General features: G+C 42.9%; 1 protein-coding gene across 2 annotated transcripts; it reads left to right on the top strand.

The window, feature by feature from the left end:
* Window positions 1–37919: 37919 nt before the first annotated feature.
* LOC119276418 lies at window positions 37920–47568 on the top strand. Of its 2 annotated transcripts, none has more exons than XM_037557468.1 (7): window positions 37920–38096; window positions 38600–38671; window positions 42235–42311; window positions 42436–42674; window positions 43541–46787; window positions 46969–47051; window positions 47139–47568. In XM_037557468.1, exons 4-6 carry the CDS (start codon window positions 42538–42540, stop codon window positions 47029–47031), a joined length of 3447 nt encoding a protein of 1148 aa, XP_037413365.1. In that variant the 5' UTR covers window positions 37920–38096; window positions 38600–38671; window positions 42235–42311; window positions 42436–42537; the 3' UTR covers window positions 47032–47051; window positions 47139–47568. The 2 variants fall into 2 exon arrangements, with proteins under 2 accessions (XP_037413365.1, XP_037413364.1); XM_037557467.1 differs by having other exon boundaries at window positions 42436–42698.
* The last annotated feature ends 24521 nt before the right edge of the window (window positions 47569–72089 follow it).

Here is a 72089-nt window from a genome sequence, read left to right as displayed (position 1 = left end):
TTACTTTGATAATTTGATATGTAGGTGGACCAGTGCTTCGGTGCTGACCTTTATTGGACAAGCATCCCACTTATGATTAACCCCTATTGCAAGCATCCGCAACTACCAAATAAGTATTAAGGTAAACCTAACCATAGCATGAAACTAGTGGATCCAAATCAACCCCTTACGAAGCAACGCATAAACTAGGGTTTAAGCTTCGGTCACTCTAGCAACCCATGATCTACTTATTACTTCCCAATGCCTTCCTCTAGGCCCAAATAATGGTGAAGTGTCATGTAGTCGACATTCACATAACACCACTAGAGGAGAGACAACATACATCTCATCAAAATATCGAACGAATACCAAATTCGCATGACTACTAATAGCAAGACTTCACACATGTCCTCGGGAACAAACGTAACTACTCACAAAGCATATTCATGTTCATGATCAGAGGGGTATTAATATGCATTAAGGATCTGAACAAATGATCTTCCACCGGATAAACCAACTAGCATCAACTAAAAGGAGTAATCAACACTACTAGCAACCCACAGGTACCAATCTGAGGTTTAGGTACAAAGTTTTGATACAAGAGATGAACTAGGGTTTGAGAGGAGATGCTGCTGGTGAAGATGTTGATGGAGATTGACCACCTCCCGATGAGAGGATCGTTGGTGATGACGATGGTGATGATTTCCCCCTCCCGGAGGGAAGTTTCCCCGGCAGAACAGCTCCGCCGGAGCCCTAGATTGGTTCCGCCAAGGTTCCGCCTCATGGCGGCGGAGTTTCGTCCCGAAATCTTGCTTATGATTTTTTCCATGGTAAGAGACTTCATATAGATGATGATGGGCACCGTAGGGCCACCAAGGGGCCCACGAGGCAGGGGGGCGCGCCCAGTAGGGGTGGGCACGGCCCCCACCCTCGTGGCCAAGGTGTGGGCCCCCTCTAGTACTTCTTTCGCTCAATAATTCTTATTAATTCCAAAAATGACTTTCGTGGAGTTTCAGGACTTTTGGAGCTGTGCAGAATAGGTTTCCAATATTTGCTCCTTTTCAAGCCCAGAATCCCAGCTGCGGCATTCTCCCTCTTCATGTAAAACCTTGTAAAATAAGAGAGAATGGCCATAAGTATTGTGACATAACGTGTAATAACAGCCCATAATGCAATAAATATCGACATAAAAGCATGATGCAAAATGGACGTATCATAAAGATTGCAAAATAAGATAGATCGGAAACTTATATGATGGAAAATAGACCCGGGGGCCATAGGTTTCACTAGTGGCTTCTCTCAAGATAGCATAAGTATTATGGTGGGTGAACAAATTACTGTCTTGCAATTGATAGAAAAGTGCATAATTATGAGAATATCTAGGCATGATCATGTATATAGGCATCACGTCCGCGATAAGTAGATCAAAATGATTCTGCATCTACTACTATTACTCCACACATCGACCGCTATCCAGCATGCATCTAGAGTATTAAGTTCATAAGAACAGAGTAACGCATTAGGCAAGATGACATGATGTAGAGGGATAAACTCAAGCAATATGATATAAACCCCATCTTTTTATCCTTGATGGCAACAATACAATATGTGCCTTGCTGCCCCTGCACTCACTGGGAAAGGACACCGCAAGATTGAACCCAAAGCTAAGCACTTATCCCATTGCAAGAAAGATCAATCTAGTAGGCCAAACCAAACTGATAATTCGAAGAGACTTGCAAAGATAACCAATCATACATAAAAGAATTCAGAGGAGATTCAAATATTTCTCATAGATAAACTTGATCATAAACCCACAATTCATCGGATGTCGACAAACACACCACAAAAAGAGTTACATCGAATAGATCTCCAAGAAGATCGAGGAGATCTTTGTATTGAGATTCAAAGAGAGAGAAGAAGCCATCTAGCTAATAACTATCGACCCGAAGGTCTGTGATAAACTACTCACACTTCATCGGAGAGGCAATGGTGCTGATCCAGAAGCCCTCCATGATCGATTCCCCCTTTGGCAGAGTGCCAGAAAAAGGCCCCAAGATGGGATCTCACGGGTACAGAAGGTTTCGGTGGTGGAAATAGGGTTTCGTGGTGCTCTTGGATGTTTTCAGGGTATGTGGATATATATAGGCGAAGGAAGTCGGTCAGGGGAGCCACGAGGGGCCCATAAGGGTGGGGGGCACGCCCACCCCCTGGGGCGCGCCTCCCTGCCTCGTGGCTTCCTCGTTTTCTTCTTGACGTCCACTCCAAGTCTCCCGGATTGCGTTTGTTCCAAAAATAACTCCCCCGAAGGTTTCATTCCGTTTGGACTCCGTTTGTTATTCCTTTTCTGTGAAACACTGAAATAGGCAAAAAAACTGCAATTTGGGCTGGGCCTCCGGTTAATAGGTTAGTCCCAAAAATAATAAAAAAGTGTTTAGTAAAGCCCATTAAACATCCAAAACGGGTAATATAATAGCATGGAACAATAAAAAATTATAGATACGTTGAAGACATATCAAGCATCCCCAAGCTTAATTCTTGTTCGTCCTCGAGTAGGTAAATGATAAAAACAGAATTTTTGATGTGGAATGCTACCTAGCATATTTCTCAATGTAATTTTCTTTATTTTGGCATGAATGTTCTGATCCATGTGATTCAAGATAAAAGTTCATATTAACATAAAAATAGTAATACTTCAAGCATACTAACAAGTAATCATGTCTTATCAAAATAACATAGCCAAAGAAAGCTCATCCCTACAAAATCATATAGTTAGGCTATGCTTCATTTTCGTCACAGAAAATACTCCCATCATGCACAACCCCGGTTTCAGCCAAGCAATTGGTTCATACTTTTTTAATGCGCTTTAGCTTTTTCAACTCTCACACAATACATGAGCGTAAGCCATGGATATAGCACTATGGGTGGAATATAATATGATGATGGAGGTTGTGTGTAAAAGACAAAAAAGGAGAAAGTCTCACATTGACGAGGCTAATCAACGGGCTATGGAGATGCCCATCAATTGATGTCAATACGAGGAGTAGGGATTGCCATGCAATGGATGCACTAGAGCTATAAATGTATGAAAGCTCAACAAAAGAAACTAAGTGGGTGTGCATCCAACTCGCTTGCTCACGAAGACCTAGGGCATTTTGAGGAAGCCCATCATTGGAATATACAAGCCAAGTTCTATAATGAAAAATTCCCACTAGTATATGAAAGTGACAACATAGGAGACTTTCTATCATGAAGATCATGGTGCTACTTTGAAGCACAAGTGTGGAAAAAGGATAGTAACATTGTCCCTTCTCTATTTTTCTCTCATTTTTTTCTCTTCCTTTTTTATTTTTTTTATTTTGGTGGGCTTCTTTGGCCTCCCTTTTTTATTTGGGCTTCTTTGGCCTCTTTTATTTTTCATTTGGGCTTCTTTGGCCTCTTTTATTTTTCATAAAGTCCGGAGTCTAATCCCGACTTGTGGGGGAGTCATAATCTCCATCATCCTTCCCTCACTTGGGACAATGCTCTAATAACAAAGATCATCACACTTTTATTTATTTACAACTCAAGAATTACAACTCAATACTTAGAACAAAATATGACTCCATGTGAATGCCTCCGGCGGTGTACCGGGATATGCAATGAATCAAGAGCGACATGTATGAAAGAATTATGAAGGTGGCTTTGCCACAAATACGATATCAACTACATGATCATGCAAAAGCAATATGCCAATGATGGAATGTGTCATAATAAACGGAACGGTGGAAAGTTGCATGGCAATATATCTCGGAATGGCTATGGAAATGCCATAATAGGTAGGTATGGTGGCTGTTTTGAGGAAGATATAAGGAGGTTTATGTGTGATAGAGTGTATCGTATCACGGGGTTTGGATGCACCGGCGAAGTTTGCACCAACTCTCAAGGTGAGAAAGGGCAATGCACGGTACCGTAGAGGCTAGCAATGATGGAAGGGTAAGAGTGTGTATAATCCATGGACTCACATTAGTCATAAAGAACTCATATACTTATTGCAAAAGTTTATTAGCCCTCGAAGCAAAGTACTACTACGCATGCTCCTAGGGGAAGGGTTGGTAGGAGTTAACCATCGCGCGCGATCCCGACCTCCACTCATAAGGAAGGCAATCAAAAGAACACCCCATGCTTCAAATTTGTCACATAACGTTCACCATACGTGCATGCTATGGGGCTTGCCAACTTTAACACAAGTATTTCTCAATTTCATAATTACCCAACTAGCATGACTCTAACATTACCACCTTTATATCTCAAAACAATTATCAAGTATCAAATTGATCATAGTGTTCAATGCACTCTATATGATAGTTTTTATTATACCCAACTTGGATGCCCATCATATTAGGACCAATTTTATAACCAAAGCAAATACCATTCTGTTCTAGAAGACTCTCAAAATAATATAAGTGAAGCATGCGAGATCAATAATTTCTACAAAATAAAACCACCGTCGTGCTCTAAAAAGATATAAGTGAAGCACTAGAGCAAAATTGTCTAGCTCAAAAGATATAAGTGAAGCACATAGAGTATTCAAATAAATTCCGAATTATGTGTGTCTCTCCCAAAAGGTGTGTACAGCAAGGATGATTGTGGTAAACTAAAAATCAAAGACTCATATCATGCAAGACGCTCCAAGCAAAACACATAACATGTGGTGAATAAAAATATAGCCTCATGTAAAGTTACCGATGGATGAAGACGAAAGAGGGGATGCCTTCCGGAGCATCCCCAAGCTTAGGCTTTTGGTTGTCCTTGAATTTTACCTTGGGGTGCCTTGGGCATCCCCAAGCTTAGGCTCTTGCCACTCCTTCCACAATCCATCAAACCTTTACCCAAAACTTGAAAACTTCACAACACAAAACTCAACAGAAAATCTCATGAGCTCCGTTAGTGCAAGAAAGCAAACCACCATTTTAAGGTACTGTAATAAACTCATTCTTTATTTATATTGGTGTTAAACATACTTTATTCCAACTTCTCTATGGTTCATACCCCCCGATACTAGCCATAGATGCATCAAAATAAGCAAACAACACACGAAAAACAGAATCTGACAAAAATAGAACAGTTTGTAGCAATCTGTAACTTTCGAATACTTTTGGAACCTTAAAAATCCTACCAAAATAGTAAGTCCTAGGCAATTTGTTTATTAATCTTATGCAAAAATAATCAACTAAAAATAACGTTCCTGTGATTTATTAAAATTATTCTCGTACGCGCAAAAGTTTTTATTTTTCAGCAAGATCAAATTAACTATCGCCGTAGATGATCCTATAGGTTCTACTTGGCACAAAAACTAATTAAAACATAAAACCACATCTAACCAGAGGCTAGATGGATTATTTATTTAATAACATCAAGGAAAAATATTGGGTTGTCTCCCAACAAGCGCTTTTCTTTAAAGCCTTTTAGCTAGGCATTGATAATTTTAATGATGCTCACATGAAAGACAAGAATTGAAGCGCAAAGAGAGCATCATGAAACACGTGACAAACACATCTAAGTCTAACATACTTCCTATGCATAGGCATATTATAAGCAAACAAATTTGCAAGGCAAGCAAAAACTAGCATATGTAAGGAAGAAGAAAGAGATGATAGCCATCTCAACATGACGAGAGTAATTTAGTAAGATAAAAAATTCTACAACCATAGTATCCTCTCTCATAATAATTACATGTAGGATCATAGGCAAATTCAACAAAATAGCTATCACATAACATATTCTCAACACGATCCACATGCATGTGAAGATGACACTCTTCCAAAATAGTGGGATTATCATTAACTAAAGTCATGACCTCTCCAAACCCACTTTTATCAAAAATACCATAAGATTGAACATTCTCCAAATATGTGGGATCTAAAGTTGACACTCTTCCAAACACACTTTCAATATTATTGCAAACACTACTATCAATCTCATATTCATCATGGGGCTTAAATAAATTTTCAAGATCATAAGAAGAGTCACCCCAATAATGATCATTGCAACAAGTAGTAGACATAGCAAAACTAGCATCCCCAAGCTTAGGGTTTTGGGTATTATTAGCATAACTGACATCAAGAGAATATAAAATAAAATCATTGCAATCATGCTTTTTATTCAAGTAGCTATTGTGAATCTCTTCATAAATTTCTTCATCGCAATTTTCAGATTCACGAATTTCAAGCAAAACCTCATAAAGATAATCTAGTGCACTCAAATCAATAGGATTTGGTTCATCATAATTGGATCTCTTAAAAAGATTGGCAAGAGGATGAGGATCCATAGATCTTAGGTTCTCTGTTTAGCAATAAATAAACAACTATTCCAACCAAACGAGCAAACGAGCCAAGTAATACATCAAAGCAAACGAAAAGACGAACAGAAGAAGGGTGGATAAAACGGCAAGGGTGAAGTGAGGGAGAGGAAAATGAGAGGCAAATGGCAAATAATGTAATGCAAGGGATAAGAGTTTGTGATGGGTACTTGGTATGTCTTGACTTGTGCGTAGACCTCCCCGGCAACGGCGCCAGAAATCCTTGTTGCTACCTCTTGAGCACTGCATTGGTTTTCCCTTGAAGAGGAAAGGGTGATGCAGCAAAGTAGCGTAAGTATTTCCCTCAGTTTTTGAGAACCAAGGTATCAATCCAATAGGAGGATACACGCAAATCCCTCGTACCTACACAAACAAACAAGAACCTCGCAACCAACGTGATAAAGGGGTTGTCAATCCCTTCACGGTCACTTGCAAAAGTGAGATCTGATAGAGATAATAATAAGATAAATATTTTTGGTATTTGTATGATATAGATTGGAAAGTGAAGATTGCAAAATAAGATGGATCGGAAACTTATATGATGGAAAATAGACCCGGGGGCCATAGGTGTCACTAATGGCTTCTCTTAAGATAGCATAAGTATTATGGTGGGTGAACAAATTACTGTCGAGCAATTGATAAAAAAGTGCATAGTTGTGAGAATATCTAGGCATGATCATGTATATAGGCATCACATCCGCGACAAGTAGATCGAAACGATTCTGCATCTACTACTATTACTCCACACATCGACCGCTATCCAGCATGCATCTAGAGTATTAAGTTCATAAGAATAGAGTAACGCCTTAGGCAAGATGACATGATGTAGAGGGATAAACTCAAGCAATATGATATAAACCCCATCTTTTTATCCTCCATGGCAACAATACAATACGTGCCTTCCTGCCCTTGCTGTCACTGGGAAAGGACACCGCAAGATTGAACCCAAAGCTAAGCACTTCTCCCATTGCAAGAAAGATCAATCTAGTAGGCTGATACGTCACCAACGTATCTATAATTTTTTTATTGTTCCATGCTATTATATTACCCCTTTTGGATGTTTATGGGCTTTATTTTACATATTTATATCATTTTTGGGACTAACCTACTAGCCGGAGGCCCAACCCGTATTGCTGTTTTTTTGCCTATTTCAGTATTTCGAAGAAAAGGAATACCAAACGGAGTCCAAACGGAATGAAACCTTTGGGAGCATGATTTTTGGAACGAACGTGATCCAGAGGACTTGGAGTGCAAGCCAAGAAGCAATCGAGGCGGCCAGGAGATACGAGGGCGCGCCCACCCCTCCTGGGCATGCCCTTGTCTCCTGGGCCCCACGAGCGGCCACCAACGTACTTCTTCCTCCTATATATACCTACGTACCACGAAAACATCCAGGGAGCCAACGAAAAACAATTTCCACCGTCGTAACCTTCTGTATCCGCGAGATCCCATCTTGGAGCCTTCGCCGGCGCTCCGCCGGAGGGGGAATCGACCATGGAGGGCATCTACATCAACACCATAGCCCCTCCGATGAGTTGTGATTAGTTTACCACAGACCTTCGGGTCCGTAGATATTAGCTAGATGGCTTCTTCTCTCTTTTTGGATCTCAATACAATTTTCTCCCCCTCTCTTGTGGAGATCTATTCGATGTAACTCTTTTTGCGGTGTGTTTGTCGAGATCCGATGAATTGTGGGTTTATGATCAAGTTTATCAATGAGAAATATTTGAATCTTCCCTGAATTCTTTTATGTATGATTGAGTTATCTTTGCAAGTCTCTTCGAATTATCAGTTTGGTTTGGCCTACTAGATTGATCTTTCTTGCCATGGGAGAAGTGCTTAGCTTTGGGTTCGATCTTGCGGTGTCCTTACCCAGTGACAGAAAGGGTTGCAAGGCACGTATTGTATTGTTGCCATCGAGGATAAAAAGATGGGGTTTATATCATATTGCTTGAGTTTATCCCTCTACATCATGTCATCTTTCTTAATGTGTTACTCTGTTCTAGGGATGAAAATGGAGTGGAAACTTTCCGTTTTTCTGGAGGAAAAATGGAAACAAAGAGGAAATATGAAAACGGAAATGGAAATTTGTAAAACGAAAGTGGAAATGGAATTTTTTATGCAGAAAGGGAAACAAAAACGGAACGGTATTTTTCAGTCGAACAGACATGGAAACAGAACTTTATGTTTCCGTGAATATGGAATTTCCGTTTTACTATAGACTTATGTCTCCTTTGTGGCCCAACCACCAAACAACACACAATCACACGATTAGTAGAATGAATCTGAGGCACAATTTCTACTACCAGACGTATACTCAGCTTGACTCTATACATAATTGTTCAGTACTACTACAATACTACACTAAGTGGCTAACATAACTATATTATTTTGTGGCCATGTTAACAACTCATTATATTTGTTTGTTTTTGTGTGTATTTCTCTATGATTAAAGGCGGTTTTAAGTTCCGGTGAACGTCCACTTCTGTTTCTGGGTCCGCTTTGTATTTGCTCCGTGTCTGTTTCCGGTAGTATCTGTTTCCGTATTCATTTCCGGGGTTTCTGTATTCGTTTCCACTTCTACAAAAAAAATATGAAAACAAATGCGGTAGCACTCAGTTCCATCCATTTCCGCTCTGTTTTCATCCCTACTCTGTTCTTATGAACTTAATACTCTAGATGCATGCTGGATAGCAGTCGATGTGTGGAGTAATAGTAGTAGATGCAGGCAGGAGTCGGTATTGTTGCGGACGTGATGCCTATATACATGATCATGCCTAGATAATCTCATAATTATTCGCTTTTCTATCAATTGCTCGACAGTAATTTGTTCACCCACCGTAATACTTATGCTATCTTGAGAGAAGCCACTAGTGAAACCTATGGCCCCCGGGTCTATCTTTTATCATATAAGCTTTCAATCTACTTTTATTTGCATCTTTACTTTTTGCATCTATATTATAAAATACCAAAAATATATTTATCTTATCATACTATCTCTATCAGATCTCACTTTCGCAAGTGGTCGTGAAGGGATTGACAACCCCTTTATTGTGTTGGTTGCGAGTTCTTTGTTTGTTTGTGTAGGTGCGTGGGACTTTTGAGGAGCCTCCTACTAGATTGATACCTTGGTTCTCAAAAACTGAGGGAAATACTTACGCTACTATTCCTGCATCACCCTTTCCTCTTCAAGGAAAACCAACGCAAGCTCAAGACGTAGCAAGAAGGATTTCTGGCGCCGTTGCCGGGGAGGTCTTCACTCAAGTCAAGACATACCAAGTACCCATCACAAACTCATTTCCCTCACATTTACATTATTTGTCATTTGCCTCTTGTTTTCCTCTCCCCAACTTCACCCTTGCCATTTTATTCGCCCTCTGTTTCCCAATCTTCTTCTCTCTTTCGTTTGCCTTGTCGTTATGGCTAGTTCCTTATCCGCTCCTATGTCTCCCGAGTTTGAAGTTCTTCACTTCAAGCAAAGGCAAGGAGAAAACTTAAAAGATGCTTGGTATAGGCTGATGGAATCTTATCGCAAGTGCACCCTTGAGGTGAACTTTAGAATTCTTCTTCGCAGTTTTTATGTTGGGTTAAATATGACACATAGACAACTCTTGGATTGCATTGCCAAGGGAAATTTTATTGAAATTGACCCTAGTATTGCACATGAAATTATAGAGGGGATAGTGGGAACACTACCTCAAAAGGGAGGACCACATCCTACCGAAGAACAAACACAAGTGTTTGGGAAGATTTGCGAAGTAACAAAAATATTACAAAAGTGTCTTGAGCCTCTTAAAAGTGTTAGCGGAAATCTTCACCGCATGAATATGTTGATTACTCTTTGCAATAAGCGGTTGGATTTTTTAGATATAAAAATTTCCGAGTATGAAGGGAAACATAAAGAACCTCCCGGATTCGAGCATGACTCCGCTAAAAAAACTGAAAATCAAAGATGGCACTACTTAGATCTATCTTCGCTTTTATGCCTAGCTAGGGGCGTTAAACGATAGCACTAGTTGGGAGGCAATCCAATTTTATTTGTGTTTTTTGTTTCTGTTTCTGTTTAGTAATAAATTTTGCATCTACCTTCTGTTTAGATGTGTTTTGATGTTTTAATCAGTGTTTGTGCCAAGTAGAAGCTATAGGATAACCTATGGTGATAGTTAATTTGATTCTGCTGAAAAACAGAAACTTTGCATGCACGAATTTTGTTTGTTAAATCACAGAAACATGATTTTGCGTTGATTCTTTTTGCTTCCGATCAATAAACAAATTGCCCAGGATTTCCTATTTTTGTAGGATTTGTAAAGTTCCAGAAGTTTGCATTAGTTACAAATTGCTACAGACTGTTCTGTTTTTGACAGATTCTGTTTTTCATGTGTTGTTTGCTTATTTTGATGCATCTATGGCTAGTAAAATAGTTTATAAACCATAGAGAAGTTGGAATGCAGTAGGTTTAACACCAAAATAAATAAAGAATGAGTTCATTACAGTACCTTATGTGGTGGTTTTGTTTTCTTTCACTGACGGAGCTTATGAGATTTCCTGTTGAGTTTTGTGTTGCGAAGTTTTCAAGTTTTGGGTAAAGATTTGACGGACTATGGAATAAGGAGTGGAAAGATCCTAAGCTTGGGGATGCCCATGGCACCCCAAGATATTCAAGAATAGCCAAAAGCCTAAGCTTGGGGATGCCCCGGGAAGGCATCCCCTCTTTCGTCTTCGTTCATTGGTAACTTTACTTGGAGCTATATTTTTATTCGCCACATGATATGTGTTTTGCTTGGAGTGTCGTGTATTATATTAGTATTTGCTTTTTAGTTTACCACAATCATCCTTTATGTACACACCTTTTGGGAGAAGCCTACTTGATTAGAATTTATTAGAATATGCTATGTGCTTCACTTATATCTTTTGAGCTTGATAGATTTTGCTCTAGTGCTTCACTTATATCTTTTAGAGCACGGCGGTGGCTTAATTTTGTAGAAATTGCTAGTCTCTCATGCTTCACTTATATTATTTTGAGAGTCTCTTAGAACAGCATGGTATTTTCTATGGTTATAAATTGGTCCTAGAATGGTAGGCATCCAAGTTGGGTATAATAAAAACTATCGTAGAAAGTGAATTGGATGCTATGATCAATATGATACTTGATAATTGTTTTGAGATATGGAGGTAGTGATATTAAAGTCATGCTAGTTGGGTGATTATGAATTTAAAGAATGCTTGTGTTGAAGTTAGCAAGTCCCGTAGCATGCACGTATGGTTAAAGTTGTGTAACAAATTTGAAACATGAAGTATACCTGGCTTGTGCATCCTTATGAGTGGCGGTCGGGGACGAGCGATGGTCTTTCCTACCAATCTATCCCTCTAGGAGCATGCACGTAGTGCTTGATTTTTGATGACTTCTAAATTTTTGCAATAAGTATATGAGTTCTTTTGACTAATGTTGAGTCCATGGATTATACGCACTTTTACCTTTCCACCATTGCTAGCCTCTTCGGTACCGCGCATTGCCCTTTCTCATCTTGAGAGTTGGTGCAAACTTCGCCGGTGCATCCAAACCCCGTGATATGATATGCTCTATCACACATAAACCTCCTCATATCTTCCTCAAAACAGCCACCATACCTACCTATTATGGCATTTCCATAGCCATTCCGAGATATATTGCCATGCAACTTTCCACCATTCCGTTCATCATCATGACATACATTACTTTTGTCATATTGCCATTGCATGATCATGTAGTTGACATCGTATTTGTGGCAAAGACACCATGCATAATTTTTCATACATGTCACTCTTGATTCATTACACCATCCCGGTACACCGCCGGAGGCATTCATTTAGAGTCATATCTTGTTCTAGTTTCGAGTTGTAATTCATGTGTTGTAATCAATAAAAGTGTGATGATCATCATTATTAGAGCATTGTCCCAAAGAAAAAAAAGACCAAAAGAAAAAAAAGAAAGGCCAAAGAAAAAAAGAAAAAGAAAAAAAAAGAAAGAAAAAAAGAAAAAGGGCAATGTTACTATCTCTTTTTCCACACTTGTGCTTCAAAGTAGCACCTTGTTCTTCATGTAGTGAGTCTCATATATTGTGCTTCAAAGTAGCACCATGTTTTTATATAGTGAGTCTCATATGTTGTCACTTTCATACACTAGTGGGAATTTTTCATTATAGAACTTGGCTTGTATATTCCTACGTTGGGCTTCCTCAAATGCCCTAGGTCTTCGTGAGCAAGCAAGTTGGATGCACACCCACTAGTTTTATTTTGATGAGCATTCATTTATAGATCTAGTGCATCCGTTGCATGGCAATCCCTACTCCTCATGCTGACATCAATTGATGGGCATCTCCGTAGCCCGTTGATTATCCTCGTCAATGTGAGACTTTCTCCTTTTTTGTCTTCTCCACACAATCCCCATCATCATATTCTATTCCACCCATAGTGCTATATCCATGGCTCACGCTCATGTATTGCGTGAAGGTTGAAAAAGTTTGAGATTATTTAAGTACGAAACAATTGCTTGGCTTGTCATCGGGGGTGTAGAATTGGGAACATCTTTGTGTGACGAAAATGAAGCATAGCCTAACTATATGATTTTGTAGGGATGAACTTTCTTTAGCCATGTTATTTTGACAAGACACGATTGCTTTGATTAGTATGCTTGAAGTGTTACTATTTCTTTTATCAATATGGACTTTTATTTTGAATCATTTGGATCTGAACATTCATGCCACAATAAAGAAAATTACATTGAGAATTATGCTAGGTAGCATTCCACATCAAAAATTCTGTTTTTATCATTTACCTACTCGAGGATGAGCAGGAATTAAGCTTGGGGATGCTTGATACGTCTCCAACATATCTATAATTTTTTATTGTTCCATGCAATTATATTACCCCTTTGGATGTTTATGGGCTTTATTTTACATATTTATATCATTTTTTGGACTAACCTACTAACCGGAGGCCCAGCCCGTATTGTTGTTTTTTTTGCCTATTTCAGTATTTCGAAGAAAAGGAATACCAAACGGAGTCCAAACGGAATGAAACCTTCGGGAGCGTGATTTTTGGAACAAACGTGTTCCAGAGGACTTGGAGTGCAAGTCACGAAGCAATCGAGACGGCCAAGAGATAGGAGGGTGCGCCCACCCCTCCTGGGCGTGCCCCCTGTCTCCTGGGCCCCACGAGCGGCCACCGACGTACTTCTTCCTCCTATATATACCTACGTACCCCAAAAACATCCAAGGAGCCAACGGAAAACAATTTCCACCGCCGTAACCTTCTGTATCTGTGAGATCCCATCTTAGAGCCTTCGCCGGTGCTCCGTCGGAGGGAGAATCGACCACGGAAGGCTTCTACATCAACACCATATCCCCCCTCTGAGTTGTGAGTAGTTTACCACAGACCTTCGGGTCCATAGTTATTAGCTAGATGGCTTCTTCTCTCTTTTTGGATCTCAATGCAATGTTCTCCCCCTCTCTTGTGGAGATCTATTCGATGTAGCTCTTTTTGCGGTGTGTTTGTAGAGATCCGATGAATTGTGGGTTTATGATCAAGTTTATCTATGAGAAATATTTGAATCTTCTCTGAATTCTTTTATGTATGTTGAGTTATCTTTGCAAGTCTCTTCAAATTATCAGTTTGGTTTGGCCTACTAGATTGATCTTTCTTGCCATGGGAGAAGTGCTTAGCTTTGGGTTCAATCTTGCGGTGTCCTTACCCAGTGACAGAAAGGGTTGCAAGGCACGTATTGTATTGTTGCCATCGAGGATAAAAAGATGGGGTTTATATCATATTGCTTGAGTTTATCCCTCTACATCATGTCATCTTTCTTAATGTGTTACTCTGTTCTTATGAACATAATACTCTAGATGCATGCTGGATAGCGGTCGATGTGTGGAGTAATAGTAGTAGATGTAGGCAGGAGTCGGTGTACTTGTTGCGGACGTGATGCCTATATACATGATCATGCCTAGATAATATCATAATTACTCGCTTTTCTATCAATTGCTCAACAGTAATTTGTTAACCCACCGTAATACTTATGCTATCTTGAGAGAAGCCACTAGTGAAACCTATGGCCCCCGGGTCTATCTTTTATCATATAAACTTTCAATCTACTTTTATTTGCATCTATATTATAAAATACCAAAAATATATTTATCTTATCATACTATCTCTATCACATTTCACTTTCGCAAGTGGCCGTGAAGGGATTGACAACCCCTTTATTGCGTTGGTTGCGAGTTCTTTGTTTGTTTGTGTAGGTGTGTGGGACTTTTGAGGAGCCTCCTACTGGATTGATACCTTGGTTCTCAAAAATCGAGGGAAATACTTACGCTACTATTGCTGCATCACCCTTTCCTCTTCAAGGAAAACCAACGCAAGCTCAAGACGTAGCGTAGGCCAAACCAAACTGATAATTCGAAGAGACTTGCAAAGATAACTGTCGGTGTCAAAACCGGTGGATCTCGGGTAGGGGGTCCCGAACTGTGCGTCTAGGCGGATGGTAACAGGAGACGAGGGACACGATGTTTTTACCCAGGTTCGGTCCCTCTCGATGGAGGTAAAACCCTACGTCCTGCTTGATTAATATTGATGATGTGGGTTACAAGAGTAGATCTACCACGAGATCAAGGAGGCTAAACCCTAGAAGCTAGCCTATGGTATGATTGTTGTTCGTCCTATGGACTAAAGCCATCCGGTTTATATAGACATCGGAGAGGGCTAGGGTTACACAGAGTCGGTTACAATGGTAGGAGATCTACATATCCATATCGCCAAGCTTGCCTTCCACGCCAAGGAAAGTCCCATCCGGACACGGGACGAAGTCTTCAATCTTGTATCTTCATAGTCTTGGAGTCCGGCCCATGATGGTAGTTCGCTATCCGGACACCCCCTAGTCCGGGACTCCCTCAATAACCAATCATACATAAAAGAATTTAGAGGAGATTCAAATATTTCTCATAGATAAACTTGATCAGAAACCCACAATTCATCGGATCTCGACAAACACACCGCAAAAAGAGTTACATCAAATAGATCTCCAAGAAGATCGAGGAGAACTTTGTATTGAGATTCAAAGAGAGAGAAGAAGCCATCTAGCTAATAACTATGGACCCGAAGGTCTATGATAAACTACTCACACTTCATCGGAGAGGCTATGGCGTTGATGTAGAAGCCCTCCGTGATCAATTCCCCCTCCGGCGGAGCACCGGAAAAGGCCCCAAGATGGGATCTCACGGGTACAGAAGGTTGCGGCGATGGAAATAGGGTTTCGTGGTGCTCCTGGATGTTTTCAGGGTATGTGGATATATATAGGCAAAGCAAGTTGGTCAGGGGAGCCATGAGGGGCCCACGAGGGTGGGGGGGCACCCACTGTCGGTGTCAAAACCGGCGGCTCTCGGGTAGGGGGTCCCGAACTGTGCGTCCAAGGCTAATGGTAACAGGAGGCGGGGGACACGATGTTTACCTAGGTTCGGGCCCTCTCGATGGAGGTAATACCCTACTTCCTCCTTGATTGATCTTGATGATATGAGTATTACAAGAGTTGATCTACCACGAGATCGTAGAGGCTAAACCCTAGAAGCTAGCCTATGATTCTGATTGTTCTGGTCCTACGGACTAAACCCTCCGGTTTATATAGACACCGGAGGGGGCTAGGGTTACACAGAGTCGGTTATAGAGAAGAAAATCTATATATCCGAATTGTCAAGCTTGCCTTCCACGCAAAGGAGAGTCATGTCCGGACACGGGACGAAGTCTTCAATCTTGTATCTTCATAGTCCAACATTCCGGCCATAGTATATAATCCGGCTGTCCGAGGACCCCTTAATCCCGGACTCCCTCAGTAGCCCCTGAACTAGGCTTCAATGACGATGAGTCCGGCGCGCAGATTGTCTTCGGCATTGCAAGGCGGGTTCCTTCTCCGAATACTCCATAGAAGATTTTGAACACGAGAGTCGTGTCCAGCTCTGCAAAACAAATTCCACATACCACCGTAGAGAGAACAATACCACACAAATCTAATCTCCTAACAGCTTTTCATAGCGTGACATCACGCCGCGGCCCGGTCATTATTCGAACCGTTTTTCACAACCAGCTACTTCACATATTGCGAGGCGGTTTCCTTGACACATCTTGTCAAAGCAGAGATCGTGTCCCCTTATCGCGGGATTCTCATCAATACGGGCATGGGTAACCCAACCACGTCATCAATCGTGGCGCTTGGGGAATAAGCGATTTTAACGGGCAAGTGGGGAGGCGCACAGTTTCTACCGCCTTTATAAAGAGATAGAGACCCCCCTTTTTAGCCCACGCCTTCTTCCTCCTTAGCTCATCCATTCTCGCACTCTCGAGCTCCAGTGCCCAAGTTCTCACCTTCTCCGTAAAGCCACTCCAGACATGTCCGGAGAAGGAGGCAAGTGGATGGCCTCCTCCGTTACGGAGGAGGACATCACAAAGCTCTGGGAGGCCGGATACTTGGCCGCAGACATCGCGCACCGGCTCCCGGACGCAGGGCAGATCATCCCTACTCCGAAACCCCACGAGAGGGTTGTGTTTCTCACCCACTTCATCCGTGGACTGGGATTTCCCCTCCACCCATTTGTCCGCGGGGTCATGTTTTATTATGGGATGGACTTCCACAATCTAGCCCCCAACGTCATCCTCAACATCTCGGCATTTATCATCGTGTGTGAGGCTTTCCTCCGCATCAAGCCCCACTTCGGCCTGTGGCTGAAGATCTTCAATGTGAAGCTAAAGATAGTGGTCGGCCAGCAAGCGGAGTGCGGAGGCGCCATGGTGGGCAAGATGCCCAATGTCACCTGGCTCGAAGGCTCCTATGTGGAGACCGTGAAGGGGTGGCAATCGGGGTGGTTCTACATCACCGAGCCACGCGACTCCAACTGGGCGGCGGCCCCCGAATTTCAATCTGGCATCCCCATGCGGCTTACCTCCTGGAAAAGCAAAGGTTTAGCCTGGGGCGAGCTAGCGGAGCTGACCGGACTCCAGAACTACGTCTAAGCAAGAAAATCAAGCTTGTCAATGTGGTTCAGGTCATGCTCTTCCACCGGATCCTCCCGTGCCAAAGACGGGCATTTAATATGTGGGAGTTTGACCCGGCCGAACACCAGACGCTATGAGAGCTCTTCGACACAACGCAAAAGGACGTTTGGAAGGTGTTGTTCAAGGCCGCTGAGGTACCTCCTCCCGTTACCGAAGATCGCGGGCTCAGCACAAAGCTCCCCGCCAATCCGGTAAGTTTTCTATGTTTTATAAGATGCTCCTTCCCCTAATATATTCGTGAAAGGAATTTAAGCCTTCCCACCAATCTTAACAGGACTGGGTGGCGACAGCAAAGCGGATCGACTGCCCAGCTCCACTACCCGAGGACACAGCGATGGCTCTCCTAATGGAGATGCTGTTTCCGGCGCCCTATGAGGTGCCGGAGAAGAAGGCCAAGAAGAAGGCCACGGGGACCAGGAAAGGTCTCGGGCGCAAGGTGGTATCGGACTCATCATCCGAAGACACCGAGGCGCACTCCTCCAACGAAAACGAGGAGGAGGAAGAGGAAAACCCTCTCCCCCAAACCGAGGGGCAGAAGAAAAGGAAGGCCGCCCCATCCGAGGAGGCCGAAGGGTCCAAGAAGGGAAGGACCCTCCCTCCGGACCACTCCAGAACAGCCGCCTACAGCAACGAGGAGTGGCTACCCAGGGACAAGCCCCTGGCGAAGTTGTAAGTATCCGGATACCATAATACTTCTGGCACGTTTAGCTTTATGGCTTCTTATCATGTTAAAATGTGTTCGTGTAGTCCGTCCAAAGCCTGCATCGACCTATCCTCCTCAGATGGGTCTTTGAGCTTGTCGGCGATGAACAGCGATTCGCTCCCGACGGCCTCCACTCCCCGACCCGCGAACGACACCGAAGTGTTGTCTCAAAGGATACCGGGCCAGGGGGAGATAGTTCTAGAGGTGCCTCAAGGCGAAACCCCCGATGTCGAGCACATGGGGGGGAGATCCCCATGGATTTTGATGAAGGGGACCGCAACAAGCTTGGCCCCCAGTCGGATACTGCGTCGGAACCTCCCGTGGTTCCGGTTTCAGGCAGGTAGCCCCTCACTAAGGGCGGTGAGCCATCTGTGCCAATGACCTCTGTCCATCCAGAGGCATCGGACAACTTGCTGGAAACGCTTCAAGGCGCTTCCATTGATGAAGAACACCGTACTCTTATGAGTACGGTGATTGTGAAGGTTCAGTCCACCAAAAGTGGATTGACCGAAGCCTACGCCAGCCTCCTAACAGGCTTTGAGGTAAGTAATTAAATTATAAGAAAATATCACAGTGTAGACAGTAGCCCCTGATGCTCTGTTTGGTGTTCGGAAAGAAAGGCCGGACAGAGGATCAAATAACCTCCACATGAGTCTAATCATATTATGTCTATGTGAATAAGCATGCATTGCTGGTGGCTGCTGCCGCCCATACTGCGGAGGTCTCCGGAGTGAAGCAGGACCTGAGGCGGGCCGAGGAAGAGCTCGGCCTCGTGAAGAGGTAGCTCGAGGAGAACAAAGGTAAGTGATACCCCGTCTGAATGTCATATAAAGGAAAAATTGTTGACGCTAATAGAAGCATCATGTATATGATAGGGGCCGCGACCGAAGTGGCGGCCCTTAAGAAGGCGTTGTCCGAGGCCGAAGACAAAGCGGCCAAGGAGCGCACCAAGCGCGAAAAACAGGAGGCTTGGATTGATGAGGTCCAGCAAGAGCTCCAGGACTTCGTCAAAAAATTCGAGTCCTTCGAGTGTGACTCCAAGACGCAAGAGTCGGAGCTTGCGAAGGCCCTCCAAAGCATGCAAGACACCAAGGTCGAAGCCCAGAAGGCCCTCCAGGAGATTGAGGCGGCCAAGAAGATAGCGGCGGGTAAGGCATTCATTATGCAAAGCAAGCATGTGAAGGAGACTTTCCTTTTACTTACCCGAATTCGGAGCTCTCCAGGAGAATTCGCAGATCTGCCGCACAACATCTATGATACCGCAGAGTTCTACCGAGCTGAGGAAGGGAGCTCGATGGATAAGTTGTTTGGGTCCCAGTATATTGGGGCCGATCATCCAATGCCTTTGAGCGATCAGCTGAAGCAACTGTCGAACTTCACAAGGCGGCTGAACTGGCCATGAAGGACCTCATAGTCCGGCTGTGGCCTGGTGAGCCCCTGCACGGCAGCTACTTCGGCCTTGTCAAGCGGATGGTAAATGCCTGTCCGCGGCTCGAAGTCATTAAGCGGTCCGTCTGCATTGAAGGTGCACGTAGGGCCTTGGCCCGTGCGAAAGTGCACTGGGCGAAGATGGATGCCGAGAAGCTGGTTACAGAGGGGACACCGAAGGGCAAGGAGCATCGCCACCCCGAACAGTATTATGACAATGTCATTAAGGGTGGCCGCCTTGTGGTGGATGAATGTGATAAGGATGTAATATTTGAATGAATGTACTCATATCATCCTGTTGTAGGACCTTAAAGTATGTCTAGAGGGGGGTGATTAGACTACTTGACCAATTAAAAACTTAACCTTTTCCCAATTTTAGAGTTTGGCAGATTTTAGCAATCTTTGGACAAGTCAAGCAATCATCACACAAATAAAGCAAGCATGCAAAGAGTATATAGGCAGCGGAAATTAAAGCATGCAACTTGCAAGAAAGTAAAGGGAAGGGTTTGGAGGATTCAAACGAAATTGGAGACACGGATGTTTTTGTCGTGGTTCCAATAGGTGGTGCTATCGTACATCCACGTTGATGGAGACTTCAACCCACGAAGGGTAACGGTTGCGCGAGTCCACGGAGGGCTCCACCCACGAAGGGTCCACGAAGAAGCAACCTTGTCTATCCCACCATGGCCGTTGACCACGAAGGACTTGCCTCACTAGCTCTAGATTTTCACGAAGTAGGCGATCTCCTTGCCCTTACAAACTCCTTGGTTCAACTCCACAATCTTGTCGGAGGCTCCCAAGTGACACCTAGCCAATCTAGGAGACACCACTCTCCAAGAAGTAACAAATGGTGCGTTGATGATGAACTACTTGCTCTTGTGCTTCAAATGATAGTCTCCCCAACACTCAACTCTCTCTCATGGGATTTGGATCTGGTGGAAAGAAGATTTGAGTGGAAAGCAACTTGGGGAAGGCTAGAGATCAAGATTCATATGGTAGGAATGGAATATCTTGGCCTCAACACATGAGTAGGTAGTTCTCTCTCAGAAATGGTAAGTTGGAAGTGTAGGTTTGTTCTGATGGCTCTCTCCACGAATGAAGAGGAGGTGGAGGGGTATATATAGCCTCCACACAAAATCTAACTGTTACACACAATTTACCAAACTCGTTGGGACCGAATCAACAAACTCGGTTGGACCGATTCAGTAAACCTAGTGACCGTTAGGATTTTCTGTGGGACCGACATGCAACTCGGTAGGACATATATGGTTAGGGTTAGGGCATAACGTAATCTCAGTGAGACCGATTACACAAACTCGGTGAGACCGATTTTGGTAATTAGCTAACCAGAGAGTTGGTCAGGTAAACTCGGTGGGACCGATTTGCTCTTTTCGGTGAGACCGAAATGTTACAAAAGGGAAACAGAGAGTTTACATTGCAATCTCGGTGGGACCGATCGCTCACTTCGGTTAGACCGAAACATTACGAAGGGAAACAGAGAGATTACAATCCCATCTCGGTGAGACCGAGATCCCTATCGGTAAGACCGATTTGCCTAGGGTTTGTGGCAGTGGCTATGACATTTGAACTCGGTGGCGCCGGATAGAAAGAATCGGTGTGACCGGTTTTGACTTTAGGTTTAGGTCATATGAGGATGTGAGAAAGTAGTTGAGGGTATTTGGAGCATATCACCAAGCACTTGAAGCAAGAGGCTCATTAAGCAACACCTCATACCTCCTTGATAGTATTGGCTTTTCCTATAGACTCAATGCGATCTTGGATCACTAAAATGTAACAAGCTCAATGAGCTATATGTTGTTATGAACTACCAAAACCACCTAGGGATAGTTGCACTTTCAATCTCCCCCTTTTTGGTAATTGATGACAACATATAGATCAAAGCTTCGACAAATGATAATAAGATTGAAAAACATTGTCGCTTTGAGAAGTATGTGATAAGCAAGAGCTCCCCCTAAATTTGTGCATAGTTTAAGATTTGATTTGGACTGCAAATGCACAAGGAATTAGGCTCATGGGTTACTCTTACATGTCACATACATCTTGGTGGAGCGCTCAAAATAATAAAGATTGAATACATGCACTCATCACCAAGCAAAATGAATGATCATATAAGGATAGGTAAGATAATATCATCAAACAGGCATAAGTGTAGCTTATGATCAAACACATGATCATTAATGTCTCACAGATAATAGCATAGTATCTCAAGCAATCAAAAGCAAACAAAGTTTAACCACCAAAGCAAGAGAGAACAAAAGCAACACACTCTCTCTCTCTCGAAGCCTATGATCTATACATTTTTCTCCCCCTTTGGCAACAATAGAGCTAGATCGACTCTCAGGCTTGATCTTCAGGTGGTGGTGTAGAGATGGCTCCTCGGACGAAGGCTTCAGTTGATGTAGATGGAGCTGGAGGAGTTGGTGCTAGAGCTGGTTGCCCTGGAGCTGTAGAAGCTGTTGCTGGTGCAGATGATGTGGCTCTAGTGTCTGTCACAGGCACTGCAACTGACCTCTGAGCTCTAGGCACTCTGGCAAATGGATCAGTGGTTGTCTTGCCCTTCCTCTCCTGCATGTCTTCCTGAAGCTGCTCCACAACTGACTGAATCTCGGTCACTTTGACATCTAGATCATAGAATTTTTGTTCCATGATTCTCTCCAGGCTCTCCTGGTTTTGAGTTAGGGTGGCCAACCCCTTCTCAATCCTCAGTGATGATGCTATCAAGTAACCAAGCTGCTCCTGCTTGTTCTTCAAGAAGTACTCAGATGCCTCCTCTTGAGTTGGCATCTTGGCAGCCTTCTCTTTCCTTGCCTTCTCCTTCTTCTCTTGAGCTTGCACTGATGATGGTTCATTCTCATTAATTACAACCTGATTGTCCTCAAAGTCTAGATAGAGAGCAAAATGTTCCTTATCCAACAAATATTTTCCTGTGCCCATCTTTGAGTTAATCAACTCCTGAATCTGTGGGGCATATCCACAACTTCTCTTCTAGTCTGCTGCTGTCCTCTTAATGGTCTCAACCATAAGGCTCATGACCTTGAATTTCTGTGGCACATCAAATATATGCAGCAAGTTGATTGCATGCCCTCTGATCATGCTCTGGTCACCTGACTTGGGCAAAAGAGTGTGCCTTAGGATCCAGTTGATCGTAGGCAGCCCTGACAGAAGAAAGTGGACTGACCCAAACGAGAAAGTCTCAAGAGCTTTGTCTGGGATCTCCTTGTACATATGTGACATAGTATTGTGTCTCATTTTCTTCTTGGCATAGACATCCAAGTCATCTTCACTCTCCTTGGGGGCATTGATCAGACTAGCCCATTCCTCTATGGTTGACTGGTACCTCGTACCTTCTGACATCCAAACTATCCTGCCATCTGGATAGAAGTGTGTTGTGAAGTAGAATTGCATAATGAGTTCATCATTCCAGTTGGTGAGCTTCTGCCCAACAAAATCTGCAACTTCACAAGCTTCAAACTGTCATACACTCCAGGATAGTGTTCTTCATTCTCCTTCATGTAGGTCCAGTCGACCCACCTCATATCACACACTATGGGCTTCTTGTCCAACAAGATTGTCTCATAGAAGTCCTATTGTTCCTTTGTATGGAACCTGTAATCAACAGCAGTCCTTCTCCTGGTGTCATATGGATCTGTCATTCTACATAGCCTCAACCCTGAGTCTCTCCTGATATTCATGTCCTCAGCCACAGGATGAGCATCATTGTGGTCTGGAATCTTGGGCTTTAGCTTCCTTAGGACTTGTCCTTCATCCTCTTCCTCATCAGCAACTTCAGGCACTGGGGCTTTGTTCTTCTCAGGAGCTGGAATACTCCTGGTATTCCTCTTTGGTGCAATCTTGGGCTTGGGGGCAGCTTTGGGTGCTTCTTTGGGCTTTGATGTGGCAACCCCTGATTTTATAGCATCACCCATCAGCTTTTGTGCCTTGGGTGTTGGTGCAGCAACCGCTTCTTCCTCTTCCATCATGGAAGGTTGCCCAACAACTCTGGCCATGGTATTTTTGACCCTTTCCTTCCTTTTCTTTCCTTCAGCAGCAGCGGGCTCTTTGGGATCAGGCTTTTCAGGTATTTGAGTTGATCCTCTGACCTTCAGCATAGGTGTCCTCTTGGCAGGGACCTTCCTATTAAGTCCAGGCTTAGTGGTCTTTGCTGAGCCATACTCCTTTTTGAGCACTACCTTCTTGGAAGTAGCCTCATCTTCTTCTGCCACATAATCCTCATCCTCAGATTCTGAGGTTCTCTTCTTCCTTGTCCTGGTGGCAGCTTTAGGTAGATTGCTTGGGGTGCTCCTGCTGCCTTCATCTGAAGAACTTGAGGGACTAGTGCCCTCACTCATGTGAATCTGCTCTTCTAACTTGTTCTGACTATCACTTTGGTCTGACATGCTGCAAATCACTGACTGCTGACCCCTAGCTTGGCGATGAACTCGCTACGGCGGCAACAGCGAGGGTGAATTCCGTTGACGGCGCCGGAGACCAGCGACAAGAGGCGGATGGCAGCGAGGAGACAATCCGGAGACCCTAGAGGCAGAGCGAGCAATGCGCGGGCAAAGGGGTTTGGAGAAATTTCCAAATTTTTGCCCGTGAGTATATATAGCCTGACCCTGTCGGTGTGACCGAGTGGAACAACTCGGTGGCACCGAGATGCATAACTGTATACAGTTACAGCAACTCGGTGGGACCGAAAAGTTCAAATCGGTTGCACCGAGATTGAAAACCTAGATCGACTTAGTGATCTCGGTGGGACCGAAATGGAGGAATCGGTCAGACCGAGAATCACAAAGAAGTTTTGGAAGTTTAAGTCTCTGACGAATCGGGGACTCCGAGTGCTCCTCACACGGAGTGGTTCGAATCTGACTTGATCAAATTTTGTGATGTAGCATGAATAGAGTTTGAGACGAGAAAAGCATAGATAGCTAGAGAAGGTTCTTAGGCATTCTTGTCCATCCACTTGGCAAAAAGAAAAGAACCCAAACAATCAAAGCAACAAGTGTATGTCCTCGAATGAGTAAAGTATGCAACCAACATGCTCACACAATTAGAATGGCAAATGAAATATGTGGCAAAGCATGCACAACCAATTCTAGCATCTATCACACAATTGGCGATGACTAGGTCATCTATATATGAGTATATTGACTTAGGAGTCAAATGAGAACATTTGATCATAGGTCATATTCATCGTTTAAGCTCAAGTGGGGTTACCACTTTTACATAATGCATTGATGTGTTCACACCATTAGAGTTGCTTTGACTCAATTCTTAGAGTTAAGCTCCCCCTTGATGTGAGATCCCCTTTTAGAGGGATGAACTAACCTTGGGTTTTGTCGATGATGACTTCATGTAGGTGTTGAAGATGTGGATGCTCAATGTTGATGTAGATCATTTGGAGCAATCCTTTGGAGTGAGTTGCACTTTCAACATACCTACATGGGTTAGTCCCACAAGGAACAAACAAGAATATCCATAGACATAGAGTGACACACACACAAGCTGATGTCCATGAAATCATTAGGTTACCTTGTCCCTTGCCTTACCAACATGAGGGTTTGTGACTCCTTGAACTAGTGCAGGATGTGGAAGTTGATTGCACTTGTCCTTGCCATAATGATATGAGTGAAGAATGTTGGCGGAGTCACCCTCAAGAACTCTCTAGTTCTTCTTCTTCGGAATCCACATCATCTTGATGGGAATCCTTGGAGTTGTAGTTGTACTTGATGAAGTAGAACTTGACATAGTCTTGGGAACCCACTTGACCAAGGCCTTGGGTGCTTCTTCAAATGCATCAATCTCCTCTTGAAGCTTGTCCTTGCCTTTGTTCTTGTGGTCTTGTGGTGGAAGATCATCTTGTGCTTGTGTTCCCTTGAAGGAAGTAGGATCATACTTCTCTTGTTGAGGAACAAACTTCGTCTTGGGGTATTGATCTTCTTCCCACTCAACTCCATTGGCATTGAACTTTCGTTCAAAACCAACACCTTGATTCTTCCGGTGCCTTCCTTGCTTGCGTACAATTTCCTCGAATTGCTTACTCCTGGCAAGGCTCTTCTATACACCTTTCTCTATAATTCCCTTCAATAAGCTATTTTTTTGCTCAAGTGTAACTTGGCTAAGAGAATCATTAGTGGAATCAAGAGAACTACTAGAAGCAACAATATTTGATTTAGCATAATTATTATTGTTACTACTAGAGGAAGGATCTTTCTTGTTCTTGTTACTAGACTTGACTTGAGGCATGTAAGTGGATAAGAGTAAACACTTGGCAATGTAAGAAGAACTTTTCTTACGGAGATCATCATTGATTGCTTTTAAGAACTCATGCTCTTGCTCAAGATTGAGCTTTTCAAAGCGTAACTTCTCATGAGCCCTTAAAAGTTCTCGGTGATCTTCGAAGATAGTTTCATGAGCTAACTTAAGAGTGTTTAGTTCTTTAGTTAGAAGCTCCAATCTTCTCCTTATCATTGTCATTCATTTTATCTTGATTAGCATGATTAATTGACGTTTCATCATAGTATACATCACTAGAGTTGTCAACAAGTAAATTATCATCACCTAGCAAGTCATCTTCATCACTATTGAAATCAACATACTCGGGATGTATTACCTTTGGACCTTTGGCCATGAAGCATCTTCCAATTCCTTCATTTGGTGAGTCAAATATGCCGTAGGAGTTGGTTGACACAAGTGCTAGACCGGCAACACCTTCATCTTGAGTATATTCAGAGTCGAAGTGATGGCTTCTCTCGGAGTGATTGTCGGAGTCGGAGCCGGACACCCATTCACCAACATGAGCTTGATGTCTTTGTTTTGTGTAGATCCTTGATGACTTGTCCTTTCTTTCCGAATCCTTGCTTCTCCGTGAGGGTCTTCGTTCATAACGATCATCTCTACTACTCCTCTCTCTTGGTGGTGATTCTTCTCTTTTGCTTCTTCTTTTTGGAGAATCTTCTCTTCTTTTGTAGGGTGCCATACACTCATTGGAATAGTGTCCGGGTCTCCCACAATTGTAGCAATTGCACTCTCGACTAGAAGATCTTTTGTCATTGTAGGACCTTGACTTGGAGCTTCTTTCTTTGCTTCTACTCTTGTAGAATTTGTTGAAGTTCTTCACCATTAAGCTCAATTCTTCATTGAAGGTTTGTTTCTCACTTGATGATGTGGGGGCTTCACATGAGGCTTTGTAAGCACCACTTGACTTGTTGTGAAGTTCCTCCTTATCCTTGAGTGACATCTCATGAGCAACAATTCTTCCAATGACTTCCGTTGGCTTGAGATCTTTGTAGTTTGGCATCATTTGGATCAATGTGCACATGTTATCATACTTTCCATCCAATGCTCTTAGGATCTTCTTGATGATGAATATGTCGGTCATCTCTTCACTCCCTAAGCCGGCGATCTCATTTGTGATAAGAGCAAGCCTAGAGTACATTTCAGCGACACCTTCACCATCCTTCATCTTGAACTTGTCAAGCTGACTTTGGAGCACATCCAGCTTGGATTCCTTGACAGAGTCAGTACCTTCATGCATATCAATCAAAGTATCCCAAATTTCCTTTGCATTCTCAAGACGGCTGATTTTGTTGAATTCTTCGGGGCACAATCCGTTGAAGATGATATCACAAGCTTGAGCGTTGTATTGCAGCATCTTCAATTCATCCGCATTAGCTTCAGGGTTCGGCTCTCTCCCATCAAAGAATTCACCTTGCAGGCCAATACAAATAATAGCCCAAACAGCGGGGTTATGTCCGAGAATATGCATTTTCATCTTATGTTTCCAACTAGCAAAATTAGTACCATCAAAGTAAGGACCTCTACGGTGATAATTTCCCTCACTAGACGCCATACTCTCCTAGGTTGTGAAACCAAGGCTATGACCACCAAAAGCTATGGAAATCAAAGCAAATGGAGACCAAGGCTCTGATACCACTTGTAGGACCTTGAAGTATGTCTAGAGGGGGTGATTAGACTACTTGACCAATTAAAAACTTAACCTTTTCCCAATTTTAGAGTTTGGCAGATTTTAGCAATCTTTGGACAAGTCAAGCAATCATCACACAAATCAAGCAAGCATGCAAAGAGTATATAGGCAGCGGAAATTAAAGCATGCAACTTGCAAGAAAGTAAAGGGAAGGGTTTGGAGGATTCAAACGCAATTGGAGACACGGATGTTTTTGTCGTGGTTCCGATAGATAGTGCTATCGTACATCCACGTTGATGGAGACTTCAACCCACGAAGGGTAATGGTTGCGCGAGTCCACGAAGGGTCTGTGAAGAAGCAACCTTGTCTATCCCACCATGGCCATTGCCCACGAAGGACTTGCCTCACTAGCGGTAGATCTTCACGAAGTAGGCGATCTCCTTGCCCTTATAAACTCCTTGGTTCAACTCCACAATCTTGTCGGAGGCTCCCAAGTGACACCTAGCCAATCTAGGAGACACCACTCTCCAAGAAGTAACAAATGGTGCATTGATGATGAACTCCTTGCTCTTGTGCTTCAAATGATAGTCTTCCCAACACTCAACTCTCTCTCATGGGATTTGGATCTGGTGGAAAGAAGATTTGAGTGGAAAGCAACTTGGGGAAGGCTAGAGATCAAGATTCATATGGTAGGAATGGAATATCTTAGCCTCAACACATGAGTAGGTAGTTCTCTCTCAGAAATGGTAAGTTGGAAGTGTAGGTTTGTTCTGATGGCTCTCTCCACGAATGAATAGGAGGTGGAGGGGTATATATAGCCTCCACACAAAATCTAACTGTTACACACAATTTACCAAACTCGGTGGGACCGAATCAACAAACTCGGTCGGACCGATTTAGTAAACCTAGTGACCGTTAGGATTTTCTGTGGGACCGACATGCAACTCGGTAGGACCGATATAGTTAGGGTTAGGGTATAACGTAATCTCGGTGAGACCGATTACACAAACTTGGTGAGGCCGATTTTGGTAATTAGCTAACTAGAGAGTTGGTCAGGTAAACTCGGTGGGACCGATTTGCTCTGTTCGGTGAGACCGAAATGTTACAAAAGGGAAACAGAGAGTTTACATTGCAATCTCGGTAGGACTGATCGCTCACTTCGGTTAGACCGAAACGTTACGAAGGGAAATAGAGAGATCACAACCCCATCTCGGTGAGACCGAGATCCCTATCGATAAGACCGATTTGCCTAGGGTTTGTGGCAGTGGCTATGACATTTGAACTCGGTGGCGCCGGATAGAAAGAATCGGTGTGACCGATTTTGACTTTAGGTTTAGGTCATATGAGGATGTGAGAAAGTAGTTGAGGGTATTTGGAGCATATCACCAAGCACTTGAAGCAAGAGGCTCATTAAGCAACACCTCATCCCTCCTTGATAGTATTGGCTTTTCCTATAGACTCAATGTGATCTTGGATCACTAAAATGTAAAATGAAGAGTCTTGAGCTTTTGAGCTTGAGCCAATCCTATGTCCTTGATATTTTGAGGGATCCACTTTCATCATCCATGCCATGCCATTCATTGAGCGTTTTAGGAAATAATAGTCTTGGAATAGCATTAGCTCAATGAGCTATATGTTGTTATGAATTACCAAAACTACCTAGGGATAGTTGCACTTTCACCTGTAATATGAAAACGAGTTCATGTGCGCTATATGGCACTTGTTAATTTAAAATATTACCTTATGTGTGGCCGTTTATAAAATCCTGAGAGTTGGCCAGTCGTCGGCTTCTGCTCCCATGTAACTAGTACTGGGGTGTTCGTGATAAATAAAAACACTCTTTATCCTAATTTTTGGTCCTTTTAAGGAGGTGTTTAGCGCAGCGAACAAGGCAATCGGACTATACAACTTTATCACTCTCACTTGGCCATAGAAGTCTACAATTTTAAATGTTGGCGAAGCCCCTAGTATTCGGAAGGCCGAACTTGGGGCGCTATATACGCCTAAATCGGACAAGGCTGATTCCTTGCCCGAAGCAGAAAAAATCTTTAAGGATTTGAGACCTCTCGAACAGCGACCAGCTCTCGCCTCATCATGACAGTCAGTTTTCGGCTTTCTCTACTGAGGTGCTCATCCGGAAGAATCGAGACACAATCGCAGTAGTTCTCCCTGTGCTAACTTAGCCGATATGAAGTGTTCGGACTTTTCTTGCCATGTTATGGGATACACTGAAGCCCCTGGCAAACTGTGCATACCAAAATGCACGAGTGTAATAAATAAGCAGTAAAGGAAAGGGGTAAATAAATGTAATAGTAAGCTGACGATGTACGCTATTTTCCCTTATTATTCAAATAATACGTCAAAGCGTACATATACAAGTAGTGCGATAAGCAAAATAGGACTGCTCGACACATCCTGACCAGGAGCGAGCTAAGTGCGGGTATGTAAAACAGGTATAACGATCGTTATCAGAGACCACCTGAGGATTCCCTTGTACGCCCAAGCTTCTTGTCTTCTTGGTGTGTCCGTCCCGCTATATGTCCGATAGTTGGTCTATTGGAAGAGCCTCCCGAAGATAGGGACCTGAAAGAAAAAGGGTGTAAAAATGTGTGGGTCCTGGGGCGGTCGAACCGCATTGTGGACCGTGTTATAGCCGTGCCTCCGCCTATGCCCATGGTATTTTAAGTGCGTAGTTATGTACGCGCGGCACAAATTTTGCTGATTGACTGGGACTAGGACGGAGGCCGAATTGCTAGTCGAGATCTGGACGTGACGGACGATCCTGTTGCGGGGTACTCCGGACTCGCTTGACGATGTCCGGGTTCTTTATCGCCGAATTGGTTGTTTGCCTAAGAAGGTTGTTTTGTACTTCTTCCGCGAGGGCCGCAGTGTGCTCCTCCGTATGGAGCGAGCGCTCTGTGTTTCCATTAACTGTTATAACCCCGCGAGGTCCTGGAATTTTGAGCTTGAGGTATGCATAATGCGTTACCACATTGAATCTGGCAAATGCGGTTCATCCGAGCAGTGCATGGTAGCCACTGCGGAAGGGGACGATGTCGAAGATTAACTCGTCGCTTTGGAAATTGTCCGGAGATCCGAAGACCACTTCCAGTGTGATTGAGCCCATGCAACAGGCCTCCACACCTGGCATGACACCTTTGAAGGTGGTTTTTGTGGGCTTGATCCTTGAGGGGTCGATGCCCATTTTGCACACTGTATCCTGATAGAGCAGGTTCATGCTGCTGGCACCGTCCATAAGGACTCGCATGAGATGGAATCCGTCGATGATGGGGTCGAGTACCAATGCGGCCGAACCACCATGACGGATACTGGTAGGATGGTCCCTGCGATCGAAAGTGATCGGACAAGAGGACCATGGGTTGAACTTTGGGGCAACTAGCTCCATCGCATAGACGTCCCTTAGTGCACGCTTCCGTTCCCGCTTGGGAATATGGGTTGCATATATCATATTCACCGTTTTCACCTGGGGAGGGAATTTCTTCTGTCCTCCTGTGTTCGGCGGCCGGGGCTCCTCGTCGTCATCACTATGCAGCCCCTTTTCCTTGTTTTTGGCATTCAACTTGCCACCCTGTTTAAACACCCAGCATTCTCTGTTGGTGTGGTTGGCTGGTTTATCGGGGGTGCCGTGAATTTGACATGAGCGATCGAGTATGCGGTCCAGACTGGACGAGCCCAGCTTGTTTCTTTTGAATGGCTTTTTCCGTTGTCCGGATTTAGAGCCTCTAAATCCGGCATTGACTGCCGTGTCTTCGGCGTTGTCGCCATTGTTGTGACACTTGTGTCTATTGCGTCGTGGCTTGCCGTTGCTGTCTCTGGTGTCTGAATCGCTAGAGTTTTTTGTTGTGATGTTGCTACGAGCCATCCATTTGTCCTCGTCCGTGCAAAAGCGGGTCATGAGTGTCGTTAGGACTGCCATGGACTTTGGCTTCTCTTGGCCGAGGTGTCGGGCGAGCCATTCATCATAGATGTTATTCTTGAAGGCTGCTAAGGCTTCGGCATCCGGACAGTCAACAACTTGGTTCTTTTTAGTTAGGAACCGAGTCTAGAATTTCTTGGCTGACTCTCTGGGCTGTTGGATTATGTGACTTAAGTCATCAGCATCCGATGGTCTCACGTAAGTGCCCTGAAAGTTGTCAAGGAATGCGTCTTCCAGGTCCTCCCAACTGCCAATGGAGCTTGCTGGCAGGCTATTCAGCCAATGCCGAGCCGGCCCTTTGAGCTTAACTGGTAGGTACTTGATGGCATGTAAGTCATCGCTGCGGGCCATGTGAATGTGTAGGAGAAAATCTTCAATCCGTACCGCGGGGTCTGTTGTGCCATCATATGATTCAATGTTCACGGGTTTAAACCCTTCTGGGAATTCATGATCCATTGCTTCATCAGTGAAGCATAGGGGGTGTGCAGCGCCTCTATGCCGGGCTACATCCTGACGTAGTTCAAATGAGTCTGGTCTGTTGTAGTCGGCCCGGCCGGACTTTCGTTTATTTTTTCCAGCGTGACGGTCATCGTCACGCGTTGTGGCGCGCCCCCGTGATCCGTAGATCGATCTTGACCGTCCTGCTTTGTTTTCCAATATGTCTTGCATGTCCTTCGTGTAGCCCCGGGCCTTAGTATTATTGTTTGATTGGCGACGGGGTGCGGTCTGGTCTTCGGGCTGGTACGCGGCTTTGTCTCGGCCACAGGGTGGCCGGTCAACCGCATCATGCGCTGGTAGTGTGGGCTTTAACGCCTCCTCCTCGACTTGAGGTAGCAACCTGCGCTTTGGGTAACTTTTGGTAGGGTGCTCGAGTCCGTATTCCTCGGCAGCCAGGATCTTGGTCCAACTATCAGTTAGTAGATCTTGATCAGCTTGAAGCTGTTGCTGCTTTTTCTTCAGGCTTTTTGCAGTGGCTATAAGCCGGCGCTTGAAGCGCTCCTGCTCGACAGGATCCTCAGGCACGATGAATTCTTCGTCGCCAAGGCTCACTTCGTCTTCGGAGAGAGGCATGTAATTATCATCCTCTGATTCTCCATCTGTTACCTGTTCCTTGGGGCTAGCTTGCCCATCTTCTTGCTCCGCCTGCTCGAAGCCTGGCTGGGCAGGATTGTTTTCGTCTTCGGCACCATCCAGATTGTTATCATCTCTTGTGTTGGTATCATTATTTTTGCTATGGCGGGACTTGGAGCGGTGCCTATGACGCCGGTGCCTAGATTGCTTCTCCAGGGGATTATCTTTCGTTGCCTCATCGTCATTGCTTTCTTTAGGGGTGTCCACCATGTACATATCATATGATGAGGTCTCTGTCCAGCGCCCTATAGGTGGTGGTTCCTGTTCTTCTCCTGCATCGTCGTCCATACCGTCGATGTCTTCGTAGTTGAAGTCAAGCACGTCGGTAAAATCATCGACAATGGCTATTAAGTGGGTGGTGGGTGGGGAACGAATTTCTTTGCCGTCCGCTTCCCAGTCGAGCCGGACATAGATCGGCCAAGAGTCTCCTGACAAGGAGAGAGACCTTAATGAATTTAGCACATCACCCAAGGGCGAGTGTTGAAAGATATCCGCGAAGGTGAACTCCATGACCGGTGCCCAATCAGATTCGATAGGCATGGACGTACACGGTTCGGATCCTGTAGCCGGAGACGAGTCTGGGGGTCCGACGATACCGACCTGATAGGAGGTGGGGTCAGTGTTCGACTCCAAGGTCGATGCGTGTGCGGCCTCCATGGCGGGGTCCATCCACCCGTCCTCGAATGGCACAATCTGCTCCAGATTGATTCCCGGGGCTGCCGCAGGCGCGATCTCCCGAACACTGTACGATGGCAGATCTAAGTCATGCTCGTCGTGACTGTTCGGCGCACCTGACATAGGCTCGAATCCGTCGAAGATCAAGCCTCCGCGGATGTCAGCAGTATAGTTCAAGCTTCCAAACCTGACCTGATGGCCAGGGGCGTAGCTATCGATCTGCTCCAGATGGCAAAGCGAGTTGGCCCGCAGTACGAAGCCGCCGAATATGAAGATCTGTCCGGGAAGGAAAACCTCCCCTTGGACCGCGTCGTTGAAGATGATTGAAGGAGCCATCGAGCCTTATCGCGACGGCACAATGGAACTCTCAATGAAAGCACCAATGTCGGTGTCAAAACCGGCGGATCTCGGGTAGGGGGTCCCGAACTGTGCGTCTAAGGCTAATGGTAACAGGAGGCGGGGGACACGAAGTTTACCCAGGTTCGGGCCCTCTCGATGGAGGTAATACCCTACTTCTTGCTTGATTGATCTTGATGATATGAGTATTACAAGAGTTGATCTACCACGAGATCGTAGAGGCTAAACCCTAGAAGCTAGCCTGTGATTCTGATTGTTCTGGTCCTACGGACTAAACCCTCCGGTTTATATAGACACTGGAGGGGGCTAGGGATACACAGAGTCGGTTATAGAGAAGAAAATCTACATATCCGAATTGCCAAGCTTGCCTTCCACGCAAAGGAGAGTCCTATCCGGACACGGGACGAAGTCTTCAATCTTGTATCTTCATAGTCCAACAGTCCGGCCATAGTATATAATCCGGCTGTCTGAGGACCCCTTAATCTCGGACTCCCTCACCCACCCCCTGGGGCGCGCCTCCCTGCCTCATGGCTTCCTTGTTTGCTTCTTGACGTCCACTCCAAGTCTCCTGGATTGCGTTTGTTCCAAAAATAACTCTCCCGAAGGTTTCATTCCGTTTGGACTCCGTTTGATATTACTTTTCTACGAAACACTGAAATAGGCAAAAATAACAGCAATTTGGGCTGGGCATCCAGTTAATAGGTTAGTCCCAAAAATAATATAGAAGTTCTTAGTAAAGCCCATTAAACATCCAAAGCGGGTAATATAATAGCATGGAACAATAAAAAATTATAGATACGTTGGAAACGTATCAGTGGCCAGACTTTTGCCAATCATATCTCCATATGACTCCTTTTCATCTTTTGATGCTTCATGCTTCGGGCTCAGAACAATTCTGCCAGAACTTCAAGACAACCGAGTGTTATCTGCACACACGACATGGCCATCTATGTTTTACACTTCTCATCCCATTTGTACTCATGTGGACATAACGTACTCTGAAATGCTAAATGTTGTAAACAGTTGCAACACTAGGAAGAGCACATTTTTATCTTGATTTTAGCTGTGAGATACCACCCTTATAATTGACTACTTCGCAATTAAAGGGAGCAAGCAACAAAGGGACAAACATCTCAGGCAATTCATAATAGCATGATATGGTATAGCCCTGGGCGCCGAGAACGTCTCCATGGACCTCTGAGGTCTTCATGAAGTTTTCTCCGAAAACGTTACCGTGGCGACGATTTTGAAAACTACCGCCGTGGCACCGGTTTTGTTCTCCTGTGCCTGGTGAAGCTCCGGGTCCTTCGTGTAACCTGTAGGCTATTTCTATGTCATTACATTAAGGTGGCAATCTCGTGGCTCCAACCATCATGTCATGACACACGGACCACTTAAAACATATAACCATCTCATACAAAAACTATTGTCATGACCAAGGTTATACCACATCATATGCAAACCTGGAAAACCAAGTTAGACATCCTATACCACATCATATGAAAACCTACAAAACCAAGTTAGACGTCCTCTAATCGGTTTGGCAAATTTTATTTTCGTGGTTGCTAGGGTTTTCGAATAATACTAACTACCTACATGCACAATTAAGCTGATAAGTCTTGTTGCTAGATTAACTTTCGGGGTGCATGTGAGGGAAGAGACTTAATTAAAAATCTATAGTCCCACACTAAACTTTGTCTAATGCGCATGACCCCCCAAAAGATCATTCATCTTCCTCGCCCTCTTGTGTACGTGACAGTTCACTATTATTGACTATGATGAAGCCCAAGGAACTGTTAGCAGATCATCGACAACGAAAGTCGATCAATTGTCAGAACCTTGTACAAAGCTTACATCATGCCGTCAATGAACTGAACCGAAGCAACACTCGAGGGAAGCATAACAAGAACATCAAACCCTCACATCCACATGTGATCTATATTGAAACCTGCATCTACTCATAGAACCGCTCATGATGCCACTGTTGGGAAACCTAGTAGAACCTCTCTACTTGGTTGCAAGCGTACAGTCTTCACGATCCGGCAGCGCTTCGTTGTCCAGAGCTAATCATTGCCGAAGAATTAGAGGGAGGAGATTAGAACCACACCGGACTTCTAATTTTGAGGATTAGAGGATCAAGGTCAAGCTCTAATTGATCATCTGGGATCAACAAGAACTAGAACTAGAGGAGGCCCTAAAACTTGTATTTCAAATACTGCTAATACCTCAAGTATATATATGTTGGGAGGGGAGGAGGCAACGCCACACAAGGGGAAGGATTTCCCTCCCCTTACGCTAGACCGGGGGGGGGGGAGGAATTCTTCATCTTGTCCAATTCATCCTCCCATAAGGGGAAAAGGGGGTGCCTCCCCTATACGGGCCTTGGTGGCCCAATTCTCCCTCTACCACTTGGCCTTTTTATGCGCGTTGATATTAAATTAAATATAAAACCCCTCTAACAATTACTAGAGCATATTATATATAATTTAACATCTCCTGAAACATTTTTGACCTATATATTAATTATCAGTAATACCCGGTATTGCCCGATAAACTCCGAAACCCTTCCAGTGACCCCTGAATGCTTTTGGTTCCTCTCGGAACTATTCTGAATATTAATAAAACAATTCCACAAATAAATACCCTTGTCCTACTAATATTCAGTAGATCGTGATTAGCTTAAGCTTGTGACCCGTAGGCTCAGTAAATCATATACATGAACGAAATCCCTTTGTTCAGTGACCGATAGCGGAACTGTGGACATCCATATTGATCCCTATGATTACACAAATGACATTCAAGTGAACCTTTGGTTTTTATGTGATGTTCCCTTTGCTTCACAATACTTTACAAAACCCGTGGTGGATCGGTATCCTCCCGAGTCATGCACATTATACGGTTGATCCCATTGCCGATTTTGTTCTTCTTTCTCGTTGGAGTGTTCCGGTATCCCCATGACATAGTCACCTGTGTCTGGCCAGACTATGATGGATGTTGTCACACCGAGAGGGCTCTAAGAGTATCTCTCCATTGTCGAAGGGGCAAATCCCACTCTCGAGCTATTTAGTCCCCTGTCAAACTTTCTGATGAATCGTAAGTTGTCGTTATGATCACCATGTTATTGATGACGTTTGAGCAACCCCAAATTTTCCACCGTACGGCAAGAAGTGACTATGATACTCTCATGGTCAGAGGAACTAAAACAAATGCTAACACTCTGTGTTATAACAAATGATTTCAGACGATATTACCTTTAAGTTTAACAAACAAGATTGAGTCGATTCAATATGATCGTTCTTCTAACGTCATACTCTCGATATTGTTTCAGGACTATCGTTATACTTAATGATATCCTGAGATCCGGAAAACATGATCACGAACAACACTTGAACCAGTCTTAGAGACAAGACCGGAAAACTATACTTTGCCGTTTATCATTCCACACGTGCATATGAGTTTTTCACTGAATCACATATTCCAAAGTCACAACAATTATAACATGAAATATAAACTCTTAAATATGGAAATGGAAATATAATAATACAATATTTTTGCCTTTAGGACATATTTCCAACAAGCATGTCATGGGCTTTAGTCAGCCACTCGATTCGCCTATGCCATAGTGGCCAAACAACATCAACTTTGATGTTCCTGAGAAGGTTGCGAATCACGTTCATGTGCTGGATAGGTAGAGGAAGAGGGCTGGTTTGATGGAGGAGCTGGCCGCGTTTCGCAACATGACTGAGGTTGTGAAGGAGGTGGCAACCACCACCAGGGAGAGCAAGTCGGTCGACGTCCACCCTGAGCTGTATAGCGTCATCATGGGGCAAGGTAGCTTCAGTCTGGAGGCTCTGATGGTGGTTCTTAGGGCATATACAATGGTTCTATCTAACAATGCAACGTAGGATAAATGATGAGGTGGAGGAAAGAGAAATTATAAGAAAATGCTTGTCTTCTCTTATTTAAGAGAAGACAAGAGATGATCTCTTAGCACAATATGTCTCATCATGTTTTTAGGAATAACTAGTTATTGAAGATAAGACTAAGAGATGACCCATTGTATACATCTTTTTTTGTCATCTCTAAATTACATGTAAAATTTAAGATAAGACTAGCTTATCAACCATTGTACATGCCATTAGGCACCCCAATTTTACGGTAAAAATGTTTAAAAAAAATTATGGTAAAAATAACATCCGGAGCGGTCTGCGGACAGATCGTCCGGCTAGTAATGCCAAGTTCTTGGTCATGGTACTGTTTTTTACTGGGCAAAATTGCGCGGAGACCCGGCGTAGCGACGTGACTAAGGGGGGCCCGAATGTCGACGCACGCGACCGCCTTCCTCCCGCACGTCTTCTCTCTCTCCCCCCCCTTTGGTCTCACAGAGCTAATCCCCGGCGCTCGCTCGATTCCCTGCTCTCTTCGTTGGTCTCCGCCGCCACCCCCTGCTTCTCGTCCTCCCCGTCGGCGGCAGCGCTCTCCAAGGTTCCTCCCCAGAAAAGATTGCGCGCGCTGCATTGTGATGGTAAGGGCGATCGTCCCCGTCTTTCTTTAATCACTCTTGACGCAATGCTGATGTTAGGGTTTTGAGGGTTTACTTTCCGGCGCAACAATGGCGCCGCCGATCGCTCTAGTTCTTCGCGTTCTTCTCCCCACACCCCCTCCCCCCCGCCCCCCTCCACGTGTCCAGATTTTCGGTTCTTTGCGCTCTTTCCCCCCTAATCGATTTATTTTTGCCGTTCTGATGTATTCTTTCCTGTAAAATCTCCTCCTTTGCATTCTATGTTCCGAGTTCTATTTCGAGTTTTTTCCCCAAGGAAATGCGGAAGAGAAATTCCGACTAGTAAATACGGACACAAATTCGATCCTAAGTGGACTTTGAACCTACTCCCGACAATATAATAAAGAAGAGTTCGAATTCGAGTCAACGAGGACTTAGAACCATTGAAAATAGATGGTGGGGCTGTACGTAGGGTCGCGATAATAGACCCTGCTACTCCTTCTGATTTCTAATCTTATTCTTTGCAGGTTAATTTGTCACGCGTGAGGACTTGACGCCAGGACAAATTTCCAGACACAGCCATCTTTTGCTGGGTGAAGGTAAAAATATTTCATCCCTGAGATCCGGTCGTCATGTCTGTTTGGCCTCAATTGGAATTTTAATTTTAACTTCAAAAACAACAGTAGCTGATTGATGTTACATATTGGCAAACACTTTCTTTGTGCTTGCAATGCAATGTGGTCACAAGGTGCAGCACCCTTTCTGTTGCTCAACTAACTCGTTTTGTGCATATCGACGCTTCCCTCGCTTGACTGTTCTACTTGTGAGACTGAGTGCACGGCGTTGAGTTTGTAGTGCTAATTTATATTGGAGTATAAGGCTAGGCGTTCGATGGCAGTAGTCCGTCATGATCCGGCCCTGTGAGGTGTGTTTACAGGCTGGAGTTGAGGTGCCGGTTGCGCCACTGCCAGACTCACCTTCCCAGCATTTGTGCTGCCAGATTTAATTGCCCCCGGTAGATGAGTGAGGTGGAAACTCAGAAGAGGTACGAGAAATTGTCGCCAACACAACGCTGACACTGACGCTGCTGGTCGTTCATTTGCTAGTATTTGGTGGTGGCAGAAGACATGGAATCTGTTTAGTTAGGGCAAGGAAGAGACAGGTATGAACATTGAACTCGTATATATGTACTAGGGGGTGGTTGGGATAGGACACCTCTTTATTCCAGCTGGTGACTCCCGCTTGTTTTTGAAGCACCTCCTAGATAGATCACCCAATGGTCTACATTTTTTTTTTTGAATTTTGAGCACAAGGAACATAATATGGTTCTATTGGATCAGCTTTGCAGAGTAACCAATATAATGCTTCACTCACACAATGATACATAAACTTTGCTCCTCGGATTGTAATCCAATCTCCCAGTCAATGATAAATGGATGGCCAAATGAGATTTCGGATGGCATCCTTACCTGCGGATGGATAAAAATTGTGCTTTTATATTTAGATAGTGATGCTTTCATTGTAGATAGTTTGTTGTAAAAACAGCCTATTTGTAGAGATCACACGATAGTCTTTCATAGTTTAATTGATTATTTCTTTATTAACTGAATGTCTTTTCTTCTTGATTATAAAGAAGAAAAGGAAGGTTTATTCCTTCTGTTCAGTAAACTTCATGGTATATAATGTTGTGCAGCAACAGTCTTGTAAGTGTGAACATAATTTAGGTTGTGCTTAATTATTCTTTCGGCCATAGTAAACGAATACTAAATAATATTATTTTTCCAATTTGAAATTTAATTGAATTTACTAGTATGAGGCTATAATATGTTAACTGCTGATTAGTTAGTTGCATAACCATTATTCGCTTCATTGTGTTACCCTTCTCTCTGACAAGTGCAAACTATATTCACAATTATGGTCTGCTCATATCTTTTTTGGATGAAAATTAACATGATTTTCACTAGAGCATTCTTGCTAGGAATGCTCATGGATTAACTTATTACTGTGATTGTAAAAATAGTGGGGATCTAAATCTCCATTGCCTGTTAAATATTATTGTAGAGAGTATGTTTCAAGTGAATTCTCCGTGTGGCGAACTTGATCATGGTTGTTTACATAAATATTAATTAACGCAGTATGATCAGTGTGTTTATTAGAAGTAATTTCAGTGTGCTAAACTAGAAAAAAAAATACTAGCGAACTATGAGAGTAACTTAGCCAACTTTAACTCCAAAGTCATCTATGTTGTTTATGCAATCAAGAAGGCAGTGATAATTTTCAGCCGGACAATGTTGTAGAACTACTGATTAGAACTGATTGCAAATATTGTCTCAATAGCATTCTGAGACAGATGACTGAATTTACTTAACCCTATCACACAATTGGTAGTCTAAAAAATGGTTGCAATAGCACAAAGTCTTGGAAAAAAGTGATTTGGTTAGTCCAGATAGTTTGTACAAAGTCCTTTGCACACAAAACAAAACAGTTATAAATGCATTTAGTTGTTGCGGTGTATATTAGTTTGCAATGCAGGCAATTTATAGAACACACATGGGAATGTATCTTATGCAAACAATTGGCTAGGTCCTATTCACGTAGTTTATTTTGAGCATTGAGTTAGCTAAAAGAATCCCAGAACTTATGTTCTGATAGTGCTTACCATCACATGAAACACGTTTAAACTCAACCTATACGATGACAATGAAACCCAATAGTAATGAAGCTTACGTGAGCAGCACTAGAGTAGCTTTTGATCTCTTTACTTTCGGTTTATGATTTGTCATTTGTTTTGCAGCACGTGTGACTTTTTATTGAAAATCTATCATGTATTGCTAGCTGACTTTCGAGGACCATTTCTACTATTTTGGTTACATTGATTTAATTCCCTAATGGAAGAGGCAAGGACAGTAGCATATATAGGTTCAGGCTATATATGCCTTTAATTATCTACCAACATAAGATACAGGTATTTAGACTTTCCAGGTATGATTAAAGAATTAAGCATGCTGCCAGTATTCAGACTTCACAGATATGGTGCTTGTTGGAATTGGTGTCAAATATGTGAACTAGGTTACAGTTGGACTTGGCATATGCGGAGAGTTAGATGTTTGAGTTGAAAGCATGCAACCTGGGGTCTAATATGTAACGCCACAGCGAGGTAGCCAAAACGCGAAGCTGGTAGGCTTGATACAAGATCATATATTCGTTGAATGATCAAAGAATTAAGCATGATGCCAGTATTTAGACATTACCGGTATGATGTTCATTGGAATTGGTGTTGAATATGTGTACAAGGTTACAGTTGGACTTGGCATATGCGGAGAGTTAGATGTTCGAGTTGAATGCATGTAACCCGAGCCAAATATGTAACGCCACGGCGAGGTAGCCAAAAGACGAAGCTGGTAGGCTAGATACAAGGGGGCTGTTTGGATGCTGCCCGTGGCTGCCTTGCCAAATCATGGCTCGCCAACTTTTTGGCGCAATATTTACCGCCGTGGGCTCGCCAACGAACCAGCATAAAACTGAAGGGCCAACCAAAACCTTGGCGTATATCCAAAAAATTGGCTTCAAACCAATATACACCAACCAGTCAGTCAACGACCAAAAATTTGGTAAGGCTGCTCCCGACTGTGATCCAAACAGGCCCAATATCACAACGGGGGTGGTCCAGGTGCCTGGGGTAGGGATGACCAAACCGGGCGTGGAGTGGTGGTCGAGATGCTGTCCTTTGTCATCGGTGTATCATGTTGATTTCATATGTGGGGAGGAGCACCCGTAGTCGCGCTGAACCTCGTTAACAAAATCGTCTCGCAATCTACTTTCGGCAATGATCCGGTCACAACAATTCGAACAATATTTTGCAATGCAAAATAAGCAATTAGGAACATAACTTACACATGCTTTATGCGATGCCTATGTATTTGTTCCTAGATCATAGATATCTTGTAGTCGTATTACTGAAGTTTCTTTTTTGACCAGACACTAGCATGATTTAATTGCACCCCTAACTGTTTCCTGGTGCTGATAGTGTAGGATTCAGTTTTGGAAATAGGGCCCAGAAAGTATAATCGTTGAAAGGGACCTGCAATTTGATCTGCTATATGGTCTAGCAGGCGACGCGTTGCAGGAAACCATCTAATGATTGTGTTGTAATTGTTGCTAGGTAGAAAGCACAAAGTGTGAAAGGGCTAATGGAAGCATAAATCATGCAGAATCGGATATGGTGATAAGATCTTATCGGTAGGTGCCTCCTTTTTATACAGTTTAACTTTTGAAATTTTATCTCTTATGGTAAATTCAGACTTTCCTTTAACTGGCAGCACCTTTGAGCTGAATTCATTCTCATTTTTTTGGTTTCCGGAAGCTTTACATCAGGAAGTAAGAATACAACAACTTCTCGGTCTCATCTATATGATATAGGGGTGAGCATTGCCAGTGTCATCTCATTTCATCAGCTGCGGAATTAATGGGATCAAATAGGCTACCCTTTGGATTCATTTCGGGAGGATATAGCTGCAGTGAGCAATATGATTGGCAGCAGTTAACCCTTCGTCAAAGAGAACAAGCAACAAGGGAGCAACCCCATAGCAGTGCAAACTTGAGGTACCCTGTGCATATACCCAACAGGTTATGATTTTCATTAGTGTGTTAACTTTTTCGTGTCATGGTCATCATGTTATTCAGCTTTACACGTATCTTGATGGAATTCCATGATTCAGAGATAAGGTAGAATATTTGGTAACTGCTACAGGAATTTTCAATGATGGATGCATTTTGTACCATTTAGACCTTTGTTGTGGGTTTTTTCATAAGAATCCTATACAACTAAGTAGGTGATCCCAACTAACATATTTATCTCAACATTCAATCATGCATGGGAAAAGACCCACCTCAACATGCAACCATGCATGCAAAATGGCTCAAGTGCTTTAATTATATTATGCTACTATTCAATATTTTTTTAGTTATACTATACATAATCATATGTATTTTCAGTTTCAGTCTTATATTATTATTCAAAAAATTCATATTCATATAGCAAAATCTCATTGAATATATTGGAAGCAATCCCCGCAGCAACGTGTGGGGTATCATCTAGTTTTGGAGTACTCTCCAAGCTTTAAAATGGTTTTCTGATAAGGGCCGCCCTTTGGATCTTATGATTGGGGTCGTCAAATTTCTTATGTAATTGTTTTCCTATGACCTCGATTCCATAAGAAAACCAACATGACATCAAACCTCATTCAATTTTTTAGAAGTTCAATTGGCTGTCACTCTATATGTTTCCACTTTCCACTCCCTTTTCATTCCTCAAAATGTCATGCATTTATTTTTCTTACGAATCTTTGGAAGGCATCTTTTAAAAATCCGTAGTATGCAACGTCTCATTTCTGTATTTGTCCTGTTCCAATTATTTCGAAATTTGTCGATCAGGAGGCCTTTAATGATTTATATTTCTTATATTGCAGGACTGAGAGGACTAGTCCATCCTTTGATTGTGTTTGTGATTATGCAAAAGGGGCCGATGGACATATTCATGATACGGTAACCCTTGGCAAGGTTTGTCAGTTTAACGGGGGAAGTAGCACTCAGAATGGACCTTATCAAGCGGACCAATATCTGCCATCTTACTTTCCAGTTGACCATTTTTCTGAGATAGATGAAGCACGGCATCGGGCTTACATGGACAGCTTCTACACTGACAATAATCCTGATCACACCTCAGCTAGTCGGTTGCGTCATAGGGATGAACAAAGGAAAGCTTACACCAAGAAGCCATTTAAGAAATTGCACACTATAAAAAATTCAAAAAAACTGCGCACTATCCATCCTAGGCAACCTGAGCTTTCACTCCGTGAGGGTTTTCATGATAGGTTGGGCATTAGAAATTGCAGGAATGCTTATCATGGCAAGAGGTTAAAAACAAAACCGGCAAGATGGAGTTCTCAGAAAAACAATTCCAGTGTGCCTTGTGTTGGTAAACATGGGAGAAGCAGTCGGCAGACAAGATCTGGAGAACAACCGTTTGAACAGGAAGCTGAGAACAGTAGACACAAAAGGTATGGAGGTCAGCTGGTCGGAGAGAAAGCTAAGAAGCGTATGATTTATGAGGGGCACCCTAAAGGATTATGTTCACGTCGTGAGCAGGATGAGCATCTGCATCATGAGGTACATCATAGTGGTTCTGATACGATGAGAAATGACAATTGGGAGAAAAATGCTGAAACAAACGATGAAGTAGATCATAATGGAGCAGAAGGGAACTGCCATCTAATGAAGAATATTCGGGCCGCTGCTGCTACATGCTGTGGCTCAACAAAGTCTAATGAAAACTCACATGTGTTATGTCCCAAGTACAGCAGCAAAACCATCGCTTCATCTAATGAGCCAAAAGGGAGTAGCAACATGAAATTAGTATCTGACAAGCAGCCAAGTGTTGTTGGTTGTACCAAAAGACCTCGAAACACAAGAACTGGAGACATTTCGACACGTAACCTGCAGAATCTCTCAGTCACTCATATGGAGAAGGGCGTGCATACAAAGCAAGCTGATAATACTTCTCATTCTGAATTACTTCGCGAATGTCTAGATATTTGGAGAAGAAGAAGATTAAGGAAGGAAAGCAGTGCTGAAGCTAAAAAACTAGATCAAACAGGTACTGCGAGGCATGAATGGTCTGCTTCTTCTTGTAGCTCAGAAAGTGATGATGAAAATGTCAATGCATCTGAGAGTGCTTCTGGGAACTCAGAAAGTGCGGCTGAAAATGATACTGAATTGGAGAATTCCCAAAAATGTAGAGGTGCAACGTCGCTTGATGGAGTACAAAACCGTGGTGAGGGAAGAACAATGATAAATACAGAGCAGCCCTTCAGATGCCTCAGTGGTACAAACTACAACAAAAGCTCAGCCAAGCAAGGGCTGAAGTGCAATCTGGAGGTTTTGCAAGAACCACATCCAGGTGAAATCATGCAGCAAAAGGAAGAGAATAAACTTCCATGCTGTCTACCATCAACTGTTCATCCAAATGGCATGATACAAACTAGTCACAACAGTTGTTCTGATACTAGCAAGAAACAAACTAGACGGAACAACTGGGCAGATATTAGTAAGGTAGATCAAGCAGCTACTTATCCTGATAGTAGTGTGTATCGGAATGTTTCTCAGCACGAGACTGGCAATCATTTGGATGATGGGAGAAAATATAAACTGGGCATCGGCTGTGAAATTAAAAGGAAAGCAGCACAAGGCGATGGTGCCAAATGGTTTGAACAAATGCCCAGTTTGATAACAGGTCCAACACTGCTGGATCAAAAAAGTCTTGCAGTTTGCTCTCCTGATGATGGTAATGTGAAGGTCTGTGGGTCAGAGTGTTCCAATCAGTGCAGTAAAACTACTTTAGAATTGGAGAAAGGGAAGAAGTATGTCAATTGCTCCAGTGGAACTGACTGCAGAGTCATAAAAATTTGTTCCAGTGGAGGTGATTGCAGAGACATCCGACAAGATACCATGAATTGCAGAAGAAAGAGGCAAGTGTCTTTATCTCTGGCAGACTCTGAAAATGATAAAGGAACAAAGGAAGATTATCAGCCACCTGGAGTTCTTGAAGTGACATCAAATCGACAGATTTCCTGCCTATCTGATGTTGGCATAAAAATACCTGATGTTGCTAGACCAGCTGATTGCACCCCACGTTTTACAATACCAGACTTAAATTGTTTGCCTAGTATGATCGCAGATGAAGAAGAATTCGAGGCATCTCAAGAAGTGATTAATCAAGTAACTGGGCACGGTTCGGAACCACATGATGCTTGTCCGAGCCTTTCCGCCTTTAGTGGGCCTGCTGTGCAGGAAGAACAGTTTAAGCAACCAGAGAAGAATAAATTTGTCGGAGGAATTTGCGCAAGAATGGTTGCAAATGGTTCACGGATCTCTGATTCACACAGTGCAAAGGGCGCGGTTAATCAGGCAACTGGGCAGCATACTAGTCAGAGCTTTTCCGCCTTTAGTGGGCCTGCTGTGCAGGAAGAACAGTTTAAGCAACCAGAAAAGAATGAATTTGTTGGAGGAATTTGCGCAAGAACGGTTGCAAATGGTTCACGGATCTCTGATTCACATAGTGCAAAGGGAGCGGTTAATCAGGCAACTGGGCAGGATACTAGTCAGAGCTTTTCAGCCTTTAGTGGGACTGCTGTGCACGAAAAACAGTTTAAGCAACCAGAGAAGAATGAATTTGTCGGAGGAAGTTGCACAAGAACGGTTGCAAATGGGTCACGGATCTCTGATTCACATAGTGCAAAGGAAGCGATTAATCAGGCAACTGGGGAGGATACAAGTCAGTGCTTTTCAGCCTTTAGTGGGACTGCTGTGCAGGGAAAACAGTTTAAACAATCTGAAAAGAATGAATTTAGTGGCGGAATTTACGAAAGTGAGATTGCAAATGGTTCGCGGATCTGTGATTCACATAGTGGGCCACCAAAACTAAGTACTGATGAAGAAAGTATCACAGCATTCAAATGTGCCCTCGGCGAATTCATAAAAAATATCTTAAGGCCTCTGTGGGAAGAAGGCCTCTTATCTCGTGAGGTCCACAAAATTATAGCGAGGAAAGCCGTGGATAAAGTGGCCTTGACATTGGGCCCAAAGGTGCCTCGTACAGAAGCAGCCATCTTTAGGTTTTTTGCAGAGGAATCTCAGAGTGTAGAACAACTCGTTCAGGTGGTAGCCTATGCTCTTCCTGTTTGTAGCAAGAATGCTACTCCCTCCCATCCATATTACTTGTCGCTCCAATGGATGTATCTAGCATTGAAATACGTCCATTTGAGCGACAATTAATATGGATCGGAGGGATTAGTTTTGTTGTACTCGGCTAAACAATCTACAAAATCTTGTCTTGCAGGGTTACTTGGATATATACCTGGGAAAGCAAGTTCTTAGGAGAACTATGCCTGGTAGTATCTGACCAATCACGGGAAACCCCATGTAAAAATATATTTGACCCCATCTGTTGGTATAAATTCCTATTCTATGGTTTTCCTTTGCTAACCACAAACTCCTTGATTTCCACAGGCAGGTTATAACAAGTAGGCGTAAACTTTGCGCTAAAAGGAAGATATGTTCGGAGTCAACGGATCTTCCTTCTGCCCACGACGAGCCACTTTTACTTGTGAAGCACTTGTCTAAGTTAAAACAGGTCTGATCTAATATAACACAAATGGCTTATACAGGGTGATGCAGCCAAATTTTGATTTGTAGCGTGCATTTCCATTATCTAGGTCTCTTCTCACAATGTGCAAATGTCATGAAGGCATTTGGTTTTGTAACCTGCGCTTTCGCTTTGCTTAGAATTACCAATTGTTTGTTTATTTATTATATAGGACAACACAGAATCATTACTATTATCTTCAGCTAGGCTCGGGGTGCAGGCCGGTAATGACACCCGGATAAAACAGCAAAACGCAACCCCTCCGCTATTGGCAAACAAATGAGCTTGCTGTTATGAGTTAGCCGTTATGGCCATTGTCCTCTTTCTGTGGTGTCCTGAATCCAAGACCCATATTCTTCACCTATCCTGCAGCCTGGTTCCTTCGAAATTACTGCCTCCGTCCTAAAATAAGTAACTCAAGTTTGTACTCCCTCCGTCCTAAAATTCTTGTCTTAGATTTTTCTAGATATGGATGTATCTAATACTAAAGCGTGACTTGATACATCCGTATTTAGATAAATCTAAGACAAGAATTTTGGGACGGAGGGAGTACTAGTCACTTATTTTGGGACGGAAAAATATGTTTGTGAGGTTCAGAGTGGCAGACGTTGGAGCTGGGCGATTACCGAAGTTGGAGGCGTCGCTTTTGGTTGGTATTCACAGCGATGACATGTATCTTGTCGGCTATTCATAACAAGATGTCTATCAACCGGGCTTCTTGCGACATGCTTCTGATCCTGTGTTTAAATTTTACTCCCTCCGTCCCATAATATAAGAGCGTAGTGTCAAAAACGCTTTTATATTATGGAACAGAGGGAGTAGCATTTTTTTACAGCAAGACAGATATGGACCGGCTGCCAGTATATTGGATGGTCTTTAGGATGTTTTCCCGTAGTTTGCTTCACCTGCTAGCAGTTGACTACTCATCTTTTAGTGGTCATATTTGACTTTTCTCTTTTTTCTTTTTGACATGTCGTGTTGTTGCCCCGGCGGACCTTACCTTTTATCTTTTACTGCACTTAGGTAACTTCTACTACAAATTTGGCTGGTGTTTTATTTATAATGTAGCATCAAAGTCTATTTTGAAAATGTTACTCCCTCTCTCTCAATTTATAGGGCGTGCGCGTATCCTTAGGTCGTCAATTTGACCAACCTAATACAAGTCATATATTACAAAAACATACCAATATAAACTTTAGATGTTTTATTTTTAAACGATATAATTTTTGTGTTATATAGTTTATATTAGGATGATTAAATTGGCAACCTAGATATACATGTAGGACTTGTAAACTGAAACGGAGGGAGTAGAATCTTTAAGTTTTGCAATTACTCTAGAGACCCTCTCGGTTATAACGCCGTGAATCTGGGTCCTATTTAATCCCTAACTTAACAAACTTGGATTACAAGTACCAAGGCAAAATTTAGTGACTGTTTTGCAAGCCAACTTTTTTTTGTTAACCGAGATCATTAATTACACCGCATCCACGCAAGTTAGGAATTTTTCTTTTTCTTAATTGAGATTATTAATACACCGCATGCATGCAAAGAAGGAATAGAAAGGAAGTAGCTTTGTGTCATTATGACTACATGCATGCAAGTATTTAAACTAGTTGCTAGTACTACGAGAAAACATCATTAATTTTTGCCTCGATTACTGTTAGTGGCTTTGTATAAATGCAAAATGTATTTTTTATAGTGGCCTTGTATAAGGGAATGGAGGGAGTAGTAGAAGTTCAAGTCATTTTCAACAATTATTAGCATGTCCGCAAAGTGCGCAATGCTACGATACAAATGGCCTGAAGCACTCCCAAGCAAATTTTGTTTATTTTCTGTAATATAATTTCTCTCACTTTTAAAACTAATTACAATTATCTTTTCTAGAATTGGGAATAAGAAATTTTCCGAATTAATGAATAAATAACTGAAAAAGACTACTATTCGTGGCCCTGACATTTACTATTTCAATTTTTTTTTTAAGATCAATTTACTATTTGAAGTTCTTTTTTAGGCAATTTACTATTTCAGTGTGTTGCACGAAATTGGTGACGCACGTAGAGGCCAGGCAAGGGACCGAACTGGGCCAACCCATCGAGCTAGGTTCTGATTCCTGGTTTTCCTTGTCCCTTTTTGTTTCTTTTTTAGTGTTGTTTTCCTTAAGGTTTCCCCCTTTTAAGGTTATTATTTATTTTACAAAAATATTCGCAAAAATCTAGAACTATTCATGTTTTTAATACTGTTAAAAAAATTAAAAGATTTTCACATTTTTTCAAAAAATGCTAGGAATTTGGAAAAAATATATTTGCACAATTAAAAAAATCACAAACATTTTGAGATATGTTCTCAAGTTTTCAAAATATGTTCATGTCCTCTTAAAAGTATTATTTTAAAAAATATAACATTTGAAAATTATTCACACAAGTCTTTAAAACATCCATGTTTCAAATTTTACAATTTTTTAATAATCTACTACAAATGTTTCTTTTGAAGAAAATCGGCTAGAAACCCTACAATATGAAAAGTAAATCATTGGCTCGGTTAGCATCAATGCTTGCAACATTAAATGGCCGGCCCACCCTAGCCATGCTTGTGCTTTTGGTGGACATTTTGACTCACAATGTCCCGAGAGCAGCTAATTGGATGCTACCCCTTGCGGGGATCTTCAAGGGTCACCTCTAGAGAACGTCAAGTAGTGCGTTTAGCTGCCGTCACATGTCGTGTGCTAGACGTTTTCTTTGGATTTATTTTATGTATGAGCTTTTTGGTTTTAAATGAGTGTTTTGACTTTATTTGGTTTTTGCCTGCTTTCCCTAGCTTTAGGAGAGAAAAACACAAAAAATGTACAATTTCTCTCTCTCACGAGAAGCACAAATTAGCTTTCATGAGAAGATAGAAAAAAAAATGTGCTTCCACGAGAAGCACGTAGGCACAAATTTGTTTCCGTGCAGAAAAAACGTTTGCTTCTCGTGTAGGCACAAATTTGTTTCCACGAAAAATACAATTGTGCTTCTAGGGAAAAAAAAACTATGCTTGCACGATTAGTATATATTTTGCTTCTCGTGGAGGCACATATTTGGTTCCGCATGAAGCACAACTGTGCTTCTCGAAAAGAAAATTATGCTTTCACAAGATGCACAAATTTGCTTCCGCGAGAAACACAGTTGTGCTTCTTGAAAATGAAAATAAATGTGCTTCCACGAGAAGCATAGATTTGCTTTCCGTGAAGGCACGGATTTCTTTCGCGAGAAGCACAAGGAGAAAAAGTAAAAAAAGGTGGTTTTGGCTTTGGTTTTTCTCTTCTGTTTTTTCGTCATTCTTTTTTGTTGCAGATTATTTTTTGGCGGACGCTAGGCGACGGCATCATCGGCTGATCCGTGCGTGGGATCAGCTAGGTCGCCAGCCACTCGATTATTCGACCCGTCCACCTTTTAATCCGTTCGATCCACCCGAGTAAGCCCGTTTAATTCATTCATTTCGTGGGTGCTGGTCATGGACCCTGCTTTCACGCATCCATTCCCACGCGGCTAGTTTAGTGCCATACGCAGCGACTCCACATAACCAGTTGGTTATCGCAGCAACGCATAAGTGACACAGGGAGGCGCTTCTAGTTCAGGCTTTGTTCGGTTACACCCTGCCCTAAGAGGGTTGGAGAAGATTTGGGAGGGATTTGACTTGTAGAGGATTTAATCCACCTTAATCCCTGTCAAAACCCCTCCACAACCCTGTCAACCGAACATGGCCTCAGGGTTTTTGTTTGTTTGAGGGGCTTCTAGTTCAGGTAAGTAGCAAAGTCCAGTCATCTATGCTCTTCTCTTGTAGCATCAGTTATTAAGTAGCAAGTCAGCCATTGCCTCAAAGAAAAAACTCAAGTCATCCATGCTCACTCAATGACACGAGCTGCTTCAAAGACCAGCAGCGGTGTCGCTGTTGCGTATGAGGTCAGATGCGCTGCAAGCCGAGACAACGATTTCGCGAGGGGTGGTCCGACTTACGGGTGTAGTGTGAGGGTGCGAGTCTGGTCGACGGTCTCTGTGATGGAAGCTCGACTGCTTCGACGGCAGCAACGCTACGAGGCGTTGCGATGAAAGCCGACCGCTTCAATGATGTTTGTGACGACATGCTTCGATGGCCATGGAAATGGCACAACCACGTGCTTTGGCGGGCGTGGTGATGCTGCGACGGCAGCCCGGCTGCTTCAATGATGTTGCGATTGGATGCTTTGATGGCCGCGATGTGGTTTGATCGGTGCGATGGTGCCACGACGGCAAGCTGTTTGCTTCAATGATGTTGTGACGGCTGCGGCGGGTGCTTCGACAGCCGTGACGATGCTATGAAGGCAACCTAGCTCCTTTGATGATGTTGTGCCGATGTGCACCAACTACCGCAAAGATGTGGTGACGAACCACGACGGCAGTGTGCTTCGAACGGTCACAGCGATGCCGTGGCAGTGTCTTTCATGGTTGCGGTGATGCTCCAACGAAGACCCGACTGCAGCGACAACGTGCTTTTTGGCCGTGGCAATGCTATGATGATGGCACGACTGTTTGACGATACTGCGATGACAACTCGACTGCTCTGATGATGCTATGATGGTGTATATGCTTCGAGGACCGCGGCATTGAAGGGAATATTCCCTAGAGGCAATAATAAAGTTATTATTTATTTCCTTAATTCGTGATAAATGTTTATTATTCATGCTAGAATTTTATTAACCGGAAACTTAATACATGTGTGAATACATAGACAAAACATATAGTCCCTTGTATGCCTCTACTTGACAAGCTCGTTAATCAAAGATGGTTATGTTTTCTAACCATAGACATGTGTTGTCATTTGATAAATGAGATCACATCATTAGAAGAATGGACATGACCCATCCGTTAGCTTAGCATTATGATCGTTGCAGTTTCATTGCTACTGCTCTCTTCATGACTTATACATGTTCCTCAGACTATGAGATTATGCAACTCCCGAATACCGGAGGAACACTTTGTATGCTACCAAACATCACAACGTAAATGGGTGATTATAAAGGTACTCTACAGGTGTCTCCAAAGGTGTTTGTTGGGTTGGCATGGATCGAGATTAGGATTTGTCACTCTATGTTTCGGAGAGGTATCTCTGGGCCCTCTCGGTAATACTCATCACTATAAGCCTTGCAAGCATTGTGACTAATGAGTTAGTTGCAGGATGAAGTATGACGGAACAAGTAAAGAGACTTGCCGATAACGAGATTGAACTAGGTATGATGATACCTACGACCGAATCTCGGGCAAGTAACATACCCATGACAAAGGGAACAACGTATGTTGTTATGCGGTTTGACCAATAAAGATCTTCGTAGAATATGTAGGAACTAATATGAGCATCCAGGTTCCGCTATTGGTTATTGACCGGAGACGTGTCTCGGTCATGTATACATAGTTCTCGAACCCGTAGGGTCTGCACGCTTAACGTTCGATGATGATTTGTATTATGAGTTTATGTGATTTGATGACCGAAGGTTGTTCGGAGTCCCGGATGAGATCACGGACATGAAGAGCAGTCTCTAAATGATCGAGACATAAGGATTGATATATTGGAAGGTTATATTCGGACACCGGAAGGGTTCCGAAGTGTATCAGATATTTTTCGGAGTACCGGGAGGTACTGGAACCCCCCGGGGAGTCAATGGGCCTTAATGGGCCCTAGTGGAGATAGGAGGCAACGGGCAAGTGGTGGGGTGCGCCCCCCTAGGCCCAAACCGAATTGGTTTAGGGTTTGGGGGCCGCCCCCTTTCCTTCTTCTCTCTTCCTCCTCCCCCCTTCTCCTAATAGGAATAGGAAGGGGGGGAGCCAAACCTACTTGGAGTAGGACTCCCCCCTTGCGCGCGCCACCCCTTGGCCGGCCACCTCCTCCCTTCCTCCTTTATATACGTGGGAGGGGGGCACCCCATAGACACACAAGTTGAACAAGTTGGCATTGTTTAGCCGTGTGCGGTGCGCCCCTCCACAGTTACACACCTCGGTCATATCATTGTAGTGCTTAGGCGAAGCCCTGCGCGGTAACTTCATCATCAGCGTCACCATGCCGTCATGCTGACGAAACTCTCCCTCGGCCTCAACTGGATCAAGTGTTGATGCTCGTGGCGGGTATCGTTATTTTCTGACCTTCACAGATGATTTGAGTAGATATGGGTATATCTACTTAATGAAACGCAAGTCTGAAATATTTGAAAAGTTCAAAGAATTTCAGAGTGAGGTAGAGAATCATCGTAACAAGAAAATAAAGTTTCTATGATCTGATCGTAGAGGAGAATATTTGAGTTACGAGTTTGGCCTTCATTTAAAACAATGTGGAATAGTTTCACACCTCATGCCACATGGAACACCATAGCATAATGGTGTGTCCGAACGTCGTAACCTCACTTTATTGGATATGATGCGATCGATAATGTCTCTTACCGGGTTGCCACTATCACTTTTGGGTTATGCATTAGAGACATCTGCATTCACTTTAAATAGGGCACCATCGAAATCCGTTGAGACGACACCTTATGGAACTATGGTTTGGCAAGAAACCAAAGTTGTTGTTCCCTAAAGTTTGGGGTTGTGATGCTTATATGAAAAAGCTTGAACCTGATAAGCTCGAACCCAAATCGAAGAACTGCGTCTTCATAGGATACCCAAAGGAAACTGTTGGGTACACCTTCTATCGCAGATTCGAAGGCAAGGTATTCATTGCTAAGAATGGATCCTTTCTAGAGAAGGAGTTTCACTCGAAAGAAGAGAGTGGGAGGAAAGTAGAGCTTGATGAGGTAATTATACCTTCTCCCGAATTGGAAAGTATTTCATCACAGAAATCAGTTCTAGTGATTCCTACACCAATTAGTGAGGAAGCAAATGATGATGATCATGAAACTTCAGATCAAGTTACTACAGAACCTCATAGGTTTTCCAGAGTACGGTCCGCACCAGATTGGTACGGTAATCCTATTCTGAAAGTCATGTTACTAGACTATGATGAACCTATGAACTATGAGGAAGCGATGATGAGCCCAGATTCCGCAAAATGGCTTGAGGCCATGAAATCTGAGATGGGATCCATGTATGAGAACAAAGTGTGGACTTTGGTGGACTTGCCCGATGATCGGCAAGCCATATTAAATAAATGGATCTTTAAGAAGAAGACCGATGCAGACGGTAATGTTACTGTTTACAAAGCTCGACTTGTTGCGAAATGTTTTCAACAAGTTCAAGGAGTTGACTACGATGAGACTTTCTCCCCTGTAGCGATGCTTAAGTCTGTCTGAATCATGTTAGCAATTGCTGTATTTTATGATTATGAATATTGGCAAATGGATGTCAAAACGGCATTCATGAATGGATTTCTGGAAGCAGAGTTGTATATGATGCAATCGGAAGGTTTTGTCGATCCAAAGGGTGCTAGCAAAGTGTGCAAGCTCCAACAATCCATTTATGGACTGGTGCAAGCCTCTCGGAGTTGGAATAAACGCTTTGATAGTGTGATCAAAGCATATGGTTTATACAGACTTTTGGAGAAGCCTATATTTACAAGAAAGTGAGTGGGAGCTCTGTAGCATTTATGATCTTATATGTAGATGACATATTATTAATTGGAAATGATATAGAATTTCTGGATAGCATAAAGGGATACCTGAATAAGGGTTTTTCTATGAAATACCTCGGTGAAGCTGCTTACATATTGGGCATCAAGATCTATAGAGATAGATCAAGACGCTTAATTGGACTTTCACAAAACACATACCTTAATAAAGTTTTGAAAAGGTTCAAAAATGGATCAGACAAAGAAAGGGTTCTTGCCTGTATTACATGGTGTAAAGTTGAGTAAGACTCAAAGCCCGACCACGGCAGAAAATAGAAAGAGAATGAAAGTCATTCCCTATGCCACAATCATAGGTTCTATAAAGTATGCTGTGCTGTGTACCAGACCTATTGTATACTTTGCCGTGAGTTTTGGTAAGGGGGTACAATAGTGATCTAAGAGTAGATCACTGGACATCGGTCAAAATTATCCTTAGTGAGGACTAAGGAAATATTTCTCGATTATGGAGGTGATAAAAGAGCTCGTCGTAAAGAGTTACGTCGATGCAAGCTTTTACACCGATCCAGATGACTCTAAGTCTCAATCTGGATACATGTTAAAAGTGGGAGCAATTAGTTAGAGTAGCTCCGTGTAGAGCATTGTAGACATAGAATATTTGCGAAATACATACGGCTCTGAATGTAACAGACCCATTGACTAAACTTCTCTCACGAGCAAAACATGATCACACCTTAGTGCTCTTTGGGTGTTAATCACATAGCGATGTAAACTAGATTATTTGACTCTAGTAAACCCTTTGGGTGTTGGTCACATGACGATGTGAGCTATGGGTGTTAATCACATACAGATGTGAATATTTGTGTTAAATCACATGGTGATGTGAACTAAATTATTGACTCTAGTGCAAGTGGGAGACTGAAGAAAATATGCCCTAGAGGCAATAATAAAGTTATTATTTATTTCCTTAATTCATGATAAATGTTTATTATTCATGCTAGAATTGTATTAACCGGAAACTTAGTACATGTGTGAATACATACACAAAACATATAGTCCCTAGTATGCCTCTACTTGACAAGCTCGTTAATCAAAGATGGTTATGTTTCCTAACCATAGACACGTGTTGTCATTTGATGAACGGGATCACATCATTAGGAGAATGATGTGATGGACATGGCCCATCCGTTAGCTTAGCATTATGATCGTTACAGTTTCATTGCTACTGCTCTCTTCATGACTTATACATGTTCCTCAGACTATGAGATTATGCAACTCCCGAATACCGGAGGAACACTTTGTGTGCTACCAAACATTACAACGTAAATGGGTGATTATAAAGGTGCTCTACAGGTGTCTCCAAAGGTGTTTCTTGGGTTGACATAGATCGAGATTAGGATTTGTCACTCCGTGTTTCAGAGAGGTATCTCTGGGCCCTCTCGGTAATACTCATCACTATAAGCCTTGCAAGCATTGTGACTAATGAGTTAGTTGCGGGATGAAGTATTACGGAACGAGTAAAGAGGCTTGCCGATAACGAGATTGAACTAGGTATGGTGATACCGACGATCGAATCTCGGGCAAGTAACATACCGATGAAAAAGGGAACAACGTATGTTGTTATGCGGTTTGACCGATAAAGATCTTTGTAGAATATGTAGGAACCAATATGAGCATCTAGGTTCCGCTATTGGTTATTGACCGGAGACGTGTCTTGGTCATGTCTACATAGTTCTCGAACCCGTAGGGTCCGCACGCTTAACGTTCGATAACGATTTGTATTATGAGTTTATGTGATTTGATGACCAAATGTTGTTCGGAGCCCCGGATGAGATCACGGACATGACGAGGAGTCTCGAAATGCTCGAGACATAAAGATTGATATATTGGAAGGTTATATTTGGACATCGGAAGGGTTCCGAAGTGTATCAGATATTTTTCGGAGTACCGGGAGGTACCGGAACCCCCCGGGGAGTCAATGGGCCTTAATGGGCCCTAGTGTAGATAGGAGGCAGCGGGAAAGTGGTGGGGTGCGCCCCCCTAGGCCCAAACCGGATTGGTTTAGGGTTTGGGGGGCCGGCCCCGCTTTCCTTCTTCTCTCCTCCTCCTTCCTCCTTCTCCTAATAGGAATAGGAAAGGGCGTGATGACCCACAAGTGTAGGGGATCTATTGTAGTCCTTTCAATAAGTAAGAGTGTCGAACCCAACGAGGAGCAGAAGGAAATGACAAGCGGTTTTCAATAAGGTTTTCTCTGCAAGCACTGAAATTGTATGTAACAGATAGTCTTGTGATAAGATAAATTGTAACGAGTAACAAGCAATGAAAGTAAATAAAGTGCAGAAAGGTGGCCCAATCCTTTTTGTAGCAAAGGACAAGCCTGGACAATTTCTTATAATGAGAAAAGAGCTCCCGAGGACACATTGGAATTATCGTCAAGCTAGTTTTCATCACGCTCATATGATTCGCGTTCGGTACTTTAATAATTTGATATGTGGGTGGACCGGTGCTTGGGTACTGCCCTTACTTAGACAAGCATCCCACTTATGATTAACCCCTATTGCAAGCATCCACAACTACAAAAGAAGTATTAAGGTAAACCTAACCACAACATTAAACATATGGATCCAAATCAGCCCCTTATGATGCAACGCATAAACTAGGGTTTAACCTTCTGGCACTCTAGCAACCCATCATCTACTTATTACTTCCCAATGCCTTCCTCTAGGCCCAAATAATGATGAAGTGTCATGTAGTCGACGTTCACATAACACTACTAGAGGAAAGACAACATACATCTCATCAAAATATCGAACGAATACCAAATTCACATGACTACGAATAGCAAGACTTCACCCATGTCCTCAGGAACAAACGTAACTACTCACAAAGCATATTCATGTTCATAATCAGAGGAGTAATAATATGCATTAAGGATCTGAACATATGATCTTCCACCAAGTAAACCAATTAGCATCAACTACAAGGAGTAATCAACACTACTAGCAACCCACAGGTACCAATTTGTGGTTTTGATACAAGATTGGATACAAGAGATGAACTAGGGTTTTGAGAGGAGATGGTGCTGGTGAAGATGTTGATTGATATTGACCCCCTCCCGATGAGAGGATCATTGGTGATGATGATGATGATGATTTCCCCCTCCCGGAGGGAAGTTTCCCCGGCAGAACAGCTCTGCCGGAGCTCTAGATTGGTCCCGCCTCGTGGCGGCGGAGTTTCGTTCCGTAAGCTTTTCTCTGATTATTTCCAGGGTAAAAGCCTTCATATAGCAGAAGATGGGCACCGGAGGGCCACCAGGGGGCCCAGGAGACAGGGGGCGCGCCCGGTAGGGGCGGGCGCGCCACCACCCTCCTGGCCTGGGTGTGGGCCCACTCTGATAGTTTCTTCGCTCAATAATTCTTATTAATTCCAAAAATAACTTCCGTGGAGTTTTAGGTTTTTTGGAGCAGTGCAGAATAGGTTTCCAATGTTTGCTCCTTTTCCAGCCAGAATTCCAGCTGTCGACATTCCCCCTCTTCATGGTAAACCTTGTAAAATAAGTGAGAATAGCCATAAGTATTGAGATATAATGTGTAATAACAGCCCATAATGCAAAAATATTGATATAAAGCATGATGCAAAATGGACGTATCAACTCCCTCAAGCTTAGACCTTGCTTGTCCTCAAGCGGAAGCCGATATCGAAAAATATGTCCACATGTTTAGAGATAGAGGTCTCGATAAAAATAAAATACAAACATGAGGGCATCATGATCATTCTTATAACAACAACATAAAAAGATTTTGTCATATGATTACTTATGCTCAAGTAACAATCAATTCACAATGTCAAGTATGGTTCAAAAACTTCATTGGGGACTAACAAACTATAATCTCAGTCACTGAAGCAATTGCAATTTATCCTAACATCAGAAAGAGTCAAGAATAGAGCTATTCAGCAAGTCCACATACTAAACTATCATGTAGTCTTCTACAATTGCTAACACTCACGCAGTACTTGTGGTTATGGAGTTTCAACCGGACACTGAGAAAGATAGGGGCTTATTGTGTTGCCTCCCAACATATTCACCTTTAGGTGATGTCAATAATAATAGTTCATGCTAACTTACATCCAATTGGATATATATATATATATATATATATATATATATATATATATATATATATATATATATATATATATATATCAAGATCTTTCAAACACGAGGAGCTTGCCAAAGGATAAATGAAAAAGGGAAATGTGAAGATCACCTTGACTCAAGCATAAAGTAAAAACATAAAGTAAAAGATAGGCCCTTTGCAGAGGGAAGCAGAGGTTGTCATGTGCTTTTAGGGTTGGATTCATAAAATCTTAATGCAAAAGAACGTCACTTTATATTGCCACTTGTATATGGACCTTTATTATGCAGTCCGCCGCTTTTATTGCTTCCACAACAAGATCGTATAAAGCTTATTTTCTCCACATTAATAAGTCATACATATTTAGAGAGCAATTTTTATTGCCTGCAACATGACAACTTACTTGAAGGATCTTACTCAATCCATAGGTAGGTATGGTGGACTCTCATGGCAAAAACTGGGTTTAAGGATATTTGGAAGCACAAGTAGTATCTCTACTTGGTGCAAGGAATTTGGCTAGCATGAGGGGGAAAGGCAAGCTCAACATGTTGGGAAGATCAATGAGAATATACTTTAGCTCAGATGTGAGAAAACATAAACCATTACGTTGTCTTCCTTGTCCAACATCAACTCTTTTAGCATGTCATACTTAATGAGTGCTCCCAATCATAAAAGATGTCCAAGATAATATATTTGTATGTGAAAACCTCTCTTTCTTTATTACTTCCTATTAATTGCAACGATGACCAAAACTGCGTTTGTCAACTCTCAACAACTTTTATGCCTCATACTTTCTATGTGTGAAGTCATTACTATCCATAAGATCAATATGAACTCTTTTATTCTTTTTGTTCTTTCCACTTTCTCAAGATCATGGCAAGATAGCAAAGCCCTTGACTCAACACTAATCTTTATTATAGATAGCTCACGGACTCGATTACATAAAGAGATCACAAAGCAAAACTCAAAACTAATTGATACTAAAACTTCAATCTACTAGATCAAGATACTACTAAAAGGATAGAACTAAATAAAACGGTAAAGATTTGAGTGTGATGGTGATACGATATCGGGGCACCTCCCCCAAGCTTGGCAGTTGCCAAGGGGAGTGCCCATACCCATGTGATTATGTCTCCTTCTTCATAGTTGGTGTTGTGATCTTCTTGGCGATGATGCCCCTCAGGATACGATTCTCCTCCTCGAGCTTATTGACTTGTTGTTTGAGGTCCATAATTTCTTTGCGGAGCTTGCCTGTAACGGCTAAAGCTCCCTTTACCCAAGGATGCTGCATAGCTTCTGGAGAACAAGTGACGCTTTTTTTCATATTTTCATAAGAAAGAAATTTAACATCGGAAGGGATGACCGAATTTGGGAGAACCGAGCTATGTAATTCCCCCATCATGAATCCTGCTCGGAAGCGAGAGGTGACTTCTTGATCTTCCTCCATGGCATCTATCCTTTTCAAGTTGGCCTCCATCTCGTCCTCCGTTGATGGTCCAAAGTGATAAGCATCGCTATTTGCTCCTGGACCTGGTGTCGGGTGAGACACCCGACTCTCCCCGACTGACTCTTGAGAAGACACCTTGCTCTTAATCTGCAACAGAAACAACTCGAAACGAAAAGAGAGGATATTTGCATGATACGGTGGTCAAAGCCTTCGGGAGATTATATAATGAATTTTTACCGACCAAAATACATAACGTGCAAGAAAATGGAGTCCGGGAGGCACACGAGGTGGCCACGAGATAGGGGGCGCGCCCAGGAAGGGTGGGCGCGCCCTCCACCCTCATGGAGGCCTCGTGTCCTTCCCGAATTACTTCTTTCTTCCTAAAATTCTTAAATATTCCAAAACGGATAAAAATTGCCAGTAGAATTGTTTTGGAGTCGGTTTACTACCGTACCACATACCTATTCCTTTTCGGAGTTTGGAACGTTCTGGAAAGTGTCCCTTATGTACTCCTCCGGGGTTACGGTCTCAACAATATTAGTTTCAACATTGATAGGGTTACCTGAGATATAATGTTTAATTCTTTGACCGTTCACCACCCTCAGACTTGTGCCTTTGAAGTTGTTGATTTTTATGGCACCGGAACGATAGACCTTCTCGATAACGTAAGGACCTTCCCATTTAGAGAGAAGTTTTCCTGCAAAAAATCTTAAACGAGAGTTGAATAATAACACATAGTCACCTACATTAAACTCACGCTTTTGTATCCTTTTGTCATGCCAGCGTTTGACTTTTTCTTTGAATAACTTGGCATTCTCATAGGCTTGGGTTCTCCATTCATCAAGTGAACTAATATCAAATAACCTCTTCTCACCGGCAAGTTTGAAGTCATAGTTGAGCTCTTTAATAGCCCAATATGCTTTATGTTCAAGTTCAAGAGGTAAGTGAGATGCTTTTCCATAAACCATCTTATACGGAGACATACCCATAGGATTTTTATATGCAGTTCTATAGGCCCATAATGCATCATCAAGTTTTTTGGACCAATTCTTTCTAGATCTATTCACAATCTTCTGCAAAATTAATTTGAGCTCTCTATTGCTCAACTCTACTTGACCACTAGACTGCGGATGATAAGGAGATGCAATTCTATGATTAACATCATACTTAGCAAGCATCTTACGGAAAGCACCATGAATAAAATGTGAACCACCGTCAGTCATAAGATATCTAGGGACTCCAAACCTCGGAAAAATAACTTCTTTAAGCATTTTAATAGAGGTGTTATGATCAACACTACTAGTTGGAATAGATTCTACCCACTTAGTAACGTAATCAACAACAACTAAAATATGTGTGTAATCATTAGAGGCAGGAAAATGTCCCATATAATCAAAACCCCAAACATCAAACGGTTCAATAACAAGAGAATAATTCATAGGCATTTCTTGACGTCTACTAATATTACCAATTCTTTGACATTCATCACAAGATAAGACAAACTTACGAGCATCTTTGAAGAGAGTAGGCCAATAAAAACCGGATTGCAATACCTTATGTGCAGTTCTATCTCCAGCGTGGTGTCCTTCATAGGATTCAGAGTGACACTTGCATAGGATCTGTTCCTGTTCATGCTCAGGTACACAATGTCTAATAACACCATCTACTCCTTCTTTATAAAGGTGTGGGTCATCCTAGAAGTGATGTCTTAAATCATAAAAGAACATTTTCTTTTGCTGGTAAGTGAAACTAGGTGGTATAAATTTAGCAACAATGTAATTAGCATAATCAACATACCAAGGAGCAGTACGAGAAGCATTAATGACCGCTAATTGTTCATCAGGAAAGCTATCATCAATAGGCAGTGGGTCATCAAGAACATTCTCTAACCTAGACAAGTTGTCTGCAACGGGGTTCTCAGCTCCCTTTCTATCAATAATATGCAAATCAAATTCTTGGAGCAAGAGAACCCATCTAATAAGTCTAGGCTTAGCATACTTCTTTTCCATAAGATATTTATAGCAGCATGATCAGTGTGAATAGTAACTTTGGAATCAACAATATAAGGTCTAAACTTATCACATGCAAACACAACTGCTAAGAACTCTTTTTCAGTAGTAGCATAATTTTTGTGGGCAGTATCAAGAGTCTTACTAGCATACTGGATAACATTCAATTTCTTATCAACTCTTTGCCCTAGAACAACACCTACAACATAATCACTAGCATCACACATAATTTCAAAGGGTAAATTCCAATCAGGTGGCTGAACAATAGGTGCAGTGATCAAAGCTTTCTTAAGTATTTCAAATGCTTCTACACAATCATCATCAAAGAAAAAAGGAATATCTTTTTGCAATAAATTAGTCAGAGGCCTAGAGATTTTAGAAAAGTCCTTAATGAACCTCCTATAAAAACTGGCATGACCAAGGAAACTTCTTATATCTTTTATGTCCTTGGGACATGGCATCTTTTCAATAGCACCAACTTTAGCTTTATCAACTTCAATACCTCTCTCGGAAATCTTATGCCCCAAGACAATGCCTTCAATAACCATAAAGTGGCACTTTTCCCAATTCAGGACGAGACTAGTGTCTTCACATCTCTGCAAAACTCGATCAAGGTTGCTCAAGCAATCATCAAAAGAGGATCCATAAACGGAGAAATCATCCATGAATACCTCACAAATCTTTTCACAAAAGTCAGAGAATATAGCCATCATACATCTTTGAAAGGTAGCAGGTGCATTACATAAACCAAAAGGCATACGTCTATAAGCAAAAGTACCAAAATGGCAAGTAAAAGTAGTTTTTGATTGATACTTCGCTGACACAGGTATTTGAGAGAAATCAGAATAACCATCTAGAAAGCAGAAATGTGTGTGTTTGGATAGTCTTTCTAGCATTTGATCAATAAAAGGTAAAGGGTAATGATCTTTCTTAGTAGCTTTATTTAATTTACGGAAATCAATTGCCATCCTATAACCTGTAATAATTCTTTGCGGGATCAATTCATCTTTATCATTAGGAATGACAGTAATACCTCCTTTTTTAGGAACACAATGGACAGGGCTTACCCAATCACTATCAGCAACGGGATAAATTATACCTGCCTCAAGGAGCTTTAGTATCTCCTTTCTTACCACTTCTTTCATCTTAGGATTCAATCGTCGTTGAGGATCTCTAACTGGTTTGGCATCGTCCTTCAAATTAATTTTGTGTTGGCATAACGTGGGACTAATGCCCTTGAGATCATCGAGAGTATATCCAATAGAAGCATGGTGCTTCTTCAGAGTTTTCAATAATCTTTCTTCTTCTTGCTCTGAAAGGTTAGCACTAATAATAACATGATATATTTTCTTTTCATCAAGATAAGCATACTTAAGATTATTAGGTAATGATTTGAGTTCAAACACGGGACCACCCTTGGGTGGAGGGGGATCCCCTAGAATTTCAACGGGTAGGTTGTGTTTCAGAATAGGTTCCTGTTGAAGGAACACTTCATCTATTTCCGTTCTTTCCTTCATAAACATATCATTTTCATGGTCTAGCAAATATTGTTCTAACGGATCAGTAGGAGGCACGGCAATAGAAGCAAGACCAATAATCTCATCCTGACTAGGTGATTCTCTATCACGAGGTTGTCTACGAAACTTAGCAAAATTAAACTCATGAGACACATCCTCTAAGCCAATTGTAACAGTATCCTTTTCACAATCAATCCTAGCATTAACAGTATTCAAGAAGGGTCTACCAAAAATAATGGGACAAAAACCATCATGTGGGGAACTAAGAACAAGAAAATCAGCAGGATATTTAACCTTCCCACACAAGACTTCAACATCTCTAACAATCCCAATTGGTGAAATAGTATCTCTATTGGCAAGCTTGATAGTAACATCAATACCTTCCAATTCAACGGATGCAATGTCATGCATAATTTCTTTATATAAGTCATAGGGTATTGCACTAGCACTAGCACCCATATCACATAAGCCATGATAACAATGATCTCCTATTTTAACAGAAATAATAGGCATGCCTACAACGGCTCTATGAATCTTAGCATCTGGTTTAACAATATTAGCAGTCTCACCACAGAAATAAATAACATGCCCATCTAAATCATCATCCAAGAGATCTTTAACCATAGCAATACTAGGTTCAACTTTGATTTGCTCAGGAGGTGTATAAGTCCTAGTATTACTCTTACGAACGACAGTCGAAGTTTTATCATGATCCTTTATCCTAACAGGAAAATGAGGTTTCTCAACATAAGTAGTAGGAACAATAGGATCACTATAAGTGACAGTCTTTTCTTCAACTGTAATAGGTGCAACTACTTTTACTTCAATGGGAGGATTATATTTAAACCACTTCTCCTTAGGGAGATCAACGTGAGTAGCAAAAGATTCACAAAAGTAGCTACTATCTCAGAGTCAAGTCCATGCTTAGCGCTAAATCCACGAAAAGCATCGGTATCCATAAAAGATTTAACACAATCAAACTCAGGTGTCATACCTGACTCCTTACCATCGCCGGAACCCCAATCTTCAGAGTTGCGTTTAATTCTTTCCAATAAGTCCCATTTGAATTCAATAGTCTTCAGCATACAAGAACCAGCACAGGAAGTATCGAGCATGTTGCGATCATTCAGAGAAAGCCGAGCATAATTTTTTTGAATAATCATTTCTCTAGAGAGGTCATGATTGGGGCATGAATATAACATTGATTTAAGCCTCCCCCAAGCTTGAGTGATGCTTTCTCCTTCGCGAGGCCAGAAATTATATATGTAATTACGATCATGATGAACAAGATGCATAGGATAGAACTTCTGGTGAAATTCCAACTTCAATCGTTTATAATTCCAAGATCCCGTATCATCACATAGCCTATACCATGTCAATGCATCTCCCTTCAAAGATAAAGGGAAGACCTTCCTTTTGGCAACATCATCGGGAATACCTGCAAGCTTAAATAATCCACAAACTTCATCCACAAAGATAAGGTGTAAATCGGGATGCAATGTTCCATCTCCTGCAAATGGATTAGCTAGCAGTTTCTCTATCATACCCGAAGGAATCTCAAAGTAAATATTTTCAGTAGGTTCAGTAGGTTGAGGAGCAACTCTTTGATCTTCTGGTCGGGGTGAAGATACCCCGAACAAGCCCCTTAAAGGATTAGTTTCCATAGTAACAAGTGACAGAAAATTTCAGCACACTATATAAATGTTTCCTTACCAAGTTCCACTCACCAAAGACGCTTCACTCCCCGACAACGGCGCCAGAAAAGAATCTTGATGACCCACATGTGTAGGGGGTCTATCATAGTCCTTTCGATAAATAAGAGTGTCGAACCCAACGAGGAGCAGAAGGAAATGACAAGCGGTTTTCAGTAAGGTATTCTCTGCAAGCACTGAAATTGTAGGTAACAGATAGTTTTGTGATAAGATAAATTGTAACAAGTAACAAGCAATGAAAGTAAATAAAGTGCAGAAAGGTGGCCCAATCCTTTTTGTAGCAAAGGACAAGTCTGGACAATTTCTTATAATGAGAAAAGAGCTCCCGAGGACTCATGGGAATTATCGTCAAGCTAGTTTTCATCACGCTCATATGATTCGTGTTCGGTACTTTAATAATTTGATATGTGGGTGGACCGGTGCTTGGGTACTGCCCTTACTTGGACAAGCATCCCACTTATGATTAACCCCTATTGCAAGCATCCGCAACTACAAAAGAAGTATTAAGGTAAACCTAACCACAACATTAAACATATGGATCCAAATCAGCCCCTTACGAAGCAACGCATAAACTAGGGTTTAAGCTTCTGTCACTCTAGCAACCCATCATTTACTTATTACTTCCCAATGCCTTGCTATAGGCCCAAATAATGATGAAGTGTCATGTAGTCGACGCTCACATAACACCACTAGAGGAAAGACAGCATACATCTCATCAAAATATCGAACGAATACCAAATTCACATGACTACTAATAGCAAGACTTCACCCATGTCCTCAGGAACAAACGTAACTACTCACAAAGCATATTCATGTTCATAATTAGAGGAGTAATAATATGCATTAAGGATATGAACATATGATCTTCCACCAAGTAAACCAATTAGCATCAACTACAAGGAGTAATCAACACTACTAGCAACCCACAGGTACCAATTTGTGGTTTTGATACAAGATTGGATACAAGAGATGAACTAGGGTTTTGAGAGGAGATGGTCCTGGTGAAGATGTTGATGGAGATTGACCGAGGATCGTTGGTGATGACGGTGGTGATGATTTCCCCCTCCCGGAGGGAAGTTTCCCCAGCAGAACAGCTCTGCCGGAGCTCTAGATTGGTTCCGCCAAGGTTCCGCCTCATGGCGGCAGAGTTTCGTCCCGTAAGCTTTTCTCTGATTTTTTCCAGGGTAAAAGCCTTCATATAGCAGAAGATGGGCACTGGAGGGCCACCAGGGGGCCCAGGAGACAGGGGGCGCGCCCAGTAGGGGTGGGCTTGCCCCCCACCTTCCTGGCCTGGGTGTGGGCCCCCTCTGGTAGTTTCTTCGCTCAATAATTTTTATTAATTCCAAAAATAACTTCCGTGGAGTTTCAGGATTTTTGGAGCAGTGCAGAATAGGTTTCCAATGTTTGCTCCTTTTTCAGCCAGAATTCCAACTGCCGGCATTCCCCCTCTTCATGGTAAACCTTGTAAAATAAGAGAGAATAGCCATAATTATTGAGATATAATGTGTAATAACAGCCCATAATGCAATAAATATTGATATAAAAGCATGATGCAAAATGGACGTATCAGGGGGGAGCCAAACCTACTTGGAGTAGGACTCCCCCCTTGGGCGCGCCACCCCTTGGCCGGCCTCTTCCTTCCTTCCTCCTTTATATACGTGGGAGGGGGACACCCCATAGACACACAAGTTGAACAAGTTGACATTGTTTAGCCGTGTGCGGTGCACCCCTCCAAAGTTACACACCTCGGTCATATCATCGTAGTGCTTAGGCGAAGCCCTGCGCCGGTAACTTCATCATCACCGTCACCACGCCGTCGTGCTGACGAAACTCTCCCTCGGCTTCAACTGAATCAAGAGTACGAGGGACGTTACCGAGCTGAACGTTTGCAGATCACGGAGGTGTCATACGTTTGGTGCTAAGATCGGTCGGATCGTGAAGACGTACGACTACATCAATCGCGTTGTCATAACGCTTCCGCTTTTGGTCTACGAGGGTACATGGACACACTCTCCCCTCTCGTTGCTATGCATCACATAGATAGATCTTGTGTGATCGTAGGATTTTTTTGAAATTACCGCGTTCCCCAACAGGCGTTGCCACGACAACAACCTGTCTGCTCCAATGATGTTATGACGGTCGCGGCTGTGCCACGACGACAACCTGTCTACTCCAATGATGTTACGACGGCCCTGACGGGTGTTTGGACAGCCGCGGTGATGCTACGATGACAACCTGACTCCTTCGATGATGTTGCAATGATGTGCTCGATGGCCGCAAAGAAGTTGCGATGAATCACAAGGGCGGTGTGCTTCAAACGGTCGTGCTGATGCCGCGACAACGTCTCTCATGGTCGCGGTGATGCTCCAACGAAGGCCTGACTATGGCGATGGCGGGCTTTCCGGCCATGGCAGTGTTGTGATGATGGCACGACTACTTGGATGATGCTACCACGACAACCCGGCTGCTCCGATGATGCTATGATGATGTATATGCTTCGATGGCCGCGGAGGTGCCATGACGGCAACCTGCCTGCTTCAATAATGTTGCCATGGCCGCGACGGGTGCTTTGACAGCCACGCCTAGCTATGGCAACCCAGCTCCTTTGATGATGTTGCAACTGCGTGCTTTGAAGGCCACAACAAAAACCCACAATCAACGCCATGATTATGGTGTTCTATAATCCTCGTTTGGTGCTAGCTATGTGCTTCTTCTTATGATTATTTATAGCATCACGTACATATATAATATACCAGTACAATTGCCCGTGCGTTGCATAGGACGAAAAATTAAATATAACATGCTTCGTGTGCCATTATGCGACACTTTTTTAATCTGATCAAACCTTAGAAATGAAGTTACACTGTGTATTTCTTTTCGGACCATGAAATTTTAATGTATCCTAACAATGTTTGTCATGATCTAGTTCAGCTTCTCATTTTCATTTCATCCTATGAAACAGTAGTTGTGTATGGAATATTCTTTCAATAAACATTGAATATTTTTGTACTTTGAAAAGGTGTTTTTTTCTTCAGATTTTCGAACATGCCCATGCGTTGCAATGGGAGAAAAAAAAGTTAATGTGCTTCACTGGGAAGCAAACATCAATTATCATTGATCAGGCTGCCAGGTAGAGAATAAGAAGCAGAAAAATGTTACGACGTTGTAGATGAGATCGTCGATGCCTAGTGAAAAATATACCACATCGACAGATTAATCGTTTTATTACGGTAGAAAAATGGTGTGCATGTAGCACTTTCAAAGTAATTTAAGCGTGGATGCAATTGTTATTGTTCCTCCATAGCATCACTATTTAGGGCAAAAGTGTATATTAGGTGATTGTCAAGTTGCTCCATACCACGTCCAACATGTCCATCATTAGGGACATTAGAGCATTAGGGCAAAAGTGTATATTAGGTGGTTGTCAAGTTGCTTGATACCACGTCCAACATGTCCATCGGTAGGGACATTCGAGCATCTACAGTCGGAGGTTGTAAATTTGGACCCTTAAATGCCCGTGGACGCTCCCGTGGACAGTTACTAGGCGGACCTCAAATTTTAACATTTGCAACTACATACCTTATTTCCAAAACAACAATTACATTCATGGCCATGCACGACGATCACAGCATCCATCTTGGGCCGGATTAGCTGTCCAAACACACCGGAAATTGCACGCCATCCATTTAGTCCCACCTCACCGCTTGATGAGCTTGTCGACCGGCTTAAATAGCTAGGTCGTCTAGAAGCGAAAAGCCTCTAACATCATTGTATCCTTTGTGAAGGAAATAGTCTCTCACTATGAATCTTCTAATAGTTAAAACATATAAGAAATCCTCTATGATTCATGGTGAGAACTCCTTCAGAAGGACACATTTTTTTTCAATCACAATATGTCTATAAAACTTGGTCAAAAATCTGTTGTCATTGTAGTAGGGGTTCAACGTATATAATCGAGACAAACTTGACACTCGATGAACAATCATCAGTCCATGAAATGCAATCTAGTTTCAAATGTATCTCGATCACACATGCGAGAATTGATAAACCTACACAACAACAACCAAGATTGCCGCCATCAGCAGGCGCAGCTATTTAAGCCGAGCGGGGCCGGCTCGCCCGACGATGTGGGACTAAAATTTGGGTGCACCGATGAGAGAGGGAGGAGTTTTGGTCGCTACAGGTGGGACCGCTACGACCTGCAGCAGGGTCGGCGGGCGTGCCTGGGCGCGCCCGGGCAACCATATACGCCTCATATTTGGACTGGGTATGAGGGATGCCGGTCAGCCCGGGCGTTTGAGGTCCATTTAAGGTGCCGGTCTGGGTTGAAATCTTGCCCCCTGGCAGTGACTGGGCGGCCCGCCCGGGCGTATGAGACGGGTTTGAGAGGTCCGGTTGTAGATGCTCTTAGTCATTAGGCATGACATCCTTTTCCTGATCCGAAACAATAGCTTCATTGAGATCAATTAAAGACTATTACCATGACATGTAAAACATATGTGTTTTGGCGCCAATGATTTTCACTATGAATCTTCTATAGTTAAAACATATAAGAAATCTTCTATGATTCATGGTGAGAACTCCTTCACAAGGACGTGTTTTTTTCAATCACAATGTGTCTATAAAACTTGGTGAACAAAATAAAAATCTGTTGTCGTTGTAGTAGGGGTTCAGCGTATATAATCGAGACAAACGTGACACTCGATGAACAATCATCAGTCTATGAAATGCAATCTAGTTTCAAAATTATCTCGATCACATATGCGAGAATTGATAGACCTACGCAACAACAACCAAAATTGCCGCCATCAGCCGGCGCAGCTATTTAAGCCGAGCGACGCCGGCCTCGCCCAACGATGTGGGACTAAAATTTGGGTGCATCAATGAGAAAGGGAGGAGGCTGCAGGTGGGACCGCTACGACCTGCAGCAGGGTCGGCGGGCGTGCCTGGGTGCGCCCGGGCGACTATATCCGCTTCATATTTGGACCGAATATGAGGGGTGCCGGTCAGCCTGGGCGTTTGAGATCCGTTTGAGGTGCCCGTCTAGGTTGAAATCTCGCGACCGGGTAGTGACTGGACGGCCCGCCCTGGCGTATGAGGTTCGGCAGGGTAGATGAGGTGGTGCTCTTCCAGGGTCTTCTCGCAGCCACTTTTTCTCTTTTCGCGAGGCTCTCGCAGCCTCCACCACCACATCCGGATATCCCTCACCACACATCTCTCGCAGCCCCTGGCACGCGCGCTGCCGCTTGCCAACTGCGCCCAGCGGTGCTGGTATCCCTTCCGTCCTCCCCCAAGCTTCACCACCGCTCTTCAAGTGGTGTCTCTTTCATGTTCTTTTTGTCAGACTGTCTGGAATCCCAAATCCTTAGCTTCTCCTTGTTGATATCCTAGAAAACTCAAAAGAGTATATAACTGGGATCATTGGTTATAAATTAGCGATGTGGGACTATTGAATGTTAATAGACGAATGAATTAGCCCTTGGATCTTGTGTGACGTGCAGGCCGTGGCTGAGTCGTGTGGTGGTGAGGCAGTCCAATAAGAGATAAGGGTCGCGGGCATAATTTCTAACAGATGCAAGGGTTTTTCCGCAAAAACATTTCTGTTTGCATGATACACATACTCTATTTTTGATATATAAACACGGTAATTTTCAATCACATCTGAAGGAAAGTCTACAACAAAAACAGAGACAACTCGGAGACGGTTTCAGATAAATACACAGTTGATTCATTTGGAGTAACTGAATGAAACACTAAAAGAAAGGAAAAACATCTACATAACCAATCCCATTGAGCAACAGGCGCCGTGGCTGAGACATGCGGTGGTTAGGTAGTCCAATAAGAGATAAGGGTCACGGGCATAATTTCTAACAAATGCATGGGTTTTTACGCAAAAACATTTCTGCTTGCATGATACACATACTCTATTTTTGATATATAGACACGGTAATTTTCAATCACATCTGAAGGAAAGTCTACAACAAAAACAGAGACAACTCGGAGACGGTTTCAGATAAATACACAGTTGATTCATTTGGAGTAACTGAATGAAACACTAAAATAAGGGAAAAACATCTACACAACCAATCCCATTGAGCAACAGGCGCAGTGGCTGAGACGTGCGGTGGTTAGGCAGAGCCAACAAATGCTGCCGTGTTGGCTTTCTAGCTCGACGCCATCGCTCATGACCTGGCGGCTACCAGAAGCAGACAAACACAACGATTGCGGCCAGCGGCGCTTTTCGGGCAATGCGGTCGTAGTGGAACAGGTGGACGCCTGGTGTGTGATGGAGCAACGACGGAGAGCAGGCGCGGCCGAGTCGAAGCATAGGCGGATGTGCGTCCGGAGGCATCGGGGCCCTTGGTGGCGCGCGCGTGGCCAGAGTTCAGCGTAACGGGAGACCTGAATTAGTACCACCTCGCGTATATGTT

The sequence above is a fragment of the Triticum dicoccoides genome, chromosome 3B (genome assembly GCF_002162155.2).
Source record: "Triticum dicoccoides isolate Atlit2015 ecotype Zavitan chromosome 3B, WEW_v2.0, whole genome shotgun sequence".
Taxonomy (NCBI): Eukaryota; Viridiplantae; Streptophyta; class Magnoliopsida; order Poales; family Poaceae; genus Triticum; species Triticum dicoccoides.
Note: the sequence above shows the minus strand (reverse complement) of the source record. Positions and strands in the feature narration are given on the sequence as shown.

Coding starts and splice junctions, on each gene's coding strand:
- LOC119276418 (XM_037557467.1), top strand. CDS start 42,538: ATGGGATCAAATAGGCTACCCTTTGGATTCATTTCGGGAGGATATAGC. Junction 42,699..43,540: donor CCTGTGCATATACCCAACAG/GTTATGATTTTC, acceptor CTTATATTGCAG/GACTGAGAGGACTAGTCCAT. Junction 46,788..46,968: donor GTGTAGAACAACTCGTTCAG/GTGGTAGCCTAT, acceptor CTTGTCTTGCAG/GGTTACTTGGATATATACCT.